General features: G+C 41.1%; 3 protein-coding genes across 7 annotated transcripts in view; 2 read left to right on the top strand and 1 right to left on the bottom strand.

Annotated features, from left to right (window-relative positions):
• Positions 1-9,090, top strand: part of EPS15 (epidermal growth factor receptor pathway substrate 15) — a 42,421-nt gene extending 33,331 nt beyond the window's left edge. For 2 of the 4 annotated variants that reach the window (XM_042819221.1, XM_042819220.1), the window contains 5 exons: positions 760-829; positions 1,883-1,959; positions 2,375-2,537; positions 5,117-5,295; positions 7,165-9,090. In XM_042819221.1, coding sequence (XP_042675155.1) covers positions 760-829; positions 1,883-1,959; positions 2,375-2,537; positions 5,117-5,295; positions 7,165-7,311 — 636 coding nt within the window. In that variant the 3' untranslated portion in view covers positions 7,312-9,090. The remainder of the gene's footprint in view (positions 1-759; positions 830-1,882; positions 1,960-2,374; positions 2,538-5,116; positions 5,296-7,164) is intronic. The other 2 variants (XM_042819222.1, XM_042819223.1) reach the window with 2 other exon arrangements.
• A 3,551-nt stretch (positions 9,091-12,641) lies between these two features.
• Positions 12,642-54,755, top strand: TTC39A (tetratricopeptide repeat domain 39A). 2 transcript variants are annotated; one of them, XM_042819028.1, is made up of 18 exons: positions 12,642-12,722; positions 21,991-22,095; positions 28,890-29,021; positions 29,605-29,681; positions 30,180-30,247; positions 32,145-32,209; positions 34,096-34,195; positions 34,869-34,934; positions 40,490-40,598; positions 41,245-41,312; positions 41,443-41,502; positions 42,259-42,420; positions 44,082-44,173; positions 45,184-45,304; positions 46,866-46,977; positions 48,737-48,851; positions 49,533-49,649; positions 52,884-54,755. In XM_042819028.1, the coding sequence occupies exons 1-18, from the start codon at positions 12,682-12,684 to the stop codon at positions 53,002-53,004; spliced, it is 1,731 nt and encodes a 576-aa protein (XP_042674962.1). In that variant the 5' UTR covers positions 12,642-12,681; the 3' UTR covers positions 53,005-54,755. The 2 variants fall into 2 exon arrangements, with proteins under 2 accessions (XP_042674962.1, XP_042674964.1); XM_042819030.1 differs by lacking the exons at positions 12,642-12,722; positions 21,991-22,095 and adding an exon at positions 27,001-27,097.
• A 6,186-nt stretch (positions 54,756-60,941) lies between these two features.
• Positions 60,942-71,116, bottom strand: part of RNF11 (ring finger protein 11) — a 26,549-nt gene continuing 16,374 nt past the window's right edge. Inside the window, exons 2-3 of the mRNA XM_042819031.1 lie at positions 62,979-63,148; positions 60,942-62,430 (exon numbers count right to left, since the gene is read on the bottom strand). Coding sequence (XP_042674965.1) covers positions 62,259-62,430; positions 62,979-63,148 — 342 coding nt within the window. The 3' untranslated portion in view covers positions 60,942-62,258. The remainder of the gene's footprint in view (positions 62,431-62,978; positions 63,149-71,116) is intronic.

The following is a 71,116-nucleotide window of genomic DNA, read 5'->3' as shown; positions in this document are numbered from 1 at the left end:
ACACTAAGTCTTGTAGGATGTAACTCTAATGAAAACAAAGTAATATTGAGGGCTGATAGACACTTATTCTGAGAAGCTAAAATTATGTCTTAAGTTTGTCGTTGTCTTTTTGCAGTATCCTCTTTCAGTGGTGCTAATCATACCTCAGTTCTAGTTTTGTGTGCGTGTATAAAATCTGCATTTATGTATTAAAAATACAAGTGGACTATTAATGCATGTAGGAAGCAAGTTAAGTGGCTGTGGAGTGTGCCAGAGGTGAACCTGCAAAAATGAGATAGTGAGGAATTACTCTGCTAACAGGGGTGTTCTTTTCCTTCTGTATGATATGCGTGTTACACAGATGTTGAGGTCATATTACCAGACCTCCAGCCTTAAAAACTGGTTTTCTACAATCTTCAGTACTTACTCTGCACACCATCCTTCTTCAAATAACAATATTCTAATACTTCATGGACTGACAATAGGAGAAGTGAAGGCATGGGATGCACAGTCTGTAGCAGCTGATCCTTGTGTGCATTTCTAAAGTTATGCATTTGTCAGAAATGCTTTGCTGCACCTTTGCTGTTGGTGTAGCAATATCTTCACAAAGAATGTCCTTTTTTTTTTTTTTTTTTTTTTTTTTTAAACTTTGCCTGGTGTAAAGATGCTGGACCAACCTTATCTTAAACCTTCTAAACTTAAATTGTGATTGTATTCTTAGAATGTGAATTAATCAAGCTGAAAAACAAATTTCCTACTAAAGTAATTCTTTTATTTTAGACAGAGATTCTGAAGAAAAATGATCCTTTTGCCCCTGGTGGAACAACTGTTACTACATCAGATGATTTAGGTAAAAGGAGATTGAGCACATGGAATTTACTTTCTTTTTCTTGTTTTTGTTCCTAGTCTTGACTGAATTTGTAATGGGGGCATTTTAAGGACTTTTCCAAATTAACATTTAACATAAGGAACAAGTTTGTGGAGAGTGTTTTTATTTAAAATAAGCAAAGAACTCGTCATCCTCAGCCTGTATCACCAAAGACTGATTTTGCAAAAATGTTCCTCTTCACCTAAAACTGCCCAAATACCCTGATCTAAGTGTTTGGGCTAGTTGAGTGGTTTCTACTACTTCCCATTAGGGTTGCTTTTAGGAGATTTCATGTTGCTTTCAAAGTAAAATACAAGGTAGTTATGTACTATGTAAGAGAATCTAAGATAAAATAACTGTTTGATCAAGGTTTCTGTTTGTATTGCTGTGTCCTTCTCTTATCTGAGGGTAGAGATGTTTTTGGGAGGAGTCTAATCCACTCTATTGCCAAGTTGCACCAGGAGGCATTCATCCTAGGCGTGAATCTTTGTGATATTGTACAGTAAGCAGTAAAAAAAAAAAACAAAAAACAAAACCCAAAACACTGTTTTTGGAGGCAGAAGAGATAATTGATATTATTGGATTATTGGTAAATGTAGTATGCTGTTCTGTTGTAAAGTAAGAAGAGTTCTTACATGCTTTGTGGCATGCAAGAGTTGAAGAACACTGTTGTTATTACAGGTTGAGTTCATACAGGGTTTGAAGACACTGTATTCCAGATGTGAGCTTACTGTTGGAAGTGAGCTCATTTGTGTTCATAGTCATTTGTGGCTGTACACAAAATACATAAAAAATACCTGTCTGCACACAGATACATCAACAGAACCTTTTCAGGAGAATTATTACTGTTAATCAATTGTTAATATTTAGTTTTTTTTGTAAAAACTCAAATAGCAAAAGTGCCCACCTAATTATGTATTTCACATGGAAGTAGTCTTCAGTAAGCTTCAGTATATGTAACAGCTGCTTTTTTTGTTGCAGGATCTTTCAGTGTTTCATATTTCATTTCTGTTTGCTTAATTTTTGTGTACTTAGCTACAGACCCCTTTGCCTCTCTGTTCGGAAATGAATCCTTTGGAAGTGGCTTTGCTGACTTCAGCACACTGTCAAAGGTAATGTGAAATTAGTATCACTCAGAAAATGCATGAAACTCTGCAGTGACTTACTGTATTGTTATTTCTTATGGTTTTTTTATTGTTAGTTTTGCCAATAATTAAAATTTACAATGGTTAACTTTCTTGACAGAGGCTTTTTACAGTAAATTGTCTTGCAATTCCATTGTGAAAAACACAAAGCTTTGTGTTTTCTCTGTTTTTCAAATGGCTTTGAATGTATATAGCTGCACTCAACTTCTCACTGCTGTACACACTGACTGTTCCTGATTTTTTTCCTGTAATTTTCATCAATGTTTGCTTCTATTCTTCCTGGATTATGAGTTTAAAAACGAACTTTCATTTCTAAAGATGGAGAGTTTTGGTGACATTGCACTGAAAGCGTGTATGTTGCTGTTTTCTTTCTTTCTCAAAGGCCAACAATGAGGATCCCTTTGGCTCTTCCACATCAGGCTCCATCAAAAATGTGGTCATAACTAAAAACTCATTTGAAGAGCCACCAGCCAAAAATGAGGATGTCCCTCCTGCCCTGCCCCCTAAAACTGGAACTCCCACAAGGCCCTGTCCACCACCTCCTGGTAAGAGCTGATGTGAGATGCTGATCAGCTTATTTAACATTGGTGGTAGGGCAGTAATTACAAGGGGATGGTGAAGTATACTGGACTAACAGCGAGTGAGTGAGAAGATGTAAAACAAGTCTGTTCCTGATGTGGTTTTTTTTTTGCCTCAGTGTTAAATTTTGCTTGACATTTGTGGCAGCATAGCTTGCTGTTTTTTCTGAGTTTTGTTTTTTGTTTCTTTTTTAAAAATGAGACAATATAGAGTTAATATGGGTATCTGCAAGAACACAAATGGCTACAAATTAAACAGTTGCTGTTGAAATAGGCTGTGAGTATTGTTTGAGGTGAGAAGCCATTGTGTTCTACCTATTGCAAAACTGCCAGTTTTAATGCTGCCTTTAAATAAATATTAAAACAACTCAGTGTGTATGTGGCTGGAGTAAAATAAATTAAGCTAGAGTTAAGGTGACAGCCTCAGATGTTCAGATTAAATTTTTCCAGGTTGCCTTGCCAGAGGTCTGTAGTGTGAACCTAGCCAATGCAATAGCAATAAACACAGGTTTCCTGTGCTGTTCTCTGTTCAGCCATAGCTGAATCCTCTGGTTTGCTCCATGAATACACATCAATCTTCTCCAGAAAATATTATGATTGTCATCAAAGTTAACCAAACCTTCTTCTGGTTGCATGAAGTCCATGTTACAACAGAATCTGTACTTTCAATCTTTTTTGTTTTCCATAGATTGGAAAATACATTACATTACTCGTATTCATGTAACTTTTCATCCTTCGTTTCATTCTCTTTAAAAACTTCTACTGCATCACTTTCACTACTACACTCTATGGTTGAATTTTAAAGTGTTGGGAAAACTATAGCATGAAACTTGAGTAAGTATTCATCTTTTCCCCTCGAAAGAGGACAACACAGAAAAAGTAATACTAAAAGTTTAAACTCAAGTGCTTAATTGTAATGCTGAAGTGAGGAGATCTATTTCATGCCTTGCAAGTAGCCTGTTTCATTGCAAATAACATAACATAAAAGCAGTTGACGTGACAAGTGGTGTTAATTTGAATGTTTGATAGTGTTTCCTTCTATGGAGGCCCTTAAAGGAGTGTGTGTGGGATTTTGGATTCATTATTTAGGAGTGGCTACAAGGTGGTGAACAAATTCATTTTTAGAATGCAAGCACCTAGTGGCAGAAAAACAGTACTGCTATTAATGGATGGCTAGAAAAAAAGTACCCTCTTCCTGTGGTTATCATGATAACCATTCCCAATAAATTCTTTGCCCATCATGAATCACAAATTGAGATATTGAAGTGTATTTGTACTTAATGACTCTCTTGGTCTCATTCAAAACAAAGGAATGCTTTTTTGAGGAAGTGCCTGTCCTTTTAAAACTTCCTGATAATGGAAAGTGCGTGGAAGGGCTACTTGCTTGCTTCTGATATCCATTGCCTTCCCAGGCACTGATGAGTGCTACCATTTCATGATTTTTGGGTGGGTTTGGCATATACTTCATATTCTTACAATTATTAGTCCTTCCTCTGTAAAAGGATTCTTTTTCTAGATGTCATTTGAAGCTGCTTCTCCCACAGTATTCAGGAAAATAAAAACCATGCCTTGTTTGCCAGTGATAGAACATGATCAGTGAGGGAAGACTATCATGGGAAGGTTATCTGAGAATTGTCTAAATAAATCATGTATTCCCCAGGGGAGCATTCCTAGAAGCCTCGAAGTCATTGCTGAATTAGAATCTCTTTTGGTCTGTGAAGAACAGAAGCATACGACCACTGCAGTGGTCAAACCACTTACTGAATTTGCTGGGTGAATTCAAGAAACTGCAATGAAACCTTTTCTGTAAATAATAACATATGGAGAGAATGGTGGGATGAAATTTAGCTCAACTGTTCTTGGGAGGATTTGGATTAATGTCCTCAGAGGTGCTGAGAGCTGACTGGGGTTAAGCTGAAAAATAAGCTGAAAAAAGAACAGGTGTGGGCTCACGTCTGCTTCTATTTCATCTGCAGCTACTTAGGCAAGGATGAACAAAATAGTTAAGCCTGTTTGTTACAGTGTTTGTTATATGGCTTGACTGTCTTCGTTTTTCTGAGAAATGGTGTGTGTTAGCACAGAATCACAGCGAGAGGATGCTTTTCCTTGCTGTTTTAGAAGACTTGCATTTCTGTTCTCTAAATCAAATTCTGTTACTTTGATCCAGACAAATAATAATTCCAGTAAGGCTTTTCTCATCATGGATAATTGATAAGCAGAAGAAATTACTGTGTTGATAGAATAGGGACTAAAGACTTAGGAATTCTCTTCCCGAAATATTGCTACATCAGGACATAATTGTGCTCTTGAATCATTAACATACATGTGTTCCTTTTCATCTGATTACACTTTAAGAAATATTGGGCCATGCCCTCATTTTTTAAACTGGCAACCCTTCCTCTGAAGTCATGATAACTCCACTAATTTATCAAGAGGAGGTTGCATTCCAAATAGCTTTTGAATTTGTTTTTCTTTTTTATTAATACTATTTTTGGCGTGTTATTACCTGCTATCTTAAATTCATTTTAAATTCATTTTAATCTAAGGGAAAAGACCTATCAATCAAATAGACTCTTCAGATTCCTTTAAACCGAGCGATCCATTTCAGCCTTTTCCCACCCCAGAAATTCCCAAAGAACAAGAAGCAGATCTATTCTGTGATCCATTTGCTCCCACCAGCATCGGTAAAGAGGCTGACCCCAACAATTTTGCAAACTTCAGTACTGTGAGTAAACACTTTTTACATTTGTTTCAGTATACTGTCAGCTTTGAATCGTTCACACTGACATCTTCAGTCTAATTTAAAATATTAACACGTCTCCCTTTTGTACGTGGGATCTCCCTTCCACTAAACAATAGTTACATTTAGTTTACAGCTGAGGCTGCCCTAAAATAGAACAATGCAATAAATGATGAAGTTAATGTTTATGTTGCATTGCTTTTGTGAGTTTGTAACACTTTTTTCATGGAGGCCTCCTTTTAGAAGTAGGACATTTCATACATTTGTTCTAGGTATTATTCATTTTATCAAAGCACACAGCAGATGTGAAATGTCTATAGGTATAATAGGCTTAATTATCTAATTAAAAACACAACAAAAGACATGATTTTAATCTTCCTGTCACTGAACTGTTTAGTTATAATAGTGAAATATATGACTGAAATAGTGATGAACAGCTTCATAATAGTGTATGTTAATGAAATGTAATGTGGTGAGTTTGGAATGGCTAGTAAATTCTAGATTTATGTATGATGCAGTGAAAAGTAGTGTCTCTTTGTAACCAGAATCCATTTCATAGAAGTCGTGGTGTCCAAGCAGTAGAAGCAAATCTAAAGGTTTGTGCATGCCTATATATGTAATTTTTATTTTATTTTCTTTTTGAGCTTTTGCAAAGAGGAATTTTGGAAGGCATCATTTCACTTTCCATCTTGATATCTGTGAAATGCAATTTGCATTCACAGTAACGTGATCATACTGCTTTTTTTCTTCTTTTTCTGGTGGGGGGTAATAAACCATTTGCTTGATTGAAGCAAATGGAGGGTTGACAGTTTTTCAGAACTGACTTGTGCTGGCTGATGTGTCTTTTTAGCATGACAGTAATTGCTTTTACTGGTTAGATGGTCTGAGAAGCTAGTTTGGAGGACAGAATGTGAAATGTGGAGGAGGAAGCAAAAGTTAATTATTTTTATAAAGGAAAAAGCATTCCTTTCTAGCTGTTACTACTGAAAGAGTAACAAGTGAACTATGGAGAAAACACAATCTTTTCTACTCTTAAATACTAGCTCAAAGCAGGAACTAACTGGAGTACGTTGTGGTAACCCTGTAAGACTTACCACCGGGACGTTCATGAACACAAGGGCTTCAACTACCTCTTAGCATTTCTGCATGCTGAGTAGAAACAAATTCTGGTATTATCTTTTGTATTGAAAATAATACCATGTTTTCTCACGTAGTCATTGTATCACAGCAGTTCAGTTCATATTCTGTTCATATCAAAGTACACTGAAAGGATCTGTTCTTTTTCTTCCCCACTTCTCCACTTATCACACTTATCTTTCTCTGTATTATCATAGGCTTCTAACTGTTACCTCAATATTCTGCTGCTTTTTACCCAAGTGTGTTTCATCTGCACAATTAAAGTCATTCTACAGCTAATTTTCATAGTCACTGTCATCTGGAAAAGGCATCTCAAATGAAAGTACAATTAATTAGGACGTCCTGTCATGCTGGATATGTGTGTACTTGCTGTATGTTCTCACCATTCATTCAGAATTTTTATAGACTGGTTTGTTATTCAAAAATAGTTCAATTTTAAAGTATAGCACTTGCTGCTCCTGCAACCTTTTATCAAAACTTAATACTGAATTTGAAATACAGTGTATTAAATGAAAAACAGAGCAATAGGGTGGCTTTAGTGCAGTTCTTAACAGTTAAACCTTGAACTAAGCTAATAGTAATAGTTTACTGACAATAGAAAGCAAGTAATATTCAAAAACTGTAGTATGTCAAATGTTTTACTGACACTCACTTAAACCAAGAACAGGATTAGTTATTGCATTATTAATCTGATTATTTTGTCTTTTAAAAATGCAGTATTCTACTGAGGAAGACATGATTGAATGGGCTAAGAGGGAAAGCGAGAGAGAAGAGAAAGAAAGATTGGCAAGACTAAAACAGCAAGAGCAAGAAGACTTGGAACTGGCTATTGCACTCAGTAAATCTGAAATATCAGAAGCATGAAGTTTAGAATAAGATGTTGTCATATGTCAACTGTTTTGTCCCTTTTCCTGAATACCTAACCTATTTAAATGTTAATCAGAAGATTACATATATACACAAAAATTAAGAAAGGATTTAAACTTTTGAAAGTGGTGTGTTCCTGCTAAATTCAGTCCTTTTGGTTATTTTTATTGTTTGAATAACTTAATTCTAGCATTCAGTTTCTCTCAAGTTTTCAGGAAAATAAGGAACATTTCCCAGATGTAAGCAAATCAGTTTGAAAATGCAGAAAATGAGACGTTAGTTTGACTGTAATCCGTCAGCAGTTGGTAATTGAACACAAAGTGAACACAGCAATTATTCTGCCATGGCTGATTGTCTCCCATCAAGCAGTTAGTCATTTGAAATCTCTTCTAGAAAGATTTTAGTAATGCCAGAGTTGTGGAGTGCTTTATTTTATATGGATGCATATTGATTTTTTTTTTTTTTTTTTTTTTTTTTTTTTCCTCTTCATTGAAGATTCTGTTACAGTCTTCATGGAATCCAAGTCAAAAAGAGTGTGTCTTACAGAAACCTTTAATGCTTTTCTTGCATGGTCGTAGGTTTTAAGACCAGTTACTTTGTTTTATAAAGCAATTAAATGGAAGATTTGTGTGCATTTGCTGTTGGCCAAGATGACTGTCAGATAACAAGGCCCCGCTGCTCTTTGAGCCAGTTTTGCTTGTGAAATATGCAGATAAGTAATTGGCAAGATTGCTTGCCCGTTCACTGGCAAGATAGTAAGTTGAAAATGAAATGAGATCGAGAATAGAAAGAAAACGTCTGATTATTTTTTTCATTATTTTTTTAAAGGTTGCTTTTTTCCTGTATGTGTAATTTATTGAATGCCAACAGATAGTTGCACCTTAAACTGATTTATTTTTTTTTTAATGGTCACTGAGTGGGATTGATATGATTTTAATGAAAATAACTTAATGAAAGTAACTTATTGTTCACTTTGAAAGAACTCCATTCTGGAGAATTGGTTTAATTAAAATAATTCCAAAAATAATCTTTTGCCCTATCTAAGAAAAATGGATGGCAGCAGCATAAGCATCAAGAGATTTGTATTTCTTTCTTGCACTTTTAACTTGTGGTGTTTCTGTTGAGGAAATGGAAAAGTTTCAACACACAGCACTGGGAGGAGGAGTTGGACTCAGCCATGCTTCAATACACTTAACCTCTTCCTGTTATCTGCCAATGCTGCTGTTGAAAGAGTTTGATAGTTTTCAGTTTATCAGGAAAATGGGGAACCGGACTGCGATGTTTTTTCTTTTGCACTGGGAAATGAGCATTTGAACACCTGCTCAAAAAAGGTAACTCAAATTTTTGCAAGGATTAAATAGTTAAAACTTATCTATACATCTCTGTAATGAGTGTACACTAATCTTGCAAATCATGCTTAACTGGATTACATAGTTTCTTATCTTTTGTTAAAAAATGTATACTCAGTGGACCAACACAATATTATTATGTATATATTATATATATATTCTTGCTTTCCTTTATGGAATTTAAAAGTTTTGAGTCATTTGATGTTACATTTCATGTTACTGACTCTGACTATAGTACTTTTACTCAGACTACCAACAAACCACTGCTGTGAGCTAAATGGCATTACTTATGAAGTTTTAACTTTTTTTAAAAAAAGAAACTTGTTCAGGTGGGATTAGCCTCTATTTATAGACTTCCCTTTTGTTTAAAAATTCTAACAATAGCCTGTAATTATGAAGAAATAAAGTTTAAGTACAGAAGTGTGAACTGTTTGCCTATTTTTTCAAAAGGGTGCGGAGCTGGAAAGTAACAGGCAAATGTAACGTGAACGTGAGAAGGTGCTCTGTTTGTAGTCTGATGGGAGGTGGTTCATTTTCCAAGAAACAAGCTGCATCAACAGTGGGGTTAGCTGCAGTGCATATTAATCCCATTTGTCACTTGCTTCATTAGGAGTCATGGCAGTTTCAGTGAGAATTCATGCTACGTTTGCCTCAGGATTTTTGCCTGCACAAGGTTTGCAACGCTCAAATGTTCCATCCTTAATATTCCTTTGTGAAGATATGTCAGCATATCAAGTGCTCTCAACATAAAGCACGTTTTCTTGGCTTGGTAAATCTTCAGTTTGACCCAGAGTATTCTTCTCAATATGGTGTGTCACATCTTCATGTCACGATGTCGACTGCTTGGTCAGCAGTTCAGGAGTTCCAGCAGTCTCTCATGTCTTGATACTTCTGTTACAGATGTGATCAATATCAATGTACTCATCTAAGTGGTCCCAAATATGTATTTTTTTCTGGTTATCTTTTTAATGATGCATCTGTTGGTTTAGACAATGTAATATTTTCATTAATTTCATCGGATTCATACATAGCCTGGAGGTCGTTTGCAACCATCTGTGGGCAGGTTTTTTTCTTTTCAATTCCTCTACCAAGTTCACATCTTGGACATACTTTTGCCTCCGACTGTGCTGCTTTCAACCTTGTCTTCCCTGCAAGTTTTGAGCTGTCCATATGATTCTACCATGAAACTGAAAGTAGTTGCTGTCCATCTTGATAAATTTGATATCCTTTTCTGTCTTTGTCTGATTTACTGTCTTCTGAGGTTCTGTCGTGTAAAAGTTCACTGAATTCACAGCTAACCATTGCACTTTTTATTTAAGAGGTTATCTAATGTTTAGCAGATGAATTGGCCACCTGACAGCTACATTTCCAATGCAAAGTAACTTAATAAGAAATTGTATCGGTGGCATGTACTGGGAATTAATGTTAAATATCTGTTATCACTGCCAAGTACTGACAGAATAAAAAGGCAATAAAGGTGCTTAACAAAGGACCTGATATACTGAGTTGACTTTAAGTTGTCTAGGAGTCTGTCTGCTACTTTAAGCCTGGAGACATGATGTGACAAAGAATGCTCCTGCTCAATTCTTATAATCTGTTGTGTGCAACCTCAGTATTGGACTTCCTGGTTTCTTTGGTTATACACATTTCCTTGCCATCCTTTGCCACCTGACATGCCAGCCGTATGTCACTTCTTCACACAAATAGCATCCAGTTGTCAGAACCATGCTGCCTGCTGTTGTTTCCCCATTAACTTGTCAATAGTTTCATTTAGCTATTGAAAGTTAAAATTCTATGTTTCAGAATGAAAAATTTTAGCAAAACTATAACTTCAGTGTTGGAATGCTTCAGTTATTCTTTAGCCTGAATCTTCCAATTTGTGCATTATGTTTTACAATATTGACAGAGCAGTATTTTTCATTGATATCATTTTTAGATAATAAAGGAAACAGAGCTAAATTATGAAAGGGTAAAATGAGAAAAGTAACTCATCTTCAAAATGTTGTCATTTCCAGTCTTCACGGAATGCTCTTGAATTTAATTCTGTTGTTTATTAGAGTGATGGTTGGGATTCCTATGCATCCATTGTTTACCATGGAAAAAGATTTGTCTTCTGCAATTGTAAATCACAAAATATAAAGTAAAGGAGATTGTCAGCAGTTATTAATTGAGGTGGACAAAAATCTTCCCAAATTGAAGATCCTTCCTGATGCAAGTTTGAAACTTACTTTTTGGGTAAGTAGAGTGGAATGTTAATTACTTGTATGGGTGTTACTGAACACCTCTTGCACTAAAAGTGAGAGATCTTGAGCTGCTAGGACCTTGGATTTTTGAATTGAAAATGAAAAGCATTAGCTTTTAAAGATCCTGTAGCTGATGGATGGGAAAATGCTGCACTGTTTGGATATTAAGAGGTCAAGATGTTTCCAATTATCTCTTGTTGAATTATTGAATGACTTTGGACAAACCACTTTTTAATGCTAATCTTCCTCCTGTTTTCTAAATGACAGAGGGCCTGGCAGTATATTGTGTAACTGCTGAAATTGAGAGGCACTCCTGTTTGTAGTAACAATTGTGTGCTGCTTTACTTGTGTATAATCCACAGGTAAGGAAGATTCAACATAAGGAGCTGGTTGTACTCTAGGACTGTTCAAACTGAAAGTAGATAAGAATTCGGCCAAAAATGCTGCTCTGAGGAAGATACACTTGCTTGAGGATTTAGTTTGCTGATTAACATGGGTTGAAATTCTAACCTTTATTTCAGAGGTCTGTCTCAACAGCAAGAGATCTTTTTAAGACTCTCTGCAAACTGACAGCTTTCTTGCTTTTCTGTCAATAAAAGAATTCATTAATTAAATGCACTCTTTCCATTTTCTCTCCACCCAGCTGCCCTTGTGTACTGGAGTGAGACCCAGGACTCCTCTCCCACATTTTAGACCTCAGGAACCATGTTCAGCTAATCAAAGACTTTTTTTAACCTTACACATCCACTGTTCTCTAATACGCCCATTGTTTTGTTATGTCAACCTCGTCCTCCTGTTTGTCCTGCCACTCCCTGCTCTGTGTGTGTTCACCTTTCCCTTTTTCCCTTGCTCATTTCCTTCCACAAACTGTTACCCTGTCAACCTGAATGCTAAGATTATAATACAACAGATGATCGCATTGTTTTCAGCATCACGCATCAATGTGTAGCTTAAATTGTCTTAGCATTATTTTTTTTTCGTTAGGCTTCTGTAAATGAAGTTGTCCTTACTCTGTTCATGCTGACCTGGGCTGTGTGCACGGCTGGCTGGCACCACTTTGTCCAGCTGCTGTGCTGCGGGCAGGAAGGCTCCAGCTTCACACCCACGGCCATTGGAGCACGCTGACATGGCGGCCGTCCATCCAACCCTGGGCTAGGGAGGAGCTGTGCCGTGCTCCTCTCAACGGGAGTCAGTAGCCCTAATTCCAACCTGCTGCCAGCAGCGATGCAAGAGCAAATTGTAAAACGTCACTCTTGGAATTTCTCAAGAGTGTCCTGGCTATTAGCGCGTGGTTTTTAGTTGCAGTCTGGAAATTGCTTCACAGTCTTAACATTGAATTGAAGTTAAACGACTTCGGGGTGGATTCCCTTATGGCTGACAGTGCCTTTGCTTACCTGCACTACTGTCCTCAATTTTTGTTAAAATTTCTGATAAAATTGTCGATGACCTGTGAGAATTTGGGCTCGGGCCAGGCGGCACCGCGCGACGACCCCGCGCGGGAGAAGAGGCCAAGTCCCGCAGCGGAGCCCCGCACCTACCTGCTCGCGGCGCCTCGCGACCAGTCCTCGGGGCGGCGCCGCCGCAGCCGCTCACCTGTGTGGGCGGTCCGTCGGCGGGGCCCGGCCCGGCCCGAACATGCGCCGAGGCTCCCGGCCGCCGCCGTTTCACATCATGCCAGGTGGCTGCGGCGGCCGCGCGCGCCGGGGAGCAGCGGGAGCGGCGGCGGCAGCGCGGGTGTCTTTTCTGCAGCCGCCGGAGCTCCGCGCGACGCCTCCATGGAGCCTCCCGAGGGCAGCGGCAGGAGCGGGCGGGCCAGGTGCGGGCGGGGGGCGCGGAGCCGCCTCATCTCGGGCCGCGGGGGGCGGCGCGGCACGGCGCGGCACGGGCTCGGGTGGCTGAGCGCCGACCGCCTCGGCCGGGGGTCGGAGGGCCGGGCGAGCGGCGCTTCCCAAACACGCGGCGCCACCGAGGGCGCGGAACCGCCGTTTTCTTTCAGGTGCTTGTTTTCCTCCCTTGTCTCGCGTGGGAGGTCTGTGCAAATGCCGTACCTCTGCTGCAGTCCTTCAGGAGCTGCGTTCGCGTCTGTCTTTGTCTGCCGTCGCGTTTCGGAGCGGGGCGACGCGCCTCGCCCTGCCGGCCTGCAGCCCGGCCCTTCCACGTGTGCTCGCATTGCCCGCAAAGCGCATGAACTTCTGTGTACGCATCGCGTTCTTCCCTGAGGGCCACGCCAGGTTTTACTTGTGGAACCACAGTGATCATCAAGTTTCAACCCCCCTGCTATGTGCAGGTCGCCAACCAGCAGACCAGGCTGCCCAGAGCTACATCCAGCTTGGCCTTGGATGCCTTCAGGGATGGGGCATCCAAAAGCTTCTTGGGCAACCTGTTCCAGTGCGTCACCACCTTCTGTGTGAAAAAGAGTTTGCAAATCTGCGTGGTATGTCGGGAAGTTCTGAACGTGCAGCAGAACGTTCACAAAGCGTCCCAAAGCGGTTTGTTGGATGCTGCTACATGGGGGTGTCCAATAGACGGTGCTGGGAATTCCGTGCTGAGGCCTCGTTGCCTTTCTGCAGCTCCATCTGCTGGAACCGAGGGTCACGTACCAGCACCTCGAGAAAGAACGATATTTTGCTTACCGTGCTCCAAAATGCTGGAGTTGAGATGTGTTACAGATCAGGATTTTTGCTAAATAATGGGAAAATTATTAGTATTTTCATGTTATGGCTCATGTTTTTACTTAAAAGTATGCCTTTACACTGAATGATGTAGGAAATGTTTCCGTAGGACTGAGCTCGTGGTTCCTGAGGTTTTGGAGATGCTTTGGGAACAGACTGAAGTTATTAGGTTGTGGTTGGAGCACAGGACGATCTAGTGGGCTGCTTGGGACTGAGAACAAACATCAGGTTTTTGAGCAGGAGTGATGGAAAATGGCCTCTCATCCTGCAGTTTTTTGGCTTTTTGTCTTTGATGCTAAAATTTCAGTTGTCTTTTGTGGGAAAACTGTATTGAGAAGGTATTTGAGTGTGAGGATGGTCATTCAGATATACCTGACTGAAATCTCAAATGCAAGTCAGGCAGAGTGCAGTGGTGTGTTATTACTGTCCCACCTGTTTGGCTCTGAGTGCAATTGTCCTGAATTGGTGAAATCTTACAGCTGTGTTTGATTTACACCAATCCACATTTCTTGTTAGAAAGGGAAGAAATGCCAGGAAGTTCCCAGACTGCTCCCATTCCCAGTCTCAAATCCCCGCTTTTTTATTTTTATTTCTTAATGCTCGTGTTACTTTCTAAGTTGATTTTGCACTCTGTGAGTTGGGCAGAACAGCTGTGTCCTTCCCAAGGCCTATGAACAAACGTTCAAAATGGCTTTAGAAGCACTGGGTGGTAAGAAGCCTTGCTGCTAATGCTTTTACTGTTCTCCACTCTTGATTCAATTTGCAGGTTCGAGAGAATTATAAAAGGGTTGTGCTGAAGTGCTGTGCTTCAATTTTTATTTAATTGGAGAGAATGTGGCATTGTTACTGCCAAGGTACCGTGAAGTACGCTGTGCAGATAACTTCTCAAATACCAACTCCATTTATTGGAAGTTCTCAGGAAAAAATGCTCTGAAATTTCATGTAAAACAATAATTAAGGGCATGGTGACAGTCTCCCATTTGTCCAAAGTATTTTGTCATTCCTGAATGTATGGTTATGAGAGCCTCAAGTACTTCTCAGCGAGGGAATTGGAACAGAAGCATGGTTTCTAAGTTGCAGTAAAGCAACTGTGACTGAATAGTTCATTTTTAAAATGAGTTGCATGTTTCTAATGCAAAAAAGAAACGAAACAAATCATTGCAGCTCCGAATAAATAGTGCAGGAATGCCTTTGGGGCTAAAATGTGTACTTCATCCCTTTCGTGTTTCTCACCACATTGAAATCTGGAAGAAGTAAGCATGAAGAAGTACAAGCCAGACTGAGACTGCTGAAGTTGGAGGTGTGGGTAGCTCTGGGGTCCTTGTGACAGCTCTTTATTCGGGTTATTTTTGGTTGGCAATGGAGACTCCAAGCACAGGTAGAGATTCCCCAGCATCACTCCCTCACTTCCCACTGGATCTTATTTCAGTAATACCACAGATCTCTAAGCTGATCTCGTGCTCCAAAGAAAAATAAATGTCACTGTTGCTGTCAGGCTTCTTACAATGTACATAGCAGATGTGAACTTGCATTTTGCAAAATCCTTTTGTTGTGCGTGCTGTGAGTTTTAATGTGCCCTGCCCTACTGCAGGATAGTGGTCTAGTGCAGCTCTTGCTCATTGCTTTTAATCTGGACAGGATTAGTCCTTTACAGATTGTGAGTAACTGTCAGAAGTCCAGTCATAGACCAGCCGGAGATAGCGAAACTGAGACTTGGAGGATATGGGGAAAAGAGCAAATGGATACTGTAAGGTTGTTGGAAGAACTTAAGAACGTTTTAAAAAGAAAAAAAAGAAGCATGGCATGATTCAAGTCTGTTCTTCAACGTGGCAGACTAGAGCACTTGGATCAATGAAAAGGAGCTGTTAAGCATGAATACAGAGTGATTTCTGATCAAAATTTAATCTGATTGCAGTGTTGCTGCATTCTGTAACAGGTTGGGGATTTGCAATTTGTTAGGCTATATATGTACGTAAATTTATTTTACAAGCAGTCATAGCAGCAAACCACCCGCTGTGGTTTGCTCCGGAAAGGGAGCTGCAGAAAGGACACACGTATACTTTTTATTTGTCTGAACAAATCTACCTAAGTGAATTTATTGCGCTGTTTGCCTGTTCAAATACAGGATGAGAGCTGTCAGCGTAATGCAACCCAGATCCTGCTCGCTGCAAGTCAAACAGTGGTGGGACCAAGGGCAGAGCAGGAGTCTGCCGACTTGCTGGACTTTGCTCCTCTCCTGGACTGCTTGGCCACATCCCCTTGTTCCATGAGCTGTCACTGAAACCTAAGAGCCCAAAGCAGAGTGTGTTTGCAACAAAAGCCTGTGGCACTGCTGAGACATCGGCAGCTGTGTGCTTCCAGAGCTGAGTTTGCCTCAGAAATAAAAGGGGGCTGTAAGAAGGAGGGGACAGACTCTTTAGAGATAGGACGAGGGGAATGGTTTCAAATTAAAAGAGGGGAGATTTAGGCAGGCTGGAAGGAATACAATTTTTACAGGAAGGGTGTTGAGGCACTGGAATGGGTTGTCCATGGGGGGGGTGGGTGCCACATCCCTGCAGGCACCCGAGGTCAGGCTGAGTGGGGCTCTGGGCACCCATTGGAGCTGTGGGTGTCCCTTTTCATTGTGGGGGGTGGATTGGATGGCCTTCAACAGTCCCTTCCAACTCTAACCAGTCTGTGTCACCATCCTTGTGTGGTTTGAAGTACTGACAAAGGTCTGCTAGTTATAGAATCGTGTTGGTTTTGTGTTTTTCTATGAAACATTTGGACAGAATTCAAATCTTTCTGATTGCTTTGCTGTTGGTAAAAATAATGGCATTTCTGCAGCACCTTGGGGGTGTTAGACACAAGCCAGAAGTGTGCTCGAGAGCAGAGAACACTGCTGTGTTACTGCTTTGGCACGTAAACCAGGAAGGGATACAGTAGAATTAATTTTCTTACATAAACTTATTTGCTTTTGAGTTATGAAAAAGTTTCTGTATTGTCTGAAAAGTGAATGGCAAGGAATTATTAACCAGAGTTGCATTCTGGTTCTCCCTTTCATGGTAATGAGAGCAGTTCTTAAAAGATTGTTTCTGATCTGAACAGTTTTGGGTCTGCTGGCAAAACAGAAAAGGAGTTCTTCCCAAGTGATGTGTTGTTTGTTTTCTTTGCATTCAGGCATATTTTTCAGCCTGGAGATCAGAACAGTTGTCACACAGCCTGGCTCTAAGTGGTCATCCTTGTGTTTAGAAAGGAACCAGCAAACTCATACTGGCCAAAGGCAGTAACCACACTGTGTCCTCTCCTAACCGTGCTGTGTCTGCCCTGCATCACAAGAACACAAGGCAGTGTGGTATTAATAACTTCTGTAATCAGCGGGGATCTGTTTGAGAGCGTGCAGTGGGATGGACACCCTGCATACCAGTAAGCCAAGTCATGTTTGTAAGTTGGAGGTGCTTGAAATCAGGTAGGTTTTATTAAGAACCAAGCCTGTGACCATAGAGAGATGCTGTGGGTGCTCCTCAGGTCTGCGTGTGGTTAAAGTACAGATACAGCCAGAGCAGCTCAGCGTCTGCAGGGAGATAGCTGCATGGTTCCTTACTGCTTCCTAGTTGGAAGAAAAGCAGCAGCTCTGGGCATTTGGCTGATCTCTATTCAGTTCTGTTTCACGCTGCATAAAGAGATTGCTCAAGAATTCATTATTTTAAATCTTTTTTACTGCATCGCTAGAAGGAGCGCTGGCTGAATATAAAGGCAATGCTAATGGTCATCTTTGTGTCTGTAGTGAGGTCTTCAGCATCACAGGGGTGAAGGTGGGCTGACAAATACCTTTGCTGACGACACAAGTACCTTGAAATAGAGAAGTGTGTTGGTGCAACCCTGTTCTTTCTGCCAGTACAAGGAGTGTTTGTGCTGCCTTAAAATAGCTTGTGATCGGCATTGTCTTGTAAAAATGAAGCTGTTAGAGAGAAATCCCTTGTTACAAAGGGGCTAATGGAAGCCAACATATCATGTTGTCCAAGCTGTTAAATGTAGAATGAAATTAAGAGCAAATACTTCATAAGTACTTAACAGGAACCTTCTGAGCTGGATTTGTAGCCCTGCAGATGTGCTTTCCTTCCCTTCCCTGTAGAAGTTGGTGTGTGCTGAGCAGCCTGTGCTGTGCTCGGGCACGTTGTGGTAGAAGAGCAGCTGCACATACAGGCAGAGCTACAGCCAGAACCCAGGTTGGTGTTCACTACAGTGGCTTCTCTGATGTTCCCCAGTAAGATAAAAGCATTGTCAGTCATTATTGAGCACAGTTGGACTGGTGCTATGCAAGCCACTGAGACAGAAGGTCATTGGCATGATTACAGAGATTTAAGGTTTGTAGGTGAAATTTTTAGATGTACCTTTTTTTTTTCTTTTCTTTTTTTTTTTTTTTTTTCAAACTTCTCATAAATGCTGAGTTCAAAGGAGTCAGTTTTTCAACATTTCGCAGAATACAAGACTGGAGATTCTTTTTATTAAAGAAATCTGTAAAACCAGTAAGCATATCTGCTCTGCTGCATAGTAAGAAATCAGTCAGCATCGTGCACACAGGGAAATAAAACCTATGCAGAAATAAATAAATAGAAATCCCCTTCCCCCTTTTGATAGTGAAAACCATTATGATTCTTGTGCTTCTGAACAGGCTTAACTTTTCATTAATATTCAGGAATTTAATTTTGCTTAGTGTGCTTATGTAATTTGTTCTGTGTTGCAGTTAGCATAAAGAGGATCTGATGTTTAAGCGAAAAAAGCATTGCTTGGATGTCCTGAGTCTTTGTCCTGATGGGACGCAGTGGGGTCAGGAGCTCAGGTCTCACACTGAGCCACAGGATGTGCTGGCCTTTGTGAAACACCCCAGCGATGGTCCTTAGAGCAGAGAACGATGGTTTCATAAATAATCAAAGCACAGTGAGAACCATGTGATTGTCCTCACAAGACCTGCAGCCAAGAAATCAAGAAACAGAAAGAAGCTTCTAAAACCAAGGGGAAGAGAGCCTAAACTTGGAAATATTCCTGATCTTAGTTTTGTTTTCTTTAGTTGAAAGAAAATGTGGGGGAAGAGAGGTTGTCAGAGCTGTAATTGTTACCAGACAAGTGGTGCTCAAAGGAAAGCTGCCAGCTGAAGTCTTGGAGAACTTGGCAGGAGCAGCACAGCCCTCAATGCACGCGGCTTTGGAGGCTGATTTTGGAAGTACCGTACCAGTTAGACATCGGGTAAACTAGTGAAATGATGAACTGTTCTTGCCAGAGTAGCTCGTTATCACTGCACAGAAGCACCTGGGTTAATTGTAAGTTGTAATTAGTAATTATTTCCAACTGGGAAAAAAATGATAATGTCTTATCTCGGGCTGCAGCCCAGGTACACGCTGCTGTTAGGAACTTGTAATGCAGTCATTACAGGGGCAGCCTGTGGCTCTGTTAGAGTAATTTTTATAGCAGGCGCAGCACAGGCTTTTCCTGTACAGGATGTCATAAAAACAGCAAGAGATTTCATCAGGTATGTTAATGTCTTCCGAGTATCTTTCTTATCGTTTTTGAGTCCCCCTCCAGCAGCTGATATCTTTGTTGTTGATACTGCTTTGTGTAAGCTAACCAATGGGACCACGCACAGGAGAAAACTTTTACCATTAGATGATGTGCTCTTGGCAAAAATTAGCTCTTAATTGATCAGCTTCTGCAGTGCAGCTGCCTGGGTGATGGGCTGTATAGCTCTCGGTGATCGCAGCCTGCTGCCCTTTCTTACAGGGGCAGTGATGCTGATAAGCCAGCAAAGCAGTTTGGGAGTGTGCACTGTTTTATTTCGGCCATAGCCAGATGAGCTCACCCCACTGATTCAGTCGTTAGTGCCCACCTTTGCATATTGTTGTTGTTAGTGTTTCCCTTTGCGTGAGGTGAAAGAGGTTTGTACCTCTCAGGGCCCTGGGGACTGTGCCACAGCTGGGTGGTGGGTTCAGTCCTGGGCTGGGTGGTTATTTGATGGGACGAAGTGCTCTCACCTGTGTGCTTCTCACTCTGACAGCAATTAGTGCCTCAATTCTCTGCATTTCAGCTGGCCTCGTTTGACTCCCCATTCCAGTTTGTAGGCTTTTGATGCTGCTATGTGTTTGGGTCTGTAATTAGCTGGGTATTTGACTTCTACCTTGGTGCTGAATGAAGTAGCTGGTGCAGTACTAACTTGAGGCAGGTCTGTAGCTACCGTGCCAGCACCTCCCAGGTCAGTAGTAGCAGCGCTCTGTGCCTGGCTCCCAGCGCTCACCGTGACGTGCTGTGCCTGCAGCAGCGATGCTCACGTTGTCCCTGGCTGTGTTGGGGCTGCAGGCAGCGCCTGGGCTCGCTGCACCGGGCACGTATGGCCATGTCGGGGCACGGCACAGCGCTGGCAGAAAGGTAAGGAGCAGGGCATGGTGTTTTCCATGTGGATTAGAGGCAGTTCTGATCTTACAGCCGAAAGCAGGAGGGAATCTGCAGCCTGCTGAAGCATGACTAATCACTTTGATACAGCGTTCAGCATTTCTAGTTTCAGGTCTGTCTTTTTGTCCTGTTGTTTGTAGCAATGAGTGATCATTTGTGGCATTTATGTAAGGTGTGTGCCTTAGTTCAGGTCATAAGCCCTTTACTTGGGAGCTACGTGAAATCTCTGGTTTCCTTGGAGCATTAGGGAGGTGTGCAACTGATGTTATTGCTGCTGCTGAGGGTGGCACTGTACTAATAATTCTTATTCCTGAGAAGATGCCAACTAATTAATGTATTCTGTTTGTGCCTTGAACTTAAATGTATTTTTTAAATATATGTATTACTTTTATGTTTTAAAAGGAGTATTTTGAACAGTTTTATTTGTATTGAATGGGCTTTGATTTATAATTGTCCTGCATGGAGCTAAACAGAACAAAATAAAACCAGATCAAATGTTACTAGTCCAAATATTTCACAGCAGGAGAAAAATGTGTTTTATGTACTGTATAATGATTGTTTTAGGGTTTAAAAAGGCACGTAGGAGCCATAATACATGCAGGCATTAATTAACAAAGTTACTGTAAGTCAGGCTCAGAACAGACTTGGCCAGCCAGGCTGGCATGATACCACACATTGCACAAGGCAGTGCCAAGGCTGGGTTAATCCATGTTTGCAGACCAGTCAGAGTTTCCTGGGTGCAGGATTTGCAGTGTATCTCGAGTGTGATGGCAGCAGCCACTATGAACAGCGTTGTGTGATGTCTCTTCAAATCTGCAACCCTGGTTTTCATATGTGTGGTAATGGTCTTTCTTCTTTGCAGTCATTATTAAAGTCAAAACCAGAATGCAGCTGCAGCGGTTATTGCTGATGCTATCTGTCTGTTCTGTGCTCCCCTATCTTTTTTCCTGAAGATGATACCAGGATTTTACTGTCTGTTTCTCCTTTCAGCAGGCTGCGTTTTGCTATTTTTTAAGACAATAACAGTTTCCCAGTAACAAGGCAGTTTGCACCACTTAGAGCTTTTGCCATCAGAAACTCGCTGAGGATTTGTGCTGTGTTTTTGTGGGGGCAATTTTTGGACCGAACTTACGTGTGACATATTAATGCTATGTAACTCTTTGATCATTAGATGCAGATGTTTCAGCTGTCCTGACACTGACCAGGTTACTTTAACTTTGTTAGTGCAAGGCCTAATTTGTTTCTTCTGCAGATTTGCGTCCAGCAGTTCTGATGGGGAGGAACTTGGGCCCAAATGTTTTCAGCTGGTCTGTGTCATCTCTTTGCCAGTAACCCACAGACCAGCTGAGAGCCCTCGTTTCAAGGTCAGGCTGACATCGGAGTGCTATAAAGGAGAAAAGTACGGTCAGACTACAAAGATAATCTTCTGACTTGGAGATGCAGCAGCAGATTTGTGTTGGATTGCTGCATCACTTCTGAGGGACAGCGATGCTCCCAGGAGCATGCACAGTGTGACTTTCACCAGCCTGTGAGTCTGTAGTGGTCTGCTGGTCAACCAAGCTGAGCGTGAGCTGAACTACAGCAACTGCAGTAGTTGATAAAAACAGTCCGGTGTGATTTGGAATCATCCATTCCATGGAATCATTAAGCAAGCAGCAATCATAAAGTACTGAACCTGCTTTTTGAGCCTCCCACCCAGTGCTCCTGTGTTCCTGCTAAACGAGCTCATCAAAATGCCCTGCTCCCACCTGGTACTGCTGCTTGTACAGCTTCTTATTTACAGCCCATGTGGTGCCTTTTATCCTCAGGAGGCAGAAAATCTGAATTGCTTTCCAGGTGTCCCAGAGCAAGAGTTCACTCATATTTTGCAAGCATTAGGAGTGGACTGGGAGTAAGGCTAGCACTGAAGATGGGAAGTTGAAATGTACAAATATTGCAGTGCTAGAAGGGGAACAGATGTGCTGAGTTTATTTTCTCTTCTTCTGGCAGGTCACCAGCATCAGACCTCAACGTGGCATTGCATGAGTGCATGGCAGCTCTGGATTTATTTCTTAGCAACAAGTTCTCAGATGCTTTGGCTTCTTTACAAGCAAAGTAAGTTGGCTACTTTTACCAGTTTTCATTTGTTTATTTTCTGATTCACTATCTCTCATAAGAATTAACTAGACATCTAGTTCTCTTAGCAGTCATTTATAAAAGTGTGGTTTCAGTTCAGAAGGGGAGGGTAAATAATATATTTAAGTTTTGGAGAAGCCAGAATAAGTGCTTTACACTTGGTTGAGTAAGTAATGTAAATGATCAAAGGTAACTACAGAAAGTTCTGAATTGCTGTCCAAAGAAGTAACCCTTTTGCTGTAGCACAGGATATGGGATTTTTTTTTCTCCTGAAAGAGTAAAATCTATCTTCTGATACTTGTTTTTTTTCTCCTCCTTCCCCATATTTTCTTGCATGTAACAAGAGTTGGTAGTTTTATGTCAGCAGCTGGTAATGAATTCTCAAGGTTAGGGCATGTTACTCAAGGTTTCAATTCAGATGTATGAGTTTGGTTTGTGGCATGGTTATTATTGTTATTTTCTTTAATACTTCACCACTTGCAGAAACTTTCTCATGGTTTATTTTACAACTCAGTGTTGTGCTCATGTGTCCTAATTACACTGCTGCCCACCTGGAGGCAGTGAGGTCCAAAACTCCTAGAAATTGTTTTATCTTGCCAATTTCTTTGATTTCCTTTTCATACCCTGTCCTGGAGTTAGCTGTGCTCTTGGCTTGTTAAGTCATGTTTTTTTCTCCTCAGTTTGCTCCATTTATTTTTGAGCCATCAGCAAATTACATTGTCTTCTTTTAGATTATTGGAATATCAAGTAAAATTCATAGATAATGGAGGTTTTCTCTTTTGCCACCTCAGTTTGCCATTTCCTTTATCCTTAACTGCATGACTTTAGAGGTGTTAGGAGATATCAGTGATCTGATGAGTCATGTAACCAGAGCTCTGGGTGTTCACATGCAGAACTCAGTGAAATGGCATGCAAACACTTTTCAGTAAACATTATGGCTTAGTGTGTACATTTGCTCAGACCTGTATGGGACCTCAGATATCCTCAGCAGCAGCAGGAGTAGCAGGTTGCATCAGCTTCTTTTCTACACAGTTATGCTTTTACTTACCTCATTCATCCATAAATATAGTTGTCAGTGCTCTGCACCTCCTTCACTTCCTCTTTCCATGTCCTCCACAGGTTGTGACTGCTCAGGCAGGAGCCACCTAAGGGCAGGAGTGTGCTTGAAATCCATCAGGGATTAGTGAATGCTGTAGATCTGCTTTGCTTTGTTGAGGTGTTCACCTCAGTTTCTGATACCACAATCTATGGCTTACCAAGTTAAGTACACTCTGAAAGACATTCATGATAAATTGTAGGCTCAAGTGTATTGCTAGAATTGGTTTTAATCCGCAGCAGTGTTGTATTGTGTTTATGTATCATCAGAAGATATCATAAAAATGGTAAGAAGAATGACTATTATCGTTAAATTCTGTCAGTAAAGCCCCATGTCCATCTGGAAATGCTTATTCAGTGCCTAGCATAAGACAGGGAGATGCTTAATTGAAAGGAGGTTTCAATACACTGCAAAGCCTAGTGAGGCTGTGTTGTTTTTTGAAAATCCATTTTCTCATATTGCATGTGGTTTCCATCCAGCTTTTGTTGGGCCCTGTAGAATAATTTCATGAGCTGCTATTCTCTCTTTGTACCTGAGTGCATTGCGTATTGCAAAACAATTCTGAAACTGATTTTTCACATTAGCCTGTTGTTGGGAGGAAGCCTTTTTCCTGTTGTCCTTTGGCAGCAAAGGAAACGCAAACCTACAGTATTTGCAGGTGTGATTCAGAAACAAGATGCTGCATTTCCCCGTAGATGATACCCATCAGGATACCCATCTCTTCAGGGAATGACTGGAGATGTAGAGTGGTATATGTGGTAATGCTGACTGTTTTCTTTGGGAGTCATCAGTTCCTCACTGCTGCCTTTTAGTGTGCTGAGATTCAGAATTGATTTTCACAGTCCGTAAACATTCTATCTTTGTTTAAAGAAATACTTCTCAGTTTCTACATGCTTGTAAAGAGTATCTTATCCTCGATTTTGCAGCTTTACCAGTTGTATTGTAGGACATACTCTGCTCCATATTACATTATTGTATATTCACTAAATTACTCACATTTGGCTTCCACAGTGAGTGTATTTCCAACTGATTTGTACCATGTGTAACTGAGAGCAGATTTTGGCAATATATGAGAGTTAAAATCAGAAGATCTCTCTTTGCAGCTTAAAAAGAAATAGCTAAGGATATTGTCTAGACTTGTTGTTGAGATAAAGCTCTTTTTTCCTGTTAGGAAAATAATATCCTCCATAAAGATGAGATTTTGTTTCATAAAAATTTTAATCTGGTGTTCTTGCTTCATAGCACTGAACATTTTGTTTCCTGAAGCAGTTTTAGCCAAAAAAGTTTAAGAGTCAGTTTTCTTTCTTAATATGGTTATTGTACAACGATGGGCTCCAATTCTTTTTTAATTCCTGCTCTAAGTTTAATTAGCTTAATCTCTTATATGCAATATTGGTACTAGGTCTAAGAAGTTCAAGAAAAACATTAGACTCAGTCACCAAGCACAGCAGTTATTTTTAATATGTACTTTGTTAACTGTGACAGGGAGCATCAGTCAGTCACTGGGGAGGGCACACATCTTGTGTTCCTCCTCAACCTCAAGTTACAGCAAATCAATTAAAAGCTGACTATATTTTTAGCTCTCATTTAGTTGAAGGCAGTTAATAAATGCTGAAAGAGTTGATTCCTGGATATTTCTTATTCCTTTTGGTGAAACAAATGTTTGATATTTTAACACTAATCCTAAAGGAAAGAGTGGTGTAATGACCTGATATCAGATCATTTGGGAGAACAATAAGAAATGAATTCTCGACAAAGCAATGTGCATCATTGGTTAAGCTGCAGCACATTTTTCTTGCTGCTTGTATAGCAGAAATACGAGAACAATTCATTCTGGGCAGTGGATTTTATTCAGGAAATAGTCTCCAAAAGCCATTGGAGGTGTTAGTGTAATGTTGGTTCTGGAATGACTGTGTCTGAAAGGTGAGTTAAATCCTTTCATATGTGAATGTGCCGGATGGGTTTGACAACATTCTGCTTTACTGCTTACCTGTAAAACTGCTGTCAGAATAGTGGAGGTCCGTGGTGCATATTCACTGTCACTGGAATTTTTAAAAATCTAAATTGCAATATTAAATGTTATCTTGTGTATTCTGAGTTTTAGAGAGCTTAAGGAAGTTATTAGGATTTGAATAGAAACGTTTTGTAATGGCTGCCTTTGTTGTGTGGTAAAACGTGATCGTGGGATAAACCAGCTATGGAGTTGTTCATTGGGGCAGAGAAGTTTTATCAGAACTGTGATGGTCAAACTGAACAGTGCAAAGTAAGGGGAGCACATGGAGGTATACTGAAGATCTAGGCTGTGTTTGGATGAAGACAGTGCAGCTCTACAGAAAGCTCAGGTTAGCTATTTATGGTAAAGAATGTCAAGAACATGAAGAAGGTCATTATTTCCACTTTTTTTAGTGACTGGAGTCTGGAGGAACACAGCTTTATATTCTTTGTAAAAAGAACATTTATATATATTGCTGCCAAAAGCTGACTTAATTATTTGTCTCACCTCCTAACTGAAATTACTAGATTCTGTATTTTATAGAACAGTTTATTTCAAAAAGGCTGGGGGGTATTCTTGTTAAATCATAGCTTTTCAGCATAGACCAGATTTAGACCATTCCTCTGACTCGTACTGACTCGGGTTGATTAAAATGGTCTTTTCTAATTGTAAACTTAATGCTTGTGGGAAATTTTCATAGGAAATAAGTCTTTATTGGAAGATGTCCAGTTATCAAAATGGAGGCTTCCTATGGAAGCCCACGCAATAGTCTAGTGGGTTGTTTGGACTTGCTGGAATTTCTGGGCAACCTTTCAGTCCCCATGTGTCCACATCCCACTGAGGCAAGTAGTGTTTGAACCCTGATCCCCCGTTCCTGGATATGCCTTGATGAACATACTCCTTCTCAGTCCTTGCTGTTGGATTTGTTTCACTTGATACGAGCATTTTGATACTAAGTTAGCACACAAAATTGACCCTGGACTTTTTATAAGCTAGTGATAACAAGCAATAGCTTTGTTTTGTAAGCTAGTGATACAAGCAATAGCATGTCTTGCTATTGAGTTACTGTTAAAGAATCCTCAAAAGGATCTTAGGCTCTGTGTTTCTCAGACAAAAGATTGGCCTTCAGTCAATTCTGAGGTTAAAACACACCAGGCTTTTAGGTTTTCACACTTCAACTGGAGAGGAGAGCTGTTGGAGTCTTCATGTAGGTGCTTGTTTCAAGTGGGAATAGGTGCCCATCTTGAGGAATGGCAGTGCTACAAGGGTGATAGTGGTTGTACAGCAGTTGGAGAGCAGACATGTGGCAGAACTCCATAAATGCCTAAAGATATAAGCCTCTTATTCAGCCATGTGATACCAACTGTTTGGGTAAGTGATTAATCAGAGCATTAGTTTATGTCGTAAAGACTGTTGAACTCCAGCAGTGTCCTGAGGAGGAATCGAAATGTCCTGCTGAGGAATTGAAAGCAAAAAAAAAAAAGAAAAAGTTTTGTGCAGCAAATTGCTGGAGAGGGAAATCCCTCTTGACCATTGTGTAGATAAAAGTATGATTTTTCCCTTTAAAACGGTGGATTTAATGTTTAGCTGCTTTGATTCTGACAGCAAGTTTCTGAGATTTTGGAAGAGATCTATTTTAATGCCTTCCCTCTGCTTTGAATTTGAAAGGATTTTATTTTAATAAATCTGAGGTGAATTGTGTTTATCTGTGCCAGCTGAGGCAGATGAGAAATCAAATGAACAGGAACACTTCATAGGTTGGCGTGTTATAATTTGTTCTTCTTTTTTTTTTTCCTACTTACACTGACAGTCTACTGAAATAATCTCAGTCTGGGAGACCAAGACAGAGCTGTCCTGACTCCGTGGGATTTTAACCAATTTCTCTATTATTGGTCTGTTCTCCTTTTTCACTCTGCAAATGAGATGGGTGTCAGCATGTTTGGGGGCCCGCAATGCTTACAGCAGTTGGCTGTTTCCCAAAATGGCCTTTCTGCTGGTTTGGCTTAGAGGTTGATTAGAGCAGCTTGTTAGGTGTTAGGTCGATGTAATGTGTGCAACTGTGAGTTAAGGACAGGCAGAAAATGCTGATTTTTGCACGGTCTGAAGCTGTGCGCTGCAAATTTCTTCAGTACAGCCAGCCAGCATGCTGTGTGCCACGTGCCCTGGAAAAAGGGAGCCCTCTGGCACTGTGATGAAGGCTGGCAAGGGAGATACCAGGTGTGTGTGTAATGCTGTCTGTGCCAGCACCAGGTATAATTTTAATCCCTAAATCTGAAAGCATTTCACAAAGTACACAAGGTGGATCATATAATTCTGGGATTTCATTTTATTGCATGTTGCCACTGAGAAGATTCTTTTTTTTTTTTTTTTTCCCTCTGGAAAACACAACCAAACCTCAGGAACTCTTCATAGAATCATAGAATCACCAAGGTTGGAAAAGACCTAAAAGATCACCCAGTCCAACCGTTTACCTATTCCCAATAGCTCCTACTAAACCATGTAAGACAGTTCAAGACAGTTCAACTGTCAACTTCAAGACAGTTTAAGTTGTTTCACTCCATCAGCAAAAGAATCAGTGCATGATAGTGAATGGTTAGAAAGCTTAAAGGGGTTCAGATCATTGCAGTGAGTTACTGGATCACTGATGAGTGCAGGGTTGTCTTAAATTACCCCTAAGGTTATCTTTCAACGCAATCCAGTTATCTAAAATCAGAGGAGAAAGAAGTGAATTGGGATGTCCTGAAAGCTTGGCAATAGAGACCTTTCTGATCAATCCTAAAGGTGTAAAGAATTGAAATAACAAACGTAGCTCTTTAGCAGTGTTTATCTGAATTTGTCATGAGTGAATTAGAAAGGTGCACAGGGAGTGCCTATAGCAGGAATTCATCTGAGCTTTCCCTTCAAGTTGCCTTTGTTGAACATCTAGGTCTGAAGATACATGGATTCATTAGCAGGTGGTTATAACATGGATACTAAGTGAATGCTGTAAGTGTGTGAGGTATATAAACCCTTTCTGCCTGAGAAACGGTGCTGGCAATGTCTGCAGATTAGGATTGCTTGCATTCCTGCCGTATCTTTTGGTTTTCTGTAAAAGGGGCACCATCAGAACAGCATCTGAATTGAGCAATTTGGGATGGAAAGTTGGCAGAAGGAAAAAGCCATCATGTCTGACTGGAATATTTCTAGTAGGAAATTCTATTTGAAGAAGATGCTACTTTGGCCAGGGTTATAGAATTGTGTTACTACTACACCATCTCCTTGAGTCTGTCCTGAGTAACTGTCCCAGAATAGAATGATGTCTGGATTTCGGTCACGTATTGTTGAGTTCATTTAAGTCATTTATTAAAGAGGAAAAAAAAAAAAATGTGATTTGTTTTCCCTGATTGGTTGGCCATGTGGTTAATGCCTGTACTTCACGTACATTTAGTACCTATCCTTGGCTCAGAATTGGAACATCTCCACAGTTATTGAAACTGGAGCTATAGACAGGATTTCCTACACAAATCAGAATCTGTTAGCATTTCTTGGTTTTATTAACTGTTTGCATGTCCTTCGTGCCTGACTTCTAATTCATTTAGACCTAGTTCCTATCAGACTGATGCATTTCTGGAGTTGGATTTGTACTTGTTTTTTAAAGTAATAAAAACAAAATAACTCTGCTTTGAATCTTGTGTTTTCTTGCAGAACTAAAGACAGTATGTATCATGCACTGACTTATGCCACTATATTGGAAATGCAAGCTATGATGACATTTGATCCTCAGGACATAATGAATGCAGGAAACACCATGAAAGAAGCTCAAGCCACCTGTCAAAAGTAAGTGTGGGGCAATTCAGTCACTGAAGCTGGAAGTTGACATCAAGAGGCCATCTAGTCCAACCTCCTGCTCAAAGGAGCCTCATTATGAGGTCAGACCACACTCCTGAGTGTTTTCAGCATTCTGTTCCTGAAAACTTGTTTACCACAATATCTGATTATTTTTTTTTTGTCAATCAATTTTTGTCAGTTAGTTTTTTGTCCTGTCCATTGTACTGATTCTGCAGTGTCTGGAGGCTATTTACCATTTATAGGTGCTGCGGAATCATTCCATTTGGTGATGATTTTGCTGTAACCAGCTGCCTTTGAAACAGTGTGCACACGCACGCAGTATGATTCAAAAAGCCTCCTGATCCTTTCCACCATCAAAATGGGATTTTGTGCACAAAGGATAAAAGGCAGATCTCAGGAGGGTCACGTTAACAAAAGTTTACATGGAATATTCTCATGTTTGCATGCGTAGGGAAATGACAGTGGGTTGGTGAACAGCGGAGGTATTTTAGAGACTGCAAAGATAGCCAGCTGAAAGATACAGTTCTCATGTTCCTTCATGTTGAGAATGACCAAACTGACTTTTCTGCAGATTTAGGAAGAAATCTACAGTAGCTGACTCCATCAACAACCTTGTGCATAGACAAAGCCTTGAAAACTTTACTGAAGGTAACACTGTCTCTAATTTGTCTATTTTTGTTTGGGTTTTTCACTGGAATTAGAATTGTATAGAGTTGGCAATCTGCAAGAACACATGAGGTGAAAAACTCACTGATAGAACTGATGATTTATCAGCAATTGCTGGATTGGTGTTCTGGCAATTGCTATCTCAGCATGTCCGAAGTTGCTGGCTGTTTTATGTTGGCTACTGACTCAGTATTTCCAAAAATTACTGCATAAGGAAATGCCTAGAAGTTCATGGGGAAAATGCCAGAAAGGTTCCAAATTCAAGAATTTCTGGAAATAATTAGGAAATTCCTGCAAAATTACTCTGTGTACCATTACTGCTTGGAGTTGCCTTGGTAGTGTAGAAGCAGTGCAGGTAATTTTGAAACTGCTTTCCTCAGTTTGAGATTTGTGAGTTTATTCCTTTATTAATGATCTAAGTTTTGTTTAATTATTTTTCATCTGATTGATTTGTTTTTCTTCCATTCCATGTGACACTAGAGGAAATCCATGCAGAAATTTGCTATGCTGAATGTTTACTTCAAAGAGCAGCACTCACATTCCTCCAGGTATGGCTTCTTGCATAGCTCATTGCAAACAAAGTACTATGTATGTTCTCTATTAAAATTAATGAATTGTAGATGCTGTTATTTGACCCAGTGGTGTACGACTCTTTCATCTGGATTATTCTGTCTATTTTATTTCCTTTTTCCTTCTTCTTGACATGAGCAGCCTCTAGCACTGGGACAGTTCAAGTGATGTCTGAAGCTATTGAAGCTATTACAGTAGTATTTTTTAGAACTTCCCCATTGTAACTGTAAGAATGCTTAATATAATGTCTCTCGATTTTTAAGCACTGTTTCCTCGTTTATCCATTTTTAAAACTGCTTATAAATACAGGAGAAATTACAGAGCAAGAAAACAATTTCCAATTTTCTTCTGCATCAAGAAGACCAGTTTATTTTCTTCCTCTTCCATTCTGTGCTCAATTTTTCATGAGCACAGGAACTGGTTTTAAAAATTTAAAGACACTTTGTTCCAACAGCTGCTACAATCAGTTCATTTTGATGCTTTATGTAGGTGACCAAACCCACCTGAAAACACATATAAATTAATATCAGGATTTTGAGGGACGTTTGGACTATTCTTGTGTTGGTTATCTCTGTTGCTGGTATCTTGAGTATATAACTGAGAATACATGCTTTGATGTGCCCAAGTCCTCCCTAACTAGTTCTACAGAACAAAGCAAAACAGGATCACATCATTGTGATTGTTTTGATTGGATATTATTGGGATTCAATTATCTGGGAATATATCATCAGGAATTGCATGTCTGCTTATGGTGCGCAGCTTCTGTCCTCGTCTGTTGCTCTTGAAACCATTCTTTAGGACTGCTGGCAAAGGCAAGTCAGTCTGCAGAAGGAAGCCCCTATCCTTCAGTTTGGGCCAGGAGGCTTCTGATGCTAATTTGTAATTCAGTTTCTTCTAGAGTTTGCTTTTGGTAGGTTTGATAGATCGAGTTATTTTCCTGACTGGCAGAAAGATGGAAAGCTCTTTGGGCCAGATTCTATCTCTGTTTACATACTGATGAGCATGACTGGGGCCCGTTTTCTTGTCAATAACAGTGAAGTGTTCATCTAATCTACGCTCTTTTCTCCACGATGTGTTGTACAGGCTCTAAAAATACCATAACAGAAAAAAATCATCTGCTAAAACACATGTAGCTTTCTTGTCCCAAAGCAATAGCAGATATCAAAACAAACCAGAATAACAGATTAGATTTGATTAATGGAGCAAGAAACTACCACCAGAAATTTCTCAGACTAAAGACTTCTCTCTTTGGGATACAGCTGTTGACTAATGGTCCCCCAGATACTTTCCTGTAACTTCTCAGTTCATTATAGCTAGTAAAGTAGCATGCTACCGTACAAGTATGGGGCTCATAGATCAATTCAGACTCAATTCAGACCAGAAAGAGCATATCCTGCGTAACTTTGCTTACCCTGTTTCCTTTTTTATGCTATGAAACTATATTCTGTAGACTCTTGAGGACAGGCAGTTATTTGTGTTTGGTGCTGAGCCAGGAAACATTCAGATCTTAACCATGCTGAAGGACAAATGAGAAAGCTATTTTTCTGAAACAGCCATAAGTGCCTGGACTGTAGAGGCCATTCATTAGCTGAGCTCCCTGTGTTCATTACGGAAATTCAAATGGTCTGCAGGTCGTGGGGGCTCTCCTAATCACAGAAGGCATCAAAGTCAAGTGTTTGTGTGTATGTGTATATATCTAAACAGAGTAGAAGTGTTTAAATATAAAAAGGAAGCCGTAAATCCGTGTATTGTTTCTTAGAGAGTTGTACTGTGTGTGATGATGGTTATGATCAGGGCATGTGTTCATCTTCAGATGGTAAAAGCTGTTCATAAGCTTATAAATTTATACTGCTTGTGTGTTTTCCTTTCTCACAGGATGAGAATATGGTTAGCTTCATAAAAGGAGGCATCAAAGTCAGAAACAGTTACCAAACATACAGGTATGTTACAGTGGTGATAAAATTAAGTGTGCAAGTGTGAAGTCGAATTCTCCAATTCACAAATGAATCAGTGGTTTATTTATTCCAGCCTTTATTATGGGCCTTGCATCTAGAACCTTTCTTAGCCCACGTGGATTCCTTCTTTGCAAAATGAAAGGCACTGATGTTATGGTTGAGTTGGTTTACAAATTTGCATTAGGTAGGCAGGAAATGGAAGAAAAAGAGGTAGTGAACCCCTTCCCTGTTAACTCACAAGGTTTGTCTACTTCAGATGAGGCTGTGCATGAAACAGATCATCAGGCATATAAAATAGCATTTCTTTATTGTTCTAGCTGCAGCTTGTTTTGGAACATCAAAAACCAGTAGGTGAAGCGTAATTCCATTAAGAAGGCACGAAACAAAAAACTAAGAGAAAATAAACTGAAGAGCTTGCAATGGAAAACAGCTGACTTCAAAGAAAGGTCAAACGAATTTACAGGAAATAGGCTTATCGGAGCTAATTAGCATAGAACAGATGCAGTCTTTCCACGTCACAAAGTCCCCAGACAGGCAATTCCTAGAGGATGCTTTCCCTAGCGTGTGTCACTGTCTGTGTGAAATATTGGGTAAGCTGGACCTTTAATCTGGTTAAGTAAGACAGTTGTTGTACTCTAAAGGGAAAGGTGCGTGCTATTAAAAATGATAAGCAGGTTTGCGTATCTGAACTTGCAATATGTCCATTACTTGGTGTCTAGAAGCTAAAAGCATGTGGGTAAGTGTATTTATGTTCAGGCAGTAATGGAGAGCTGTTTTCAACATGTGCAAAGTGTTTTGAAGTGCAGTAGTAAATTCTGAAAAGATGCATTGAAATGTATACTATGGGAAGCATGCTCAATTTTGCCTCAGTAAATTAAGAACAGTTTTAGTATATGTAAAAAGCTGAGTACTATAAACTAGTAGAACTTAGGTGGTCTCCTTCAAAAGAATGATAAAAACGACTTACGTATAACTAGAACGTATTTTAACAAGGCAAGTTGTTAAGTGAGATTGGCATTTATTGTTTTTGTACCTTTGATGTGGCAAGAAATAATTACTTGCAGCCCTGATGACAGTATGGTGCAGAAGGTTACAGAGAAAATGATGAAATGAGACTTTATTTGCATTGATTGATATTTATCACAATGGAATTGGTGGTATAAAAAGCCAACCTTCCTTTCTCTGCTGTCAGCAGAGCAGCAGCAGAACCCCTGGCAGAGACATTAGGGGGAAATATTGCAAAGATTGAAAGAGAATAAAAATTCTCTTTCAAGGCTGAAAATTTACCATGTGCTATTTAAAAAAAAAAAAAAAAAGATGGAATTAAATAGTTTAGAAAGAAGATTTGCTTTAAGTGCATAAAAAGTTTGCTTGTGTACCAGACACATAATGACATCCAGTCTGGGCTCCCCAGAAGGATGCTGAAAGGGAGAAAGGTGACAGTGTCCACTTGTGCAGGCTGGAGGTGACCAAACACAGGTCCGTTGTAAATGCTGCAGTTACAATAAAAAGTCATATATCCATTAGCAACAGTCAGCAGATAAAAACTGGACAGCCTGAATAGTAATGTGTGGCTGCCATTGAAGCAGTGTGTTGGGTTTATTCCCCCAGCAATAAACAAAACAAAGTAAAACAATATTGTGATAAACATGTGGCTGTGGAAAGCTTGGGAACAAAACAGTTTCAGATCTGGTTGGATTAAGCTGGGAAATAAGGGATATTACAGAACTGAGATCTATGACAATTAGAAGAACAAGTAGTAATTTCTGATAACCCATCCTTATTAATAATAATAATAATCTTTTCCTATATTTAACAAAATGTTCTTTTGAACAGGCAGAAAATGAGAACACAATCTTTTGCTTTTTCAGGGAGTTGGACAGTCTCATACAGTCTCCACATTATGTCAAAGGAGAGAACCATCTTCATTTTGAGGGAGGTGTAAAGCTTGGAGTTGGAGCCTTCAACTTGGTACGTACCAGCAGTTTTTCTCTTGAGCTGAAAGCTAGCTAACTGGAAGTGTTGATAACTTAAATACCTGAAAAGTTCCTGGACATCAGTGTTACCAATGATGCAGTTAAAGGCCGTTGTTTCATGCCCTTGTTTGCATTCTGCTCTGAAAACAAGGGGTCAGATGATGGTGGTGTCTTCTGCAGCACACAGCAGGATGCTTCTTGGTGGATCAGAGGCACTGACCCGGAGGTGCTGAAGGATGTGGTGGTTGTTGAGGTGATGGACTTCAGAAAGTGCCAGGTGCTTCCCTCAGCTTGCCTTAAGCAGTGTGAGAGTCTGGCGTGAGCCAAATGTTGGATTTACTGCACAAAGAACAAATATGTACTGTGCAGTGCACACCCAGTATTTCTGGAACTTCCCAGAGGTGCTGCAGTTGCAGCGTGTGCTGTATAAACATCTTTCTGTCAGGGAATCCTGGAGACACAGCAGTCCTGAGTCAAATGGATATTTCTGTTTGAATTGTATACAGAAGACAGCAAGTATATGAATTTACCCAGAACATCCTCAGATATATAAAGATGGTTTTAGTAATTTTTATCAACTATTTATTGTGTTTGAGGTATAAGGCAGCCTTTAGCTGAGATGCAGAAAGTCTGCTACTGTGTAACTTGCTTTATTTTTTTTTCTATAGACACTGTCCATGTTTCCAGCACGAATTCTGAGATTACTGGAGTTTGTTGGGTTTTCTGGAAACAAGGTAAAGGTGAAATAAGTGTTGTTGGTGTATTTCCCTCACTGCTGAGTTTAAAAAAATGTGAATAAAAAAGAGTCAGAAGTTTCTCCTTTCTTACATTAGTTGTGACTGAAACACACTGATAGCTGTCACAACATGTACATTGCTGGCACTGGGAGAGTAATCCTTGCACCTCCTGTATGATATTGGGGAAAAAAAAAATCTATTTCATTTCTGATTCATTTTTTTCTATGTCTTTAATGATCTCCACAACACCTACGTTCTCTCTGCCTAAAGAGTAGTAACTCCTTTTTTCTCAGGGAGTAACCAGTCCAACCTGTGTTGCTTGTATATGTAGTCTGTGGCCAGTTTAGCAATGAAGCACCAGGAAACTTACATGAACTGCAGTAATTTTGCACAGAGCAGATGGACAGAAAGTGATAACTCCCTCTGTGTCAGCCTTGTGTGGATGCATTGTTTTGAAAGCAGGATACTGCTTTATACTGTCACAATATGAGATTGATTCAAAGCTGGGTTCCTGTATTAAGGAAACATTAGGGTTCACTTAGCTTGATCTACTAGTTAAATTTATTTCATAAATGTTGGATAAGTTAAGTGTTTGATATCCCTCAGACACAGCAAAAGCAGTGTAAACAAAACTCAACTATTTTATTATAAAGCTTTCTATTTAACAAACAAGTTTAAAGGAGAAAGAGGGTTCCTTAATCAGAGCTGTACCCTTAGGTGATGAGTGGGTGAGTGTCACTGATATTTGATTAGCTTATAGGAAGGATCATAGAACTAGATATAAAGCATCATGTTTAAAAATAAGGAACGTTTGGCAGAGTATTAATTTGAATTTGGAAATTTCAGGGAGGTTATCAGGAGCTGTTTCACAGGCAATAAAGGCAAAAATCCAGTACTTTCACCTGTCTGTTATGAAAACAGAGTATCTAAAGCAACAGATTATCTTAGAAAATGCAAAGGTATTTCACATACTAGCACAATTCTGAAAATGAAATCATATAGAATCACCAGTGGCTTGGGCTTGGAGGGACCCATCTAATTCTTTGTTGAAAACTCATCCTGTTACTGCAGATGAAAATTTTCCCTTTAATTTAATTTCTGTTCTATTCCTTTGGCCCTGGGGTTTGTTGTATGGCTGAGAGTGGGCTGCTGTTTGTGTTGATGAGTCAGATCCTGTTCCAGTTTTTTAATATCTGTCTGAAGCGTGACCTAGATTACCATAAATTTAAGCAAAAAACTGGTATTTGCACACCAGAAAAAAAAAAACCACCATCATTTTAAGCATATTATTTGAAGTTCAGTGAAGGTCATTTATTTTAACATGCTAAAAAAGTCTTTGTGCGTTTGACAATTCTAAACTAGATGCCCAAAGTCAGAAACAAGATTGCAATTGCATTTGTAATCCTTTCCAGTGGAAGTTTCCCAAAGCTTGCAAGAGGAAGCTATCTTCTGCAGTACAATGGGCTTTAAGGTGAAAGAAACAATAATGGAAGAGGAGAGGAAAAGTTCGTGTTTCATGTGTTGCAGCCCATCTGAGGGAATGAATTTTGATTGTCTGTATGATCAGGCAGTCATTTCAGTTAAGTGCTCGTGGTGAGCACCAGGCTGTGCAAAAGATGAGAGAGCTGTGATTAGTGCCTTGAGCAACTCGTAGTTCACCTGGAAGAGCTACAGCATGCTGGAAACCAGACTGCTTTTGGTATGACTCAAGTGTTTATTAAAAGTGGGTGTAAAATTGCATTAAGATATCTCCCACAATACTAATCTGCCTTAGAGCCAGCAGACTTGCCTCTAGTGGCTCTCCTTCTCTCTGACATGTCATGGCTGTTAGTCGTTGAGGACATGCCCAAAGCAGGATTAATTCCTCAGCCAGTTGTGGGCATTGCAGACATCAATTTAACTGCAGTCTGGAGTCTCAAAGCAGTAGGTAGGGTGTGATCAAAAAAGTGTAAGAGTAGCCTGAGGCTGCCTTCTTCCCTTCTACTCAAACAAGTGCCAGTTCTGCCATTCTCAATTGGAGCTCCTTTCCCCTTGTATGGTTAGTCAAACTGAGGGCTTATTTGTGTTTCATTGCGTGGCCTTATATTTAGGTATTGACGTTCAAGGGAGAGGAATGCAGTTTTGCTCGATTTCATAAGGAATTCTGTGTGTTGAGGTGTATACATGGTGTGTTGGCAGGTACGCCATTCTGTACTGAGCAGGCTGGCTTTCTCCACACACTCAGGTAGTTGATGAGGAATGCATCGTATCCAGACTTCTTGTGTTTAATGATGACTAACTTCTGGTGAGCAGTCACAAGACTCCTGTGGCTAATATATGCTGTCATTCTTAGTTTACAGAATGCTACGGATATTGCACTGCTAAGCTGTAGAGAAGTTTGACATGAGTCAGCCATATGTTGCCTGCAACTCATCAGAGGGTCAGCTGGCAGCATGAATTCAGGGAAAGACTGGAAAACTTTCAGATAGAACCAATTTATTTCAAATTATACATTCTGATGTGGGAGGACACTTTTTCTCAAGGCAGCTGAACTGATGAATATTTTTTATGTCTCAGTTTATAATAAAATGAATTCCAATTTCCCACTGAGCATATTCTTGATTTACATTTCAGTCTCCTGCAAATTTGAAACTAAAGTTTCAAAGTTATTTGGGGATGTGTTCAAGCACCCCGTCTACCAACTTAATTAGTTCTTCATAAAAACTATTAGTGGTATCCATCCTTGCTACACCTTCAGTGGTGTGATCAGGTCATGGGAGCACATGAGTAGTGAGCTTGTTTTGCTTTCTTTATATAGATTTGTAATTAAACAAGGAGGATATAATACAAGAGCTTTCATGTCAGGAAAATAGATGGGTTTTAGTCACAGCTGATATGGCTATGAATCAGTCCACGTGTTCTTTAATAATGCTTTTGAGCTTTGTTGTGTTCATTCCATGTTCAGTGAGGAAATGCTGCTTGCCTTGGGACTCCTGTTTGAGAGAATGTTGGATGTCTTGGATCAAATCAGTGGGATATCACTTTTCCTTTTAATGTAGTGACAGTATAGGGAATTTAGAGCATGGTATGTTCTGAGTGACTCACATAGAAAGATGAGGGGGTTTGTACTGGATCGTGGCATTTGCAAGCAAAGTGTGTTGCTTCCTGCTCTGTATTAGACCTTATGCTCTGTGGAGTAGCCTCCATCTTGTGTTAATTTCATTTGAGTATTTTAGAGAAATTATTAACACTTGTTGGCTTGACATCTCTTTGATATTGTAGCAGTATGTCCTGTAATAGACTGTTTGGAAGCACGTCCTGGTATTTTGGCATTGCTCCCGTCACCGGCGGCATAGGTGTGGGAGTTATTTATGGCTGTTAAAAGGTACTTCCTTACAATTACACGTAATGTACTTGCTTAGTGACTGGCATCAGCGAGTATAGTTTGTTTAGGCAGTAACTCTTCAGGCTCAAGTAGCAGACTGGGCATGGAGATCCTCAGCTGATCCCTGCTGAGTATCGGATGGGTGTTGCAACATTGTCCAACTCGCAACTCCTTTTAGGTTTTCTGCCTAATCTCCATTGGCCCCTTCTGGAGGAGATGTGTTCAGTGAGGTGATTCAGAGAGCCTGACAGGCTTCTGTGCTGAGTTGTGCCTCAGTTGAGTGTGTCCATCTCTGCCAGATGCAGAAGGAGCCAGGGCAGCCTGTCTGGGCACAGTGGCAAAATTATGCTTCTCAGTGATAGCAGTCATCGTCCCACTTTGGTTGTCCCACCACAACAGAAGCAGTTTGCAAGGATTTGGGAAGGAGAAGCAGCTTTGTTCAAGCCTTCTCTGCAAGAAAGTATTGCAATACTATAAGAACTACTTCTCTATTTCTTATTTTACAGACTGTTTTCTGATTATATTATTAATTTAATGTAGAAAGTTTGAGGTGTTCACGTATCAGAGTAAAGAGTAAGCATTCTTTCATTGCTTGTGCAGGACAAAATAGGATTTTACACGTGATGCTTGGTGAGCTCCCCCAGTCCTATGTAACCGTTCAGTTTAAGAATTTAGGCTGATATATGCCAGATTTGTGGCTATCTTTCCTTTAGAATAGGCACTTTCTTAATGCACTTACATCACAGTCACAGCTTTCATAGTTGCAGTCCCACACGGATGGGTATGGGCTGCATTTCTTATATCATACAGAAGTTACCTAACCCTGGGGGGCAGGGTACTGTTGTCTGTAAAGGCTGAGTGAAATATCCAGCCTGAAGGACTTTGGAAATCTACTTTAAAGTTACATTTTTTTCCTGACAAACTTCATTCTGCAGAGTGCTTTGTCTTCCACCTTGTCGTTCTGCAGTGCTACTTTTTTTTTTCTTTGAGAAATCCAAGTATTTGTTGTTTTCATCTGAGCAGTTGGAAGAAGTTGAGCGTATTGTATTTTGCAGAGGTTTTGTATCAATCAAACTTCTGCTTTTAGCAGAAAATGAAGTTGGCTTCATTTGCTGAGTGCTTGCTTTCCAGAAAGCCATTGATTTTCAGTAATGTTTTTCACACCTTTTAATTTCTTCTGAAGTGACGAACAAGTCAATATTCTCATTATTTGTACCCAGGCTGGATGTGATACTGACTCACCTGCAGATGTTTGTGACAGTGGTACCTTTTCCCATAATAATCATTAATGGAATAAATTAAGATTTATTAAAACTCAGTATAACTGTGTTTACATTTAGAAAAAATTAGCCACACCAGTTAAGTGAAAGCATTTGTATGGTGAAAATTAGAATATGATTGCAGGCTTCAGGGTTTATACCGTAAAGATAGAAGTCGGGCAGTGTAACACCTTTCCATTGGTAAGGACACATGAAAGATGAAAATCAGTGCTGAGATCGTGCTGTGAGTGCTCTCTGTGATACCTTCATCAAGGGCTCCAAAAGACATCCCTCGGGGTCCCTATTTATAGTGTTTGAATTGGATATCTTTGTAGTAGTGTACAGCACATTCCAGTAATTTTCCACTGCAGCCATAATGCACCTTTCTAAACAGCATTTTCCCTGCTGCAGAGCAGATCTCATAGTTAATGTTTGCATATTTATAATATTGCTCTTGATATCACGGAAGCTGTCCTGGAATGTGCTGCTAAATGCTGCTGCCTGTGGAGCTTGAAACCTTTGTGCTCACTTGGAATATGAATACAGCTTTACAATTGATGGCCTTAGTTCTTCCCAAAGAGAACTGAAACATTCTTCATCTTCCACCCATGATAGTGGTCCAGCAGCCCTGTTTCATTTGTTAATGTGCTTACTGACATCCTTCAGCACTGTTATCCTTTGCCCTCCTAGTTGCAGATTTTTTATTTCCTTGATATCTTTCTCAGAGATTAAGCATTAAATCCTTGAAAAGCTGTTAGATGATTCCATGTGTTTGTGTCTCTGATTGCTATGTAAGCTATTTGCATCAGTGTATTTTGGAAATTTGGTGAGTGAGCAATCTACAAATGACACTGCGGGAGTTAACTAACTACCAAAAGGTGACTTTAATTCTTTTCCAATCCTTTGTTGTCTTTACTCTGTCTGCACAGGAGCGTGGTCTGCTGCAGCTTCAAGAAGGAGCATCCTCATACAGCTTTAGGTCGGTGCTGTGTACCATGCTGTTGCTTTGCTATCATACTTTCATGACCTTTGTGTTAGGTAAGATTGCTTATAATATCTCTTGGATTTGATGAGTTCTTGTGGGAGATGGGGGGGAAAAAGATGATTTCATCACCTATATGTTGGTGTAATGTTTGTTCATAATCAGATTAAATGTGCATTGTTTGTGGGTGGCTTTACAATAGTGATTGTACCTGAAGAGAGTATCTTAATCTTCAAGATGGAGGTTTGTTTAATGCATAAGATGGGAGAAAATGGGGGATAAGAAAAGAAGTCAGGAGAGCTAAATTTGTCTTTTGTGGAAGTTTGGAATTTGGGAGATCACAATCGGAACTATAACTGAATAATCCTAAATACTTTGATCATGTTTATATATCGTCTTTGTCTTTTTTGGGAGATGGTAACTTCTAACTGAGAGAGCACACTTCCCAGTTAGCTACTGTTAGAAGTTTTTCGAAATGTATTGGTCTACACACTTTCAATTCATTAAGCACAGTGTTGTTTGGATCTTCCTGCTTGCTGGCTTAGTGAAACACTGACCTGTATTCACACCTGATTTATGAGATAGAGGAACTTCTGTGTTGGCCAGATGAAGATGGCTATCAGTACCTTGCTTTCCTGTTTTGTCTTGTTGGGTTTTTTTCTACTTATTATTTTTTATCACTTGCATTTTTATGCACTCTAGGGACAGGAAAAGGAAATGTTGAGGAGGCAGAAAGGCTACTTAAACCTTACTTGGCTCGCTATCCAAAGGTAAACTGAATCATAATTCAGATTGGTGTGATTGCTTGATGTTTCCCTGCCAAATAGCTAAGATACAGACTGTATAGTCAGCTTGAAAACTGTTAAAGAATACTTGTATTTTTATTATTATTTATTACAGGGAGCCATATTCCTGTTTTTTGCAGGCAGGATAGAAACACTGAAGGGTAATATTGATGCGGTAAGTAATAAGTAATCCATTTGCTCTTGAGAAAATAAGCCTCAAAAGCTTCAGAAAAACTGCTCCAAGAACAGTGTTTCCTTCTTGTTTTATGTTTCCTGTAGCTTTGGCCTGTATGAATTTATAGTTCATAAATTACAAGTCAGAATTTTGAGAACTATTTTGACCAGCTTGTTGGACCAGCTTTTGTCACTACCCTTGATTGTGGTGATAACCTCATCTACAAATATCAGTGACACAGTTTCCTCATTATCCTTCATATCCTGAAGCAAGTCATGCCTTTAGTAACATCTCATGATAATATTTTGCCTTCTGCCTGAATGGGGACTCAGTCATACAAAGCTTGGAAGAGTTAATGCTTGGAGAATGCATGTCCAGAATATTCCAAGGCTGAGTATCAGCTGATTGCAGTGCTATTGCTCCTTTGGAGCTATGACAGTAAATGTTAGCTGCACATCTGTCCTCTGATTTTACTTTCCCAATTTCCGTAGGGACTAACATTCATTTTGCCCGTATGTAGGGCTGACTATATAATCCAAGAATGGGAAGCTCTGTGCCAGGGATAAATTTGCTAAACCCAGGTTGACTGTGGAGTCAAGGATCTCTTACATGAAGCCATCAGATATGATCTTGGGGAATGCTGGGTTGTTTTTAATTAGAAAGTTGCAGGAGCAACTATGAAAGCAGATCATGGCAAGCCAGGTTCTATTACATACACATGTGATTAAGGCAGTATCTGGAAATCTCTCTGTTCAGGCAGTTAATAGGTATGAAGAGTGCTGTGAGGCTCAGCAATACTGGAAGCAGTTTCATCACATGTGTTACTGGGAGCTCATGTGGTGCTTCACCTACAAGCGCCAGTGGAAGATGGCCTTCTTTTATGCAGATCTGCTAAGCAAAGAAAACACCTGGTCAAAGGTAAGTTAAGCAGAACGAGGACAAAGTGTTGAGTGGCACACGTAAGGCCCTGTAGTATCCACTAACTCTTAATCAGATAGAGCTGGCTTTCTGTAGCTTTGAGCTGGCTGAAAACTGTAAAACATGTTCTGATTTATTGTGGCTTATAAAGCAAAGTGAAGTGTGAGCATTCAAACCAGTGCAGATTGTGGGCAAACAAAAATCTTTTGGGCCCCATTTGTAGATGAACAACCTGCTAAAGATGTTCTGCTGTGTATTGACTGTTCGTTTCGTCAGCACACAGCAGTTAGTGGCAAGCTGCCATTTCTCTCATTGCTTTATGGATATAAGTTCTGTTGGTGATAAGTGAGGCTCACCATGATGGTGCCTTTCTGATAATAAGTGTGATCAGAAGATGTGCTGTGCCGTGTGCACGTGAAAAGAAGAACTTCTCAGGTTCAGAATCCTAATAGCTTTTCCTCACCCTTCACCTGAGCCTTGGGGAAATCTGTCAGAAGAGTTTTAATTCTGGTAGATGGGTGCTGAGGTTAACTGAAGTTCACTGGTTTGTTTCTCTTCAGTGTGATCATGCTGTGTGTATGGGAGGCATATCACTGTTTTGTTTTTTCTACTACATACATTGCATGTATTGACCAAATACAGCCACATGTGAGCTGGGGTTTGAACAGCCAGATGAGGGCAGCTCACACAGTGCTCCCAGCTGGGTAAAATCTGCAGCAAGGACTCCTTTTGCCCCTGGGAATTCCAGCAGTGCTCTGAGCCAGATGCATTGGCCTGAATAGCTCCCACAGTTCTGTTCCTTAGTAGAGGAGCAACACTTGACCAGAAGCTCAGATATCCTGAAACACTGCATGATTAATATTAATGTGTGTCCTTTTAAACTGTGTATAGATTTTGGTTGTATATTGCAGGGGCCTTAGGGTAGCAGAGAAAGTGCTCCTGTTAATAGGAGCAAAATATTAAATACATGAACGAAGTGAATGATGGTCATGTAAATGGACTCTTAGATCCTGATGTAAATAAATAGTTCAAGATTTCCTAAAAACTCCTGAATCTAATGGTTAATTAAATCTCCACAAAGCAGTACTCAAAACTCACAGCAGTTATTCTGTGCCATTCCATATGCTGTAACATCCTGTGTGCTGCTTTGCCTTCTTCAGTTGCTCAGAAATCTCTGTGAAATCATACATTTCATAATCTGAAACAATGGAATAACTTAAAAACTACTGTGCTTTTTCTAGAACTTTAATACTTGAGATATGACACAAAGTTGTGACTGACACACAGAATACATGTTTTCTGTTGGTTTTTTCCTCTAAGTGTGACATTTTCTTAAGTTTTCTAGTGTGTATTTTTGAGAGTAATAAAATAATGTACACATGATACAAAATAATTTACAGCATGATATTCAGTTGTACACTTGTTCATGGAATGCAAACATAAACTGATATGAAGAAAACAAAGACATGCGTAATTAGCAAAAAAAATGTTACTCTGCTTTCTAAAATACTTATCTCCTGCTTAAAATTTTTAAGATTACTTCTGTTTGTGAGCAAAAGCAGCACCTTCTTCCTCTTCGTTGCTGTTTTGTTCTGTGTATCAATAGTGGTGATTGCTGTAGGTTCATTTTCCTGTACAGATATCCTTGATTGCATTTGCAGGCTACCTATATTTACATGAAAGCTGCTTATCTCAGCATGTTCGGGCCAGATGACTGCAGTCCTTTTGGAGACAACGAAGTTGAATTATTTAGGTAAAATTCACTAACTACCAATTGCAAGAGTTTTGTATCAAATCCCAGTGTTTGGGGAAGGGAGGCAAAATTATTCATAATGCAGTTTGGAAGATCTGCACAAAGAACTTTGGAATTGGTAAGAAATTGCAGAATGAAACTTTACCTTCAGACTGAAGGAGACCTTGAAATGGAGGCAGCAGATTTCTGCTGGCCTGGGAGTGCTTTAGAGACAGGATGTTACTTTTATCAGCCATGCAGTGGCTGCTGTATTTGCATGTAGCATTCACATTCTTTCCAGTTGTTTCCTTAATCAAAGTGGCATGTAAGATCAGAAAGTCTTCAACGGATTATGCTACAAGGTGGATGCCTTCTGTAGCAGTTAATGGAGACAATTTGATTTGGGGATTTTGAGTCTGAGAGAAATATGAACCGGTATCCACTTGCATATGTAACTTTCATTATTGACACAGGATCCTAACCTAATTGTAATGAGCAAGCACAAAAAAGCCTGACTGTTGCTGGGCCAAACAAAACCAACTACTTTGTTTTTGGAGTCTATTTCTGTAAAATTTAAATAACACTCATGCTCACAATATATTGATTCTTCTCAGATGTTCCATATTGTAAATAATCATTACAGGCAGATTTCATTGGTTTTCACTGGGATCCATTGCAAAGGGAATCAGTTTTGGTCTTTGGGAAAGCAAGAGCCAGCTTGCCTCTTTCTCACTCTGTGTCCCTTTAAAGTTAGGCACATTGTCATCTAATTCTTTTGGATGGGGAAGAGTTCCTTTCTCTGCTTGATTGAAATGGAAGCCCAAAGAGATATATGCATGCCCTGCATAAATAGCTTTTGTGAATATGTATTGCTCTGCTTCCCCAGAGATAACAATAGCTCAGTATGTAACATCTTTTCAAAGTTCTTTGACTTTTTTTTTTTTTTACATTTATTTATTTTTAAATATGGATGCCATTACCCCAGATGTTCCTGAAGGAAAAATCCCTTACATTTCCTTTTAAACTTTCAGAATTGTTCCCAGCTTGAAACTGAAAATCGCAGGGAAATCACTGCCTACAGAAAAGTTTGCCATTCGGAAAGCTAGACGGTATCTTTCTTCAAACCCCGTTCCTTTACCTGTTCCACCTTTGGTAAGCTAGAAACCTTTCCTCCCCTCGCTCGTATTTAGGCTTTTATTTTTTTAATGGAAGGAAAACCAGGGTAATAGGAATAGTATCTTTCCATGTTTCTAAGGTAAAACCTCTGCAGGAGGCTGGAATGTTCCCAAAACAAAGCCAAATGAATGCAAGGAATGCTGTAAAACTGGGGCAGGCAGCAGCCACAAGGAACTGAGCCAGTTGTTTGTGACACGTAAATGTGTTGCATGTGTAACTCATTATTCCAGCTATAGACTAACATGCTCCTAACAGCTTTCTTTTAATTACCTTTTGAGGAACTTTGCCCTGGGTTTCTTCTGTCACGTGTCATTTACTGACACTATTAAAAGAAGTCTAAGTGAGGAAAAAATGAAGAAAACAATGCAAGGACTGGGCACTCCATGTAAGCATCTACTTATGTGCCCCTGAGCGTTTGCACTGTGGTGCCTCCAGAGCACCTCGGTGATGGGATGAAGCATGGACATGTGTCCATATTGGCTCCAGAGAGCTGCTCTGCATTGTTAGTTGTTTATGGTGGTGGTTTCTTTGGTGTTTTTTGTAGTGTTGCCCAGTTCCCTTTGGCCAGGTAGGATCAGCTGCATAAGGCTCCACCCATTGCCTGGTTCACACGGTGCTTATAAAATCTCTCTGTAAATAGCAAATAAAAGAACATAAAAGAGCATAAAAAGAACAGAAAAGATTTGCCAAGTGCTGAGGAGTTGGCATTTTCAGTGCTGTGTGCTGCTTTATTTGAGAAACAGATGAATAATTAGTAAATAGTCTTTAAGAGAATGTCTGAGCAGGGAGAGCCTGTTGGAGATACCAGTGAGTAATCATTTCTCAGCCCACCAGCTGGATATGTGACACAGTGCTTCCTGAAGAAATACAGTCTCCTGGAGATAAGTTACAGCATAATGTGGGTATTCACTAGAGGCCGCTTTCCACCAAGTCATAAGACTTAAGATGAGAGAAAATAAATAGGTGACATTCATTTCTCTCTCAGGTTTCAGAGACCGTAGAGAATGAAGAACTGTATGCACCTGGGGTTTGTTTGGGCTGTTCTAATGGGATTTTAGCAAAACAGTTCTGTCCTAAAGGCTTTCCTTGGGTGTCCTTGTGGGAACACAGCAGTCTTTGTTTCTGCTGCAGTTGCATATCTGATGCAGCAGATGTCACAGCTGAACAGTTAAAGATATGCTGAGGTTGTGGAATAGGGTGCAGAATCCCATTTCTAGAATTTTTCTTTACGTTGTGAAGGGACTTGCTAAAGCAGAAAGGTCTTAACCTCAGTTATTTAGTCTAGAAGAAGTATAGCTTGAGTAGTTCTGCAATATTCCTTGGTATTGAGTACAATCAATGGCTCTTTAGTTGTTTTCCAGTACTGGTCTGCTCTGAAAACCAGGAGAATGTTTGCAATGGCAGTATGTTATAACAAACTGAGATTTTGGTTATGGAATCTGTAACTTTTTCATAATACAGAGATAACAGAAATAACTGATAGTTGTTTTTAGCCAGTGATATCATTAACAATGCAGTCTTCTCTCCCTGATCCTAGGAGATGATGTATATCTGGAATGGCTATGCCGTAATTGGACAATGTCCCAATTTAACAGAAGGCATGTTAGAGACTTTAATTGAAGCAGAAGAAGCATTGGCAAGAAGTTCAGGTAATCAGTGATACAGTTTAATCAGGTATTTTACACTGCAATAGCTAAAGATATTATCTGTGAATAAAGAGAGACACTTGTTAGTGAAGTTAATCTGATCGCATGAGGAAGGCAGATTATGAAACCATGAACTGTTAATGCAGGCAGGAGTAAATTTCCTCTTTTGTCATAGATCGTACTAGCACTGTCACTGGTAGTACTAGCAAGCTATTTTCCATCCACAGATGTATATTAGGAATAGTTCATGACATATTGAAGGACTGTTTATTTTGCTAGATCAAAATCAGTGTGTGAACTGACTTGATTACTTAGATCATTAAGGTTTTTTATTCTTAGATACAGTATTTCAGTTTTGAAAGATAAATAGAAAGAGATGAGTGTCTGCCTTTGGTTCCAAAAGTGCAGTCAGCTTACAGCATGACCTTGGAGGGCTGAATGTTATTCGTGTGTCAGAAGCTGGGACATGAGGGATGGGCTCCCTTTGCACAATAAAGGAACATAAGAAAGGAGATAATACTGAACTGCAGTGCTACTACATCTTTTGTCACTCAGTTAGTTACCGATTTATTTCTTGCCAGTATTTCCCAGCACCTATGGAATTGCAGCCACAGCTTTTCTCATAGTTTCCCCTTAGATAAATATTTGATCTTATGTATTTCCTGTAAAAGGATTTGGCCCACCTTTACAATGGAATATGTGTTAAGTCACTGCATTGCAGTGTTTTCTAGGACCTTGGTGCATTGTTACACAAGTACTCTTTCAGAAAGAGTTGCTTGACAGAATGGCTAAAGCTTTCTCCTTAATTATTTGAGGACAGAAAAATATTTCCCATGAAAGTGACATCTTATTAAAAGCAATTTGTCTGTCTCACCTCATCACACAGTTTGCAACATTATTTGGAATAAGTGAGTAATTTCTTCTTTCCTAACTGGTAAATAGTGAGTACAGCTGACTTTGCAGGGATCTGTGGAGGCTGATTGACATCTGTAAAATGCTATGAGGACATATAATTGAAAAGGGTGAAATATTGAAAACGTATCAACAATGTGAAGTGTTACTTGTTACAAGTAATGATCAGCTGTTTCCAGGCATCATGCTTCTCTTGAGCTTTCCTGATGGTGTTTGAGGCTAAACTACAGCCTTTTCGAATATTTCCTTTCTTATTTCTGGATTCCTAATTCAAGAATCTACCACTGTGAAATCTTCAACTTGCAAATGTGCTCATGACAGTATTACATGGATAAGATGTGAAAATAATTCTGTTAGTGGAAATTCAGATCTGCGTTTCCAGGTGTTGTATGCAGTTGAGTCTAGGATCAGTCCCTAAATGTTTTTTTAATGCAACTGGGGGCAGTTTGAAGGCTGTATTATAAGTAGAGGAGATGTGAACATAGAATCATTAAGGATGGCGTATTCTCAAGGGGTGCAACAATTCCATGCAGAATGTGTCAGGATTTTGTCAACTGGGGTGACAGAGGAAGAACTGGATAAAGGACCACTGTAATAGAAACAGGGTGAAATTCAGCACAAGATGCAGTGCCATTACTCAAATTTCTTGTTAGCTGATATTTCGTTATACAAGTTGGTGATAGCATGAAACTACCCTGAATGAACTTAATGGGTCAGTTAGTTTCTTCTGTCCTGCGTTCCAATAAATAGATTTTATAATACTTTCCTACGTACAGGAAAACTTTTCCACAAGTCTGTCTGCACTGCTCTAAAATGTTTTCTAAAATATGTCATTTACTTCATCTTGCAGCTACAGAATTGCTAGCAGATGACCAGTGTGTGATAAAACTGCTAAAGGGTTTATGCCTGAAGCATTTGGGCAAAATCTCAGAGGCAGAAGGCCATTTTAATTACATCTACTTAAAGTAAGTTGTCTACCTGGCATGCTCTTGAATTTCTCAGTACCTGCTCATTTCAAGTAAGAGCAGGCGCAACCTTGATGTGAATAGAGAGGACAACAGAATCTTTAGTATTTATTTCACTTGTTTCAATATCCAAGGGCTCACAGTTTTAATTGCCAGTGATGTTAGCCATGTAAGGAGGAAGAATTGCAATTCTGCACTTCTTACTGATACTTTCTTCTCTTTGGGAACTACACACACATACAATTTTTGTGACACTGCTGTTTTTTCCTCCCTTTCCTCTTAGCAGTCAGAAAGAAGTTATGCCTAAAGAACCAAACAGTCTCCAGAGATGATTGGCAACGTGATTGTATTTGGAACCCCTGTATATTGTGAATGGGATCTCTTTTTCTCAGTTCACACAGTGCTTATAATATTACCACCTTTTTAAAAATTTCCCCTATAATAAATGCCAATAATTTTTAACCCCAGGAAATAACACATTGTGTATGATGGTTATGGTAAAGTACACCATTTAATAACCCAGAAGGTAGCATTGGACAGAGAACACAACAAATGTTGTAATAAAGATTGATTGCTCCTCCTGAACTTAGCTAATCTCCTATTTATTTTCGCTTGGAGCTGTTAAGTGAGTGAAACAATAACTCATTTCAAGATCTTGAGGCTGTTTCTTTTCCTATGCAGTGAGAAGAAGATAAAATACGACCATTATCTAATTCCAAATGCCTTGCTGGAGCTTGCATTGCTGTATCTGGACCAGGACAGGAGAGAAGAAGCAATAAAACTACTAGAAAGAGCAAAGTAAGCAAGTTAAAAGCCTGTTCTGGTGGGTCAGTATGGTGTGTTACTGATGAGTAGGAAGCAGAAACATTAATACTATAGAAACTTTTGTTTATTCAGTGGAAGCACACATGCCCTAGGTTTGGCTGGGACCTTCTCAGGTAGTAGACAGTATCTGATAGCTCAGTCTGTGAGTTACCCATCCATTCTGATAAGAGCAAAAATAATTTTGAGGATGTTAATATGAGTGTTAAGGACTTCCATAAGAAATAATCTATGTGTAACAAGGTGTAATTTTCTTTGTAATCTGTTTACTTATTCATACAAAATGTATTAAATGAAATCACAGCTCTATGTTAAGACTGAAAAACTATTCAGATTGGTGGCTAACAGTGCTGGGCTTTTTCCTGGATGAAATACATTTAAGAAAATGTTTCAGTGTGCATTTAGTATCTTTGCATTTTCATCTTCACGAGGCAGCTGGAACACCTGCTGTTGGCACCTTTGTCGTGGTTGATTTTTCTATCGAAGCAGGTTTATCAGGAATTGTTGGACTTGATCTTGTACGTTCTTGGTTATAAACCTAACGAATCTAGTTTTGCCTCTGTCCCAGTCTTCTATGCTTTACTGAGCCAAAATTGCTATCTGGGGAAAAGAAAGAAAAAGAAAGGAGGAAAAAAAAAAGACATTCCAAACCAAACAACCCTGGTCTCCTTTAGGCATCTTGCAGCAGGGCAGTTCACCTCTCTGCCTGGATGCTGAACGAGTCCAGATGTCTGCACGTTTCCAAGCACAGTCACGCCAGCCACTGCTGCAGGTGTGCAGCTGCAAAGCTGATCTCTGGCCCCATCTTCCAAAAGTCGAGGGAGGTTTTGTGTCGGTCTCTTATCCGAGTCAGTCCACTAAGAGTGGTGAATTAGCCTGCTGAAGGCGATGCCAAAAGTCTGTCAGCACAGAAATTACAATACTGCAATCCTTAATCCCCTGTGCTTGTGAGCCTGGTTCTCTGTAGACTCATGGAAGATAGTAAGGGCAGCAAAAATTCTGTTCGTAAAACGCAATGGAAATTGTTTTAGTCAGTTTCATGTTCCTCAAAATACACCTTGCCTCAAGCCATATTTGAATACAGATTATTCAAATCTTAAAAAGAGGTCCAAAAATTAACATTACAGGGCTTCTCGTTCTGTCCAGTACTGCTGTCAGTTCCCACTCAGCCTTTTTCACCTGGCAGCTCGGGTGGCTCAGGTCACAGTCTTCTCAAGGGAAGAAGTTTGGCTTACAGGAGAGCTCAGCAGATCACAGCTTTTAAAAATTTGTGTGTGAAAAGCTAATACTCAGGCTTGTTGCACTCTGAGAACTCACAGGAACTGTAACAGTAAGAAAAAAAAGAAAGGTCTTGGAATCTCAGACTCTTTGAGGGTGGAAAAGGCCTCCAAGATCACCAAATCCAAACCCAACTCACCCCACCAAGCCCACTGGCCATGTTTCACAGCACCACATCCCCACAGTTCTCCAACACCTCTGGGATGGTGACCCCATGCAGCTGCTAAGTTACTGCCTGTAGCTGCTACATCCCCAATCAGAACATGCACAAATGTTTTATGAGCCCTCAGCTAAAAATGCTGAATGTCTTTCCAGCCACTAGAGGGAGAATGCGTTGTCTGTGGTGGGTTTCAGAATTGCAAAACTGTGTTCACTGTCGGCAGGAGTGGAAATGAGTGCTCTGCTTGTGTGTGACGCTTGATTTGCTTGACCTAAATCTACATGCTGCTGCTGGCTTAAATGTTTCAACTCTAGGAGAAAGAGCAAAATGAGATGATAAGCAGTTTTGGCTTGATCATGCATGGAAATATTTATATTTGTATTACCACAAGCTACAAGCAGCAATATCAGCCTGCTGATGAGAAATACAAGAGGCATTCTTTAATATCTGCGTGACAAAATCTAGCTAATTTTTGGTAGAAACTCCAGAGTGTTTCAGATCAGCATACAGCACAACCCGTTCATTTCCTCTTCTCAGTCAGCCCCTTGAGTGCTGCATGCATAAAATTATAAGTGGGGATGGGATGGGCAAGGAGTGCCTTGTACTTGCTGAGAGGCTGCTGTAGTGGCAGATGCTTGCCTCCACGCTTCATTTGAATTGTGAATTTTGAGCTGGAGTGTTTTTAAGATTATACAGATTTCTGTAAAGATGACAAATATCTGCTAAAAGAAAATTACCCTGCTAATTTTCTTATCCTCTTTGGTATTTGGATTCTGTATCCATCCTGCAAGAGCTGAAATGCTAATTCCTAGTAAGTAGGATCTGCATTTTCTATGTTTTTTTTCCATGAAAATACAGATTCTTCTAATGTGTCTATGGCTCTTCAGGATATGACTTAGCCACAGGAGACAGCAGGCAGGCAGCACTGCTGAGTCGGCTGCTGGATGTTTGTGGGGGGAAGTCCTGCCAGTCTTCCTCTGGGCTGGCAAATTGCTCTTCGAAAGCAGACATGAACTCTCTTGTGTACCCATTTTCCAAGCTTCTAGGGCAGCAAAGTGCCTGGCTTTGTTTCCTACACACAGTCTCATCCGTGATAAGGTGGTGATGGGGCTCTTCCCTCAGGTGAGGAGGGCTTGCGAAGGTCTGTCTGTCCTTAAGAGTGCTTTGTAGGCAGCACAGGGGAAGGTACCACCTCACGATAGGCTTCAGGTCTTCTCCTGAACAACGTGCCTGAGAGTTGCTTCAAAGCTGAGCATCAGCCCATCTCCGTGTCTTTGGAACACACAACTTTTTCTCCCTGCGTGTTAGTTCTAATCCCTTTATTTTATTGTGATTTGGCAAGCAAGTTTTAACTTTTTCAGCTACTTTTAACTTCTAAACTTTTAAAAAACTTTAAAAAAAAAAAAATCTGTTCAAATTTGTCAGTTGTACTTTGGGACGACTAATAAAAAATAATTTCTGAACGTAAGCTAAGTAGATGTTATGTATATTTAATGTTTTCAAATATTTTTATTGAGTAGAACAAATCCAGTTCTTATTAAGCTGTATTTTCTGGTAATTGCCAGACAGTAGAACTACAAATAAAGAACAAAGAGCTGCATTGTCTGGCTAGCAGCACATGCCATGTATTTTACAGTAAGCAACAAAAGAGCTTATGAAGGAAGGCGTTCTGCTGTCTACAGTTGTTTTGCTTAGAGCAGTAATGTAAAGATAACTTGAAAATGTTTAAAAATATATATATATTCATCAGAGTTGATCTGCTTTTGTTTTAGACAAAACTACAAGAATTACTCCATGGAAACGAGAACACATTTCAGAATTCAAGCTGCCCTGCATCAAGCCAAATCCGCCCCAGAAAATGGAATGCACTCCGGAGCCTCGGCGGTGTCGTAACTTTCCCTTCTTTGATGTCCTGCTTGTGGCAGACTTTGGTGCAGACAATTACTGACACTTCAGAATTATTTTTCCTTCTCTTTCAAGTCGGTGAGAAATCAAGTCATTCTAAATTTTAGAGATGATACATAAAACATGAATGTAATAACAGGGCAAAAACTCTCAAACCAACCATAATGCATAAAACATTTGTTTTTCCAACAGTCGCTTTTCAAACACTTACATTTGTGCAGCTCTCCTCTCAATCGTGTGCCTTTTCTTGCTTGTTCACAACATCTGCTAAGCAAGATATAACATCAAGTGCAACAACTGGAAAAACAAACCCTGCACCTTTTGGGGTTCAGGGAATTAATCAGTTAGCTTTATGCACTCATCTGGATTCATACTGCTAGCAGTTGAGAACGAAGCATTGCTTTTTCCAAATATCTGCTTACTTGAAATGGTGTGAGAACAGTGCACAAGAAGCACAGCAAGGAGGAACTCTGAATTCTGGGCATTTTCAGTTATGCATAGAATGTCTTTTCTGTAGCTTTTAGTGGTTACTTTTTTGCTGCTATAAGAAACTTACTGGTGGAAAAAAGCCATGCAAGTTCCTTGATTTCCTTCAGTCTTGTCTTCGTGTCAAGTCTGCTGCTTGTCGTGGCTGAATGATTTGTGGGGGGTCGGGGGTGGAGAAAAAGATGGTGGCAAGATAAAGCTTTACTGCTTTGAAAAGTTAAAGAATGGGAGGACTTTATGAAACAGTTCTGTCATCAGAACAAATGTAATTTAAAGTTTTCATTGTATTTAAAGCACAAATCCTTGAAGGTCACTTAAGAAACAGCAATATTCCACTGGATGCAGAGCAGTGTGCAGTCACTGTGACAGTCACATCCTCCTTACAGTGGTTGTTGATGGGTTTGCCTGCTTGAGATGCCCATGTTTGAAGAGATGCATGGCAATGTTTCGTATGGTAAGGTGCTCAAGTTGGAGCAGGCTCTCCTGACACAGTGCTCTGCCCTTTACAAAAGAGAGCAATTTTCCTTTTTGCTTTTTCTTGATGTTTTTGAGAATCGTGAGGAAGGAGGTGTGCTGAGAACAGAGCAAAGGGCTATAGCTCCGTTCTGATGCTGTCTGCCCTATCAGTGCTGCTTTTCTGCAGAACTGGTGCAGCCAGAGGTAACACATTTTCACAGTACTTAATGTTCTCCAAGCCAGCTCTGTGCTTGTACACCTGTGTTTATTGAGGACACTCTTCTACCTCCCTTTTGAGAGAGATTCTTCCCGGTAACCTGTTCTGATGTGTGGAGATGGGAGGTTTTTTGGTGGCCCTTTTTCTCCAATGGAGATGCTTGTCAGGGAGATTCGTATAGAAGTACCTCATGGTGAATATTCTTGCTAAAGTAATTGTTCTTAGCAAAAGAGAAAATTGACAGTTTATAGCTCTGCTTTTACCTCTCCTAAGGAAATGTCATTGTTTTATAATGCAAATTAATATGCAGGGAGACAGAACCACCTGTTCCTCAACACTGAGAACTTGCATTGTGTTAAAAATAGACACCCTTTATAAAACTCTTCTCCAGTTAAAATTATAGATGAAAAATTCATTTTTTAAAGTGATTTTCTCATATAAATCCAGTTCAGGTAAATATCTCAGATACAACTCAGTATGAACAGTTAATGCTATTTACATATTGCACATCAAAATTTAAGTGTAAAAACTCAGTCATTCTTTGTATAGAATAAAAAAGATTCTTGTTCTATTTCATGCATATAACGCCTCTTCTTCCAGTTGTGTCCTTCTGAAATATTTTGGCAGTCTCAGCATCTTCTGAGCAAGCAATGTCATGAAAATTAGGATCATTTGTACTGTGCAGAAAGTGAACAGTCCTTACGACCTTAGATTCATCTCTCAAGGCCACTGAAATGCCCTTTTGGAATTTTACCACAGCTGAGTTTTGCCCGTGCTCTTCAATGCATCGCACAAAGGACACGCTGTGCACTGCACACTCAGCTCCCCTGATTCTTTGCCACAATGAAAATCCCAAGGTTTTCATAGTCATCTTTGGTTGAGCACAAACGCCATTGGTATCTGGGATTGCCCATCAGGCTGGATAACCTTCCCATTGCTTCTGAAACTGCTGCATTCTTCTGAAGGAGCTCTCCAGAACTGTGTGTTGCTTTATCAGTCTGGAGCAGCAAGTGCAGTGGATTAGGGAAAGCACAGTTGGTGTGAGAAGTTCTCAAACAGCCTGAAGCTGTATTCACCTACAAGAAAATAGTGGATATCACAGTGGTATCACAAGTCAAGGATTTTCAGCGTGGCCCAAGATTCAGCAAATATTCCTTTCAGATGGATAAAGGCTTCATTTGCAGAAGCAATTCTGTGTTCAAAGTCTGTGTACCACTCAGAAATGCTCTGTGTGATAAGCTTTAGCCAAGTGCTGGGTTGAACTCTGAATCCTCGGCAAAGCCGGAGGGGTCAACCAGACAGAAACTTGCTCTCACAGCAGAAAGCAGAAGCTCAGTAGTACTAAGCCAGCAGCACAGGAGCCTGCTTGAATTTGTTACTGATGCACAGTTCTGTTATGGTCTGCAATTAATGCATCATGGATTATTAAAGACTGCCCCATTCTAGCAGTGCTTTTCTTTACACAGCGTTTGAAACTTTGTCTTTTTTAAAACATAGGATTATATCAAGTATTTCCTCCCATTTCACATTGATTTTTGGCATTGCATTCTGTAGTAAGTTCAGTGCCTTAATATTTCTTGTGATCTATGGCCTGGATCCAAGGTAGCTCGAGGATGATGGAGTGACAGCTTGCCTACCTCTGGCCCAACAGAAGCAGCTCCTTTGTGAAACCATGCTTCCCCAGGGGGCAGCTCAGAAAGCAAAAGGCAATCCAGAGAGCTGAAACACAGCACTCTGGGCCTCCTGCTCCACCTGCAAGATGCATTGCTTTGCTTCTGTAGCAAAAAGCACAGCAGCAGTGCATGTGTGTGTGAAACGGTGAAACAATGTGTTCTACGCAGTTCCCCCTCTGGGAGGAAGAGGAGCAGATAAAGAGGTGAGTCACACTGTTTACTGCTCTACAGGAAAATGGTTAATGGTTGGAAACGTCACTGATGAACAAGATTGGAAAACCTGGACAGGCTGGAAATGAACTCACTTCTTTACTCATTATATTCTGCAGACAACCTTTTGTGATAGATAACACGCAGACTATGTATCGGGAAGTTCTATAATTGAATGATTTGTCATCATAAAATACTTTAAAAGATGCTTGCTAGATTTGCTCTGGTGTTACAAAAAAAAAAAAAAGAAAAGGACGTACTTTATTTTAAGTCCAGTCCCTGTCTCTTACGAAAAGCAACAGAGCTAATAAATATCTGTGTTGCACTGTGGTAAAAATCTGCATAGTGTTTGCTCCAAATTCAACAATGTTTTTGTAGGACTGGGATTCATTCCATTACTTTCTGGGTTTTTGTCATCTCTGGACCTACTTACATTCATTGCTGGCTGAACACAGGCAACACGTTTGCTTAGAATTATGCATTGTGCTGAATTCCACTTGCTTTAGCTCTCCTTGACTACTACACAAAAAGAGTACAAAGCGTTCACAAACACCCAATACACTGTTAATGGGGTTCTTCAATTTAAAAAAAGAAAGAAACAAACATTTATCTCATGGTAGTCAAGTACTGGAAGAACGTTTTCAGGTCTGAGGCTGAAAAGAAATGTCTGTTTTTCACATCTCACTTTTACATAAGTCTGTTTCTTAGTAATTCATCCAAATAGTCATTGGAATCAAACAGGCCATAGTATTTACTGAATTTTAGAAGAAACAGATGATTGAATGTTGCATCCACATTCTGTGCTTGTGAGAGAGCCAGTGATGGTTACAGTTACTGATTTAAATAAGGTAGCTAGGCCTTGTCTTTTTGACTGCTGTTGAAATAATTGAGGTTATTACAGAAATGCTGGCTTGAGTATCATTGCTACAGACTGGTTTTAATGCCTGTCTGTGATGCTGCCTCGACTTTATGTAGGTTTGCTGTTGGAGCAGAGGGCAGAGCTCAGGGCTGAGACCTGTGAAAGGCAGCACAGCTGTGGCTGTTTGGGGTCCAGCTGTGCTGCTGTGTGTATGCTTCTGTATGCATTCTATGGACTCTGCTTTTGCAGGGGGCTGGCACAGAAGTTATCAGATGCTTCTGTGTTTGCAATAATGCTGTGTCAGTCTGTGTTGGTGATGGAGAGTGTGGAAGGTGTGCAGAGCTCCAGCACCTGTGTGTGTCTGAGAGCAGCACTTTGTGTTGCGATGCCTGGTGACCAGGAATCTGAGTTTGCTGCTGGATCTGAGCTTGATGGTTGCAGAGCTCAGGCCTCCTTGTGTGTGAAATACCTGTTCTTGAGGCACAACAATGCTGGCTGTGGCATTGATGTTGTGTTCATCCTGGATGTAAACAGGGAAATAATGTCATCTGCCTGTGGGCCAAAATCTGCCTTTGCTATTGCAAACTCTTTGTGATGAAAGATCTCTAATCCTAGTGTTATCTCCAGCTGAATGTTCAGAAGGTGGTTACCAGGAGGAAAGTGGAAATGCAGGATAACTGTGAAGCATAGAAAGAACTTTGGTTTGGATATTCTATACAGCAGCTGAACTTGGGGTTCTGCTGGGGCAGGTGGCTCAGGTGTGAGCCTTTGAGCTGCAGCGTTGTGCGGTGCTCACCTCTCATCCAGTGCTCACCTCATCCAGCACTGTGCAGGGCACACAGATGGAAGGAGCCATTGGCACCTTGGATGGTGGGCTGTGCTGCTGGAGCTGTGCTTGGTGGTGATGGAGCCGTGGCTGCAGCTGTGGGGTGAGCTGGTGTTTGCAGTGGTTTTCCTGACCATTTGGTGATGGTGCAAGGTGCCAAATGGCAAAATGACAGAAATATATGTCACAGTATATATTAGTGTATTATAGGTGTAAGTTGCAGAAGACTTTGTGTAGCCAAAGCTTTTTAAAAAGTTATCAGAGCTATTTGAGCTATTAACATTAACAGTGAAGAAAATTAAATAACCATGTGAGAGACACAAAGCAAAAGCTTGGACACCTTTGGACGTGACGCTTTGGAAAACGCAGGGAGGTGAGGAGCTTTCCTGCTGGATCTGGGAGTGTGTGACATACAGCCTTCTGCAGGGAGGCACCCCAGAAGACCGAGGCAGTGTGGAGGCAGTGGTTGTACCTCACTAGAAAGCAGCTCTGTGCTGCAGAATGAAGGAAAAGTGGAGCCCTTCAGCAGAAGGTGGCAGGCTGGCAGCACCTGTGTGTCCCCTGAGCTGGAGCAAGGCCTGCTTCTGTCCAGAGTAAGTGCTCAGTTGGAATGCTTTCATTTGTAATAAAAACATTCTTTGGTGTTTCAGCGCTGCAAAGAACATTTTTATTAAGGTGTTTGTTTTTGTTTTTCCAGTTGAGGATGAGGATGGAGAAGGACTGGAGGGTTTTGGTTGGTTCTTGCATGGTCGATCCCCTTTTGCTGGTTAAAAACACGTACCTTTGTGCTGCTGGAAACACAGCAGGTGTTTTCAGTGATACTGTTTTCATTTATACAGATTTCTTCCTGCAGCTTTACATGGCTGTAAGTGGATACGCAGAGCAGGTACTGCAATAGTCAGACTGACAGCATGCAAACATGGTCATTTCTTCTGCTTAAATCTAGAAAATGCTTTTGCAGATTGTATTTGGAAATTCCTTTTACAAAGAGGTATAAACTTAACATTTCATACTGAGAATTTCAAAGAGTAGATTTAAATCTGCAGAGGACAGTTAGGCATAAATAATGGTCTAAGTTGCACTGTATGTAACAGAAGTTAATCCTTGAAGCTAATTTTTATTCTGGCTATTAAGTGCTCTGTGGGATGAACTTTATGCATTTATAGGTTATCCAATATTTGTATTTTTTCAGCAAAAATAGGGTGTTTGTGACATGCTGTACTTCCAGCTGCCCAGCAGCCACTTTGCACGTCCCTTCTCACCCAGGATTGCACCTCAGCTATGTTTGCTTTCAGCCATCTCAGTTTTGTTTAACTGACTCCGCTCTGTTTTCTTTTTACCACGACTGCACAAGAACAGGAAATGGCGAAGTCTTGAAACTGTGGCAACTCAAATCCAGGTATTTCACAATCCCTCTGCCTGGGCGCATGCCCTTGTAGTGCTGCAGAGAGGGCTTTCAGCTTCCCAAGCATACAATTGCCGTCAGCCCTGGGAAGCTGAGAGACAGAGCTCTGAAAACCCTCAGTGGTGAAAGCCTTCCTCCACCTCCAGCTCTTCTTGAAGAAATCCTCTGGGTTTATGTACATGTTTACCTCTCAAATTTGCAAAATGAACTGGCAGAACGTAGTAAGGATGATCATCTTTAGACATAAAATGATTAAAATAATAATTCCAGTAGCATGCAAGTATTACAAGCATAAAGGTCTTTATAAAACTAAGTATCTATTACTTGCCATTGCATTTCTTTTGCCTCAGCAGGAATTTTGCTTTCTTTTGTTGTATGAGACAAAATCCCTTTCCTTCTGTAAGCTGCAGATACACCTCGTGCCTTCCCTGCTGGAACAGCAGTGCCCTCATCTCCACCTGCTCTGGTGCTGTGGCTGCTCTCAGTATAAATGGGACGACACACTGGTGGTGATGGGGTGCACAGGTCTTCCACCTCAGTGCCTCTCTGTGCTGAATGGAACTGGGAGGAAGGAGCTCAGGGGCACCCTGAGACAGAAGGCAGATGCTGCCCTCACCTCCCAGGTGCTGGAACTGAGACACCGTTCTGGTCTCAGAGCTGTAGCTGAGGTTCAGTGTACACCTTGTGTCAGATTGAATTTGGATGAACTGCGGCTTTGAATTAGAAATCAGCCAGAACAGCACTGCACCTAAAAACTTGAAAAAGTCATTTGATTTATTTGTTTTATTTACACATTTGTTTTGAAACTAAAATTTGACTTTTTCCTTTTTTTTTTCTTTTTGGAATGTTGTTGTGTAATCAACTCTAGTTTTAGCCCTTCCAGCTCTTTTTGTTATTCACCAAGTACTGTAAGACTTTTTTCCCATAGGCCAGTAAGTACAGCAGTGGGAAGCTTTACCTATACAAAGTGCTGAGAAACGCATTCATCTCAGTACCACTCACTCCGTATTTCTTTCAAGTCTTCCTTAACAAGGCTTGTAATAAATAAAGACTAATACCAACATGACAATGCTGCTTTTTAAAATTGTTCATTTGCCAGTTTTAACAAGATAAAATAACTAATACTTAATGTGGACATTGTTTTATGTTAAAAAAAAAAAAAAAAAAAAAGAGAGAGAAAAAAAAAAGAACCAACCCCCCCAAATGAAGAACAAACACCCCCAACCAGCCAAAAGAGGACACAAAGGAACACACATGGAATGATGAAAAGGAACAACTATTTTGCACTGAAAAATATTGCACAACTTCAGGTCTGTCTGCTCCATTTTGCTCCAAGTAAGTAGGTACGTATGAGTTAAGCACAAAACTGTGTCCAGGCAAATCTGTGGAATTTGAGTGAATGTAGGACTGTAGACTGCTTTGCTTCCAACTGCAACTTGGAATTCTTCAATAAGAGAGCAGGTTGCTACCAGCTACAGGAATAATAAATAAGTCAACGTGTTGGTTCTACGTTTTGCTGACTAACCCTCCAAAAAGTATCCATGCCATGCACCGTTGTAGCTGGTCGGTAGACAAGGTCAAAGTACATGGGACTTTAAGCACAAATTGATAGAACAGTTACTCAAACTGCACATGAAAAACAATCAAGAACATTCCCTGATTTGTTGTGGTTGACGTGAGATTGCATCTCATTTTGCAAGACTGAGACTTCTCAATGTATCAGCACTGCATTCAATGCATACAAGTCACTGCAGGGTAGATTAAGAAAGAAAAAAGAAAAAAACCAAACATGCTAAGTGGATAAAAGTTCTTTACAGCTACAACCTTGCAAGACCACCTTGTAATAAGCACATCATTTTGCTGCAGAACTGAGCTAATGGTGTCACTCTGGCTACAGCAGTACTATTCTCCCCCTTCACTGCTGCTATGACAATCTGCATCCATACAAACGCTGCGTTTATGCGCAGAACAAAATATTTTTTCTCTGCTTGATAAGATTTCTTTTTGGTGGACTGCCGTGTCAGCAGCAGGGCTTAACAGATACATGTAATACAGGAGACTGAGATACAGTATGTTTATTCTTAACTTCTGAAACCTAAGAACTACAAGAACAAGAGATGCAGTATCCATTTGCTGCAATTCAAGACAACCATTTTTTAGGGAGAAAAAAGGTAGAATAAGTGATTGCTTCTAACACTATATTAGTTCTAATTTTTTTTTTCCAATTGTGGTAGCTTCACTGTTTATCGTCCTCCTGGTCCACTTTTATCTTGATCAAGTTCAAGTAGACATCCAAGTGTAAGGATTTGCTTTGTCCAAACCGAAATGAGTTCTAAAATCCATGACACCATAATTTCAGTTGCAGGACCTGTTCTGCATCTTCATATTCAACATCATTTGCAGAAAAGGGGTAATGCATCTCAGTTTGCTTACAAGCTAGGAGATCACTTCGAAGTCTGCATATTCCTAACTGCAAACAAAATATAGCACTTGTAACAGGTTATAAATAAACTGGTTTTCAAGCATAGAGCCAGCCCAACAATAACAATACACTATTAAAAAGACCTAAGGCAATGAATTCCATCTCCAATGGAGGGAAAAAAAAAAAAAAAAAAAAAAGAACTGTGCAAACAAGCTTAAAACTATTTCTTTGTGCCAGTGTTATAAAATGTAGATTTTAATAAAGCCTTGACCCAAATGCCAGGACTCGTGAAAAGAATCAGAAAAAAAAAAAAGTTACTTTATTTAGGAAAAAAAAAAAAATACTCTTATCTTACTGCTAATAAAATTGGATACACGCAGTTTAAACATTTACAGTTGCTGTAACACTTTACAATTCCTATATATGGGTGTAAGAACAAACATTAAAGACAATGGTGGGTCAAGGCTTTACATTAAAAATAACAACCTACTTTTTCTATATTCTCTAAAATACTATGCTTTTTTTTCCCAATATTTGCAGCCATTCAGGAGTATTTTTTATTCATTAGGAAATGTATATTTTGTGCATGACCTTAATTCCTAATTTCTGGCTCTTTGGGCTGAATGACAAAAGGATCAAACCCATTGAAGTGGATGGTCTCCTTGGAGGTTCACGGAGAAACCCTGGCTCAGTTAGTCTCGTATGATGAAAGCAGTGCTGCATCCACTGGCTCCATGCAGGATGGACAGGTAAAGGATCTCATCAACCAGTCATCTATACAGTCCAGGTGGTAGATGTGCATGCATGGCAGAAATCGAATAGGGTCCCCATACACAAAGTCCATCATACAAATGACACATCTGGGGAAACAAGAAATAGTTACGGTGATGGTAGCACACTGGAAATGAAAAGCAATGCAATATCTATCAGATGCGACCATCTCAAACAAACTTCTGTTATTATTGACAGATATGGCAAGATTTCTCTGTTACATCAGTGCTGGCTCCACCCAGCACTGGATTTCTTGGTGTTTTCTTCATACTACAAGCCCCTGACTGCAGCATTAGCAGGAAGCCTGCAGCCAGGGCTGGGGCAGCTCAGCATCCTGCACAGAACTAGGAACAGGAGATGGGAGTCATGAAGTTGAGAAAGCAGCAGCATGGAGTTATTTTCCCATAAAGGGAAGAAGAAAATAAAAGGGCATAAGTTACACATATGAGGGAAGATACATTTTGCTTGTAGCAGAAAAACAAAGGATAGAACAAAGAGGCTTCTGCGTGGAAGAAAGCTGCGTCAAATTACACTTCCTGAAAGAAAGGCAAACAGAAGGACCAGATGAGGTTTGCCATGGGATGTAGCACAGACCAGTGGACACCCACAGCAGCTCTGTAAGGTCTGTGGAACTTACTCTCTGATCTTCTTCTCGGAGCCATCTCTTCCAGGATCATAGACTCCCTTCGGTAGGTGCTGGATGAGGCCTATCCTCTGCGCTATTCGGATTTGCTCTTCCTCTGTCAGCTGTGTTGCCAGCCGGGTCTGGCTGGGGGTTGGGTGATACACAGGAACAGGGACTTGCTCCTAAAATTAAAATATTTCAGTTAATTGGTTTTTTTTTTAAAGGCTTTCCTAGTATTTCCTAGCACAACACAGGCAGCGTATTTAACTTTTCCTCTCTCAGTCCTACAAATGTTTCAGTGATTTCCCACTCCTCCTTTGCAAATTCATGGCTGAAATTACATACAGGATGGGTTTGTGAGTGACACCACAGCCCTGCTTCAGGACACACTGCTGGTGTTCAGTAAGTTTGGTTAATTTCCTCAGGGCTCAGGCTCTGTTTCACAAAGTCACAGTTCCCTTCCAATGCAACTGCCTTTTAATGGTTCCTGTGACCTGTGCACTGCTGGGACAGGGACAGCCAGCAGCTGAGGGTGACCTGTCATACAGTGGCACCCATGGCGTGGCTCTGACCTGCATGCCAGGGAGATAAAGCATCACTCCCCTCCCTAACACCGCACCTCTGAGCTGCATGCATCAGCCAGGGCAGGGCCCTGTCCTGTTCTGATGTTGCAAGCACCACAAGCTGCCCCTGACTTTATGTTTTCATGGCTTTGCTGTACTTCTGTGGATTACACTAGCTTGGGGGGAAGGACGGGGGGGACACAAGAGTGAGTGCTCCTCCATTTCTCACAGAAAAAGGAATGCTACGTGGCTCTCAGAGGCAGGGCCAGGAGAGGGTGCAGGTGTTTAATACAGCAATACAGCTCCCTTGGTAAAGTCCTGACAGCAAGGGGTTACAGAAACATAAAGAAACGCAGATACTGGAGGAAGAAAAAAAGATCGAGGAACTCAAAATGTCTGAAAGTAGCATGACGTGGAACTGCCAGTGAACAGCTCCACCAGCACAACAACCCAGCTGAGCACAGCATCACTGTGTAAGAAACTACAGCTAAATGAGATCCTGCTGCAAACTGAGCCCTTTGCATTTTGGACAGCTCTTGAGACGATCCTTCAGTCACAAGCCCCAAGCTGACAGCTTCAGGTGGGTTTGGGACAGTAAGCACAACCTTCAGCACTGAAGGCCAAACAAGGCCAAAAAGTCTCTCCCCTTTTCCAGCTGCATACCAGCACCTGCTCCTACCAACCCTCCGAGGCCATTCCCCTGAGAACTCCCTCTTATTTTAGGGCCAGCAGTGTCTTCATCCCCTCCACACTCCACAGCACAGTGCCATCCCAACATGGCAGCTCCCAGCCCATCTCAGCTCCCTCTCAGAACAGATCCATGGCCCCGTGCCATGGCCCCCATTAGGGCAGGGGACACAGGACGCTGTGTTGGCCACATCAGATGTTGCAGTGGCTGAGAACAGTGCTGCCTCTCTGCACAGGAACACGAAAAAGCAGGGGGCAATGGCTGCCAGGCTGCTGTGACAACACATAAATCGTGTTACTGTAAATAAAAACGAGTGGCTGTTCCATTCCCCGATCCCCGACACGCTGTCTGATGGCACTTTAATCTCTCCTCCAACTGCTATTAAAAGCCTGCCCAGCCCGAGCCAGAGCCCGCTGTGTGGAACCATGCCAGTGAAATGGAAGAACACGGCCACGCACAGTGCAGGGGTCAGACCTTGGGGAGCATCCACAGTGACCATCCCAGAGCCACCCACTCCACAGTGGAAGCACAGAATCCCTATGGGCTCACAGCCCCTCTGCACATCTCTGGGTCCATCAGCCCAGGCACCACAAGGCCCCGCATCCTGCAGGGTGGTTCTGGGGCCCTGAGGCTGCACTCCAGCAGTACTTGTATATACATACATTAAAAAAAGATCAGGTTATCCATCTAATTATTGCTACACTCCAAAGATGAGCATGGATTTATTGCTCTTCTGGCTCACTTTTATCTACCATGGAAAATATTTCTGCAACTGGAATTACAAAATACTGAATTTGTAGCCAAAGTCTGTGTTCTTTATCATTGGATAAAGATGCCAGGCGTTTCAAACTAAGACGAAATTTCATGCTAACTATTCTTCCATACAAATTTTTACACACACACACACACACACACACACACACATATATACATATATATATATATATGCATACAGCCAAACCAAACAATCAAACTCCCATATTAGTGTCAGCCAGCAAAACAAAAACTGCTCACTGGCACTCAGTTTGCTTTCATCAGTTATCCTTCCTTCCCCTGGAACACAGGAGCGGTGCTGCAGTCCCTGCATGGCCCAGCACAGCACAGGAGCAGCACGGCTCTCCCTGGCTCTGCACACACATCCTGCATTCCTATCGCCAGCCCTGCAGGAACAGCACCAATTCAGACTCCAGTGGGGTTCGTGTCTTCATGTCATCCTCAATTCTCCTCCACTGAGGGAAGAAAGGGGGAAAATACACAGGGCACCCAGAGGTCAGCATTTTTTACTTCTAGTGTAAAATAAACATTTTCACACATTGCTGGAAGCCCAGACACGGTTTCTGCACATGGACTCCCAGGCACGCTTGGGGTTCTGTCTAGAAAAAAGTCTTTTTGTTGGAGGTTTTCTCATCAATGCAACTTACCCTGGTTACTTATGCTGCTGTAAAACTGCTGCTATTTTGTTTTACCGCATTTCCATCTTGTTCCTGCTAGTGTAATGAATTTGTAATTCTCTGAAAGCAGGTCAGTGGTAGATCAGAAACTCTTAATCCCTGGATAAAGATTATTTTAAGATCCCTGCACGCTGCATATCAGCAGTATGTTATCAGGGCTTTTGTTTGTTTGTTGCTTTTAATAATTGCACCAGCATGCACAGATTATCCTTTTGAGAAGGTCAGAGGTGAGACGAACAATTCTGACATCCAGCAGCTCCAGAACTCAACCCTCACTGCTGCCTTCAGCCCCCACCTTCTACCCCTGACCTCCATGCTGGGGTTCTGATTCTACCTGATTCTTTTTTGATTCTATCTGGTTCTTTTTCTCCCCTGACCAACGCTCTCGGTGCTGATTTGCACCTAAACATCACCAGCACATCTGTGTGCATTCAGTCCAACAGAAGAGACAAAATTCCCCCTACCTATGTTTATCCCAACTTGTCTTCTGCTTTTTTCTTTTTTTCTCTCTCTTTTTTTTTTTCTAACAGTCTTCAAATACCAGCAGCACAGCACTTACACTCCTTGTGGTCGCTGCCTACTCAGTTAATACAAATAAACTGTTCAAACTGAACAGCCCAGTCGTTCCCACAGCTCCCTTCTGCAGCCCCTCCAACGCAGCCCTGTCTGTCCTGCACTGCACTGTCTGGGGCTGCAGGGTGGTTCACATCCAGCTGCACTGAGGCCACACCTGCCTCCCCGCTGCCCTTACAGCACCGCCATCACACACAGCTTCAGCCTTCCAGCTTCCCACCCCCAAGGAACCCTGACAGAGACAACTTCAGCTCACAGCTGTGAAGTCAGGAGGTGAGAAAAAAGATCTCGCTTTTTCTGCTTCTTGCAAAATCCCCACTGAATTGTATGAAATGTTCTCCTCTCGCTACTTTATTGCTCATAAGGAACTAACTGGGATAATGGTCCAGAGGTCTTTTCTGGAAATGCCATTCTGACCGGGATGAAAAGACTCGAGCTCCATCCGTATGTTAATACCCGTTCTGAAATAATATCCTCCCCCAAGACATATTACTGTAAAACCACTTGCCATTATAATGTGCATTATACTGCAACTACAGCTTACTTTAATAATCCTTAGAATATTATGAGCAGACTGCCAAATATAAAAACCTTTTTCTGCTGTACAGGAGAGAACAGTTCATTTATAAAGCTGAATACCAGTTGCCATAAAACATCGCATAATGAAATCGTTACCCAACCTTTTATATTCCTGCTTCCAGGTAGCCAGGCAGTATAAATAACTGCAATAGCTGAGCGCTTAGGCTAAACAGTTCTTTTTAAAGAAAAATTCCCATCTCACCTCTCCCGTTTGGAAGAGGCAGCAGGGATTGACAGCTGGGCTGGGCACACGCACACAATGAGAGCCATCAAGATCAGGTTTGCCCAGCAGACTCAGGGTGAACTGGATGCACGCTGCCTTCCCAGACAGAGAAGAGCTGCTCCAGGGACGTGGTTTCACACTTCTTACGTGTGCTGTCAACGCAGAAGACCATAGGCTGCCACTGTCCAGCCCTGCTGATGGCACCTGCTGCACCACAGAGACAGCTGGCTGGAGATCTCATTGCCCACCAAAGCATCTGGAACACCGAAGGTTATCAAGAAGAAGTGGTAGGAGAAAAGTAGTAATTAAAAAGCAGTAATTAATCCCTGGAAGCATAATCTCCTGACACAATCAGGTAATTTTTACATTGCCAGACTGCAGAGCAGGCTCCTCTGGCTCCAGGGCCACATCCCTGGGCGCATTCCCACTAAGCACGTCTTTGGTCACCAGCTCCCTGCTGGATTTAGCCACCCCTGTTCCTCCCTCCACCAATCCCATCAAATTCCAGGGGGTGAATTTGTGCAGAAAAGCAGTACTTGCACATTCCTGTCAGTCCCAGAGCACACAACCCCCACCTTCAGCCAGAGCCCTCCAACAGCTCCACTTGGGGGACCAGCACACAGTTCCCAGGAGACAACAGAGTCCTCACCCCACAGCTCCCGGCTTGTTTATTTTAAAAGGTTATTTTTATATGTGGAGGGAAAATATCCACAAATAGTTTACAGAGATCCACACATTTCTGTCAAGCTGAGGCAGAGAGCAGAACCAGGAAGGAGAGCTGCCCCAGACATTATTTAGGGGCACGCAGAGCGCTGCACCCCAAGGATGACGAAGCAGAGCAGCCAGCTGGGGACGGAGCAGCCCCTGCTGCAGCTGGTGCCAGCAGAACCACATGTACACAGATCATCCTCGCCCATATGCAAACAGCAACATCTGCACTGCTGGCACAGATCCTCTCCTCCTCGCACCTAGTGGTTATCTCTGCAGAAAGCCCCTCTCAGGCCTGGCAAGCAGAGGCGGCTGTTACAGCAGCATGACTGTATATACACAGCACTTCGAGCAAGATGGCTGCTGGGAGAACGAGGAGCAGATCTCACAACAAATGACATTTTGGGCAGAAAAAAAACTAGAACTGAGAAACTGAGTCCTAGAGAGCAGGGGAAGAGGCTGAAGACAAAGGTTGCGGTGAGGCTGCCTCTGCCTGAAGGGTCCAAGGCAAACCTGCTGCGTCCCACTCACTCACTGCCAGTGAGCAGGAGGCAAAAATAAAGGTTAGCCAAAAAACTGGAAAACAACTAATCCAGCTAAGGGTTTCTTTGAAGGCTGCATTCAAGCACGAGATGGGGGAAACACAGCAGAGCTGCGAGGGAGGGGCTGACAGAACACTAACCCACAGGAATCCTTCGCACTTCCTGCAGACGCCTATTTACGTTCTGGAAAGGGTAAGGCATCAATCATTGCAATTGTTTCTAGTGTAAACCAAAGCGATCAAGGCTAAAAGCAGCAGGGCTGATCACTGCATGCTCTCCTGATGCCAGGCCGGGGTGCAGCACAGCTCTGTCCCAGCACACCTGTCAGCCTCCAGACGCCTGTCCCATGCACTGCCCGCAGCACTGGAAGGCTCTGACAAAAGCCCCAAGCTCACACACCTGCTTCTGTGGGCCAAGCCGAGCACCAGTAGCCCCTGCTCGCCTCCCAGAAGCACATGGGGATGAGGGTGACCCAAGGTGATCTAACACAGCGCTGCCTCTGAAATACCAGTCCTGCCATCTCCTTTACAGTGGCTCCCATCGTCGGCAGTGCAGGCACTGTTCTGACCCACCTCCTCAAAAGCAAACACCATTGTCTGCAGACACTGCAGTGCCTGGAAAAGCTGGGAACCAGCACTCCCCTCTCAGGGCTTTCAGACAATCCCAAAATATTGACCCTGAACACTTAAGAAATAGCAAGAATGCTAAAATGTATCTTTTGGCAATTGGTTACCTCTGCTTGAAGGAGATTCTAAGAACTCAGCCATTCTCAGTATACTTCAGGAACAAGGCAGCAAAGTAACAGCAGTCAGTTCTAATTAGCTAAGAGGAATAGCAACGGAAAAGGGCCAAAATAGCAAACATGAAAATACACGTGCACCAAAGACATGAGCAATCCATCAGGGGAGGACAGCTGAAGTATAAATATGTACAGGCTGTGCTTCCACGTGTAAATCTGAGACGTGTCTATGTATATTTCAGTGTGCATTACAAGAGCTGGTCTGGCCTATTAGCAACACAATAACACAGAGCAGGAAAATATCGCTCATTCCAATGCAAAAGTAGGAATGGACTTCAGAAGTATATAGTGGGCACGACATCAAAGGATTGGTGATGTCAAGTGAAGAGTGATCTCATCTGTAAGATGTAAGATGATCAGGGCATGCGTTATCTGGGCATTACCTTTCAGTGGTATGGCAACCATATTCCCAAGGCACACAGGGCCACCCAGAACGCAGCTTAATGGCCTCATCCAAAACAAGTTTTAACAGATACCCACAAACAGCATCAGATCCAAGTCCTCACACAGCAAGCTCCTAAAGCAGGGCAGACACAGATACAGCAGGCAGAACTGGAACAATATCACCCAAGTATGGTCTTCTGGGAGGTGTTGCTTTAGCCTATGGCAAGAGGTAACACAGGTAATGAAAACAGATCAACGTCAGCTATCTCAGATGATCTGCCTTTTTAATAGTCTGTTTCCCACCTCCCCACATAAGAAAAAGGGGCAACGCATGAGAATGCTTTTGGCAGAGCCTGCCAGAGACATTCCCTGACCAGGGGAGCAGGCCAAGAGCACTTCAGCCAAGCTGCGCTGACCTGCAAGGGTTGGGAGCAAGGGCTTCTCCAGACAAGGCAAGCAGAACAGAAGTGGTGGAGACATTTCCATCAGGCCCCGCAGCACTAAGTCCAAGATGGTGGGATACCATTCACAGCCTACAGCACGAGGAGAACAAACCAATGGTTCCGCTACAGCACAGAGACACAACTGGTGTGTGGCACCTGCTTTGAGTCATGCCAGCCAGCACGGCAACCCATGACAGCAGAGTTTGTTCCAAAACTCAGGAACCTGCAATACACTTCACCTGACCATAGCCTTGTACTCAATCTGAAATATTTTAATTACATTTTTAACAAAATCATCTTCAATTACGAGTGCTCGCTCAAGCAGGAAGCTGCCACACCTTGGCTGTTTGATGGCACACTCAGATCTGCAGCCATTTTTATTTCCTTAATTGCATCTGAATTTCAACAGAGCATTAGAAATACGAAGTGTTTCAGTCTAATACGAAGTGTGTGCTCCTGAGATCAACGCATACGACTCAAAACCTGAGCCAAGGCCACAAATAGGGACTTGCAGAGGGACCCAGCAGCCTTCCGAGGCCAATAATAGCACACAGTCATGCTAGGTTTGGCAACAGCTTAACCATAGGGCTTTCCCCAGCATGTTTCTCCATCAGCTTGTTGCAAAGCCACAGATATGTGAAGGACACACCACACCTGCCATGCACTGGGGTCAGTGCAGTAGGAGCCTCCCTGAACAGCTGTCCCTTGTGTCACCATAGCACGCCAGCCTGGAGATGTGTCCCCATCATCACCCTGCCATCACCCACCTCCCTCCTACCCAGCCTCGGGCAGCCAGCAAGGCACATCTGCTGCTTCTCCAGCACTTTGAGCTGCAGCGCAAAGGGTTTGGATCAGGCAGCACTGCCAGCACCACTGCTGCATACCAAGGATTTTCGTCAGCGATGCCCACGCGCAGTCCGGAGCATCGCTCTGTGAGGAGGCTGTCACCTCTCCCAAGTGCACTCCCACGTCATGCTTCTGCGAGAAAGAACACACACAAGAAAGGCGATCTGGCTATTCGTTTAGTGCCATTTGATAACAACATTAATTATTTCAGCTACGAGTTAATAAGCAGCAGGAGTGAATGGCCAGAGGCACTGCTTCCGGCTATCAGCTCATCTCTGCTGTCATTTATCAATCTGAGGGGAATGTCTCAGGCATCAATGATTATTGCTACATCTGTTGTTTCTTCGCTTG

This window comes from Centrocercus urophasianus, unplaced genomic scaffold (assembly GCF_019232065.1).
Source record: "Centrocercus urophasianus isolate 14NV4802_14NV808 unplaced genomic scaffold, USGS_Curo_1.0 seq_18, whole genome shotgun sequence".
NCBI lineage: Eukaryota > Metazoa > Chordata > Aves > Galliformes > Phasianidae > Centrocercus > Centrocercus urophasianus.
This window is presented reverse-complemented; position numbering and strand designations above follow the sequence as displayed.

Excerpts from the sequence above, each read along its gene's own strand:
- TTC39A (XM_042819028.1), top strand. The coding sequence starts at position 12,682 with ATGGAGCCTCCCGAGGGCAGCGGCAGGAGCGGGCGGGCCAG. Across the intron at positions 29,682-30,179 it reads CCTTGAAAACTTTACTGAAG|AGGAAATCCATGCAGAAATT; the intron begins GTAACACTGTCT and ends ATGTGACACTAG. Across the intron at positions 34,196-34,868 it reads GAGTTGGAGCCTTCAACTTG|ACACTGTCCATGTTTCCAGC; the intron begins GTACGTACCAGC and ends TTTTTTCTATAG.